Source organism: Myotis myotis, unplaced genomic scaffold (assembly GCF_014108235.1).
Source record: "Myotis myotis isolate mMyoMyo1 unplaced genomic scaffold, mMyoMyo1.p scaffold_m19_p_45, whole genome shotgun sequence".
NCBI lineage: Eukaryota > Metazoa > Chordata > Mammalia > Chiroptera > Vespertilionidae > Myotis > Myotis myotis.
Genome location: NW_023416352.1, coordinates 896,251 through 956,298, shown reverse-complemented (window position 1 = coordinate 956,298; position 60,048 = coordinate 896,251). Strand labels below are relative to the sequence as shown.

The window sequence follows — 60,048 nt, the reverse complement described above, 5'->3', positions numbered from 1 at the left end:
GTCCCTGTCAGAGCGCTGGCAAGGGTCACACGGCCCTGCCTACCCACAGCTCTTCGGGTCCCCAGCCCTCTTCACAGGTCTTCCCCTCTCTCTCACGGTGCCATCCCTCACCCTCTCAGGGTCCCTGTCCTCGCTCCCCAGGATCCTTTCCCCCCGCCCCCACTCTTCGGCTTGCCTCACCCTCTCACTCTGAGTGTCTGCCCTCCACCCAGAGCTTTGTCACCCTCTCAGGGTCATGTGCCCCCTCCCTGGTCTCTGGCATTTCCTCTCTGGGTGTCTGTCCCTCTCTCTCTTGGTGTCTGTCCCCCTCTCTCTGGGTGTCTGTCCCTCTCTCTCTGGGTGTCTGTCCCCCTCTCTCTCTAGGTGTCTGTCCCCCTCTCTCTCTGGGTGTCTGTCCCCCTCTCTCTTGGTGTCTGTCCCCCTCTCTCTGGGTGTCTGTCCCTCTCTCTCTGGGTGTCTGTCCCCCTCTCTCTCTGGGTGTCTGTCCCCCTCTCTCTGGGTGTCTGTCCCCCTCTCTCTTGGTGTCTGTCCCCCTCTCTCTGGGTGTCTGTCCCTCTCTCTCTGGGTGTCTGTCCCTCTCTCTCTCTGGGTGTCTGTCCCTCTCTCTCTGGGTGTCTGTCCCCCTCTCTCTCTGGGTGTCTGTCCCCCTTTTTCTGGGTGTCTGTCCCCCTCTCTCTCTGGGTGTCTGTCCCCCTCTCTCTGGGTGTCTGTCCCCCTCTCTGGGTGTCTGTCCCCTCTCTCTGGGTGTCTGTCCCCCTCTTTCTGGGTGTCTGTCCCCCTCTCTCTCTGGGTGTCTGTCCCCCCCTCTCTCTCGGTGTCTGTCCCCCTTTCTCTGGGTGTCTTTCCCCTTCTCTCTGGGTGTCTGTCCCCTCTCTCTGGGGGTCTGTCCCCCTCTCTCTGGGTGTCTGTCTCCCTCTCTCTGGGTGTCTGTCCCCCTCTCTGGGTGTCTGTCCCCTCTCTCTAGGTGTCTGTCCCCCTGTCTCTGGGTGTCTGTCCCCCTCTCTTTCTGGGTGTCTGTCCCCCTCTCTCTGGGTGTCTGTCCCCTCTCTCTGGGTGTCTTTCCCCCTCTCTCTGGGTGTCTGTCCCCTCTCTCTGGGTGTCTGTCCCCCTCTCTCTGGGTGTCTGTCCCCTCTCTCTGGGTGTCTGTCCCCTTCTCTCTGGGTGTCTGTCCCCCTCTCTCTCTGGGTGTCTGTCCCCCCGTCTCTAGGGGTCTGTCCCTCTCTCTGGCTGTCTGTCCCCCTCTCTCTGGGTGTCTTTTCCCCTTCTCTCTGGGTGTCTGTCCCCCTCTCTCTGGGTGTCTTTCCCCTTCTCTCTGGGTGTCTTCCCCCCCTCTCTCTGGCTGTCTGTCCCCCTCTCTCTGGGTGTCTTTCCCCTTCTCTCTGGGTGTCTGTCCCCTCTCTCTGGTGTCTGTCCCCTCTCATCTGGTGTCTGTTAACCTCTCTCGGGGTGTCCTGTCCCCCTCTCCTGGGTGTCTGTCCCCTTCTCTGGGTGTCCTGTCCCCTCTCTCTGGGTTGGTGTAGTCCCTCTCTCTCTGGGTGTCTGTCCCCTCTCTCTCTGGGTGTCTGTCCCCCTCTCTCTGGGTGTCTGTCCCCCTCTCTCTTGGTGTCTGTCCCCCTCTCTCTGGGTGTCTGTCCCTCTCTCTCTGGGTGTCTGTCCCTCTCTCTCTCTGGGTGTCTGTCCCTCTCTCTCTGGGTGTCTGTCCCCCTCTCTCTCTGGGTGTCTGTCCCCCTTTTTCTGGGTGTCTGTCCCCCTCTCTCTCTGGGTGTCTGTCCCTCTCTCTCTGGGTGTCTGTCCCCCTCTCTGGGTGTCTGTCCCCTCTCTCTGGGTGTCTGTCCCCCTCTTTCTGGGTGTCTGTCCCCCTCTCTCTCTGTGTGTCTGTCCCCCCCTCTCTCTCGGTGTCTGTCCCCCTTTCTCTGGGTGTCTTTCCCCTTCTCTCTGGGTGTCTGTCCCCTCTCTCTGGGTGTCTGTCCCCCTCTCTCTGGGTGTCTGTCTCCCTCTCTCTGGGTGTCTGTCCCCCTCTCTGGGTGTCTGTCCCCTCTCTCTAGGTGTCTGTCCCCCTGTCTCTGGGTGTCTGTCCCCCTCTCTTTCTGGGTGTCTGTCCCCCTCTCTCTGGGTGTCTGTCCCCCTCTCTCTGGGTGTCTTTCCCCTTCTCTCTGGGTGTCTGTCCCCTCTCTCTGGGTGTCTGTCCCCCTCTCTCTGGGTGTCTGTCCCCTCTCTCTGGGTGTCTGTCCCCTTCTCTCTGGGTGTCTGTCCCCCTCTCTCTCTGGGTGTCTGTCCCCCCGTCTCTAGGTGTCTGTCCCCTCTCTCTGGCTGTCTGTCCCCCTCTCTCTGGGTGTCTTTCCCCTTCTCTCTGGGTGTCTGTCCCCCTCTCTCTGGGTGTCTTTCCCCTTCTCTCTGGGTGTCTGTCCCCTCTCTCTGGCTGTCTGTCCCCCTCTCTCTGGGTGTCTTTCCCCTTCTCTCTGGGTGTCTGTCCCCTCTCTCTGGGTGTCTGTCCCCTCTCTCTGGGTGTCTGTCCCCCTCTCTGGGTGTCTGTCCCCTCTCTCTGGGTGTCTGTCCCCCTCTCTCTGGGTGTCTGTCCCCCTGTCTCTGGGTGTCTGTCCCTCTCTCTGGGTGTCCGTGGGTCTGTCTGCGCCTCGGTCTGGCAGCCCTGCCCCGCCTCCGCCCCGCCTCGCGCTCTGCGCGTTGGGGGACGCCCCGCCTCCCGGGCGCCGGGCCTGGACGGGCCGGGAAGTGGCAGATCCGGTTTGTTCGGGCGGAGCCGAGGCCGGGCTGCGAGGGAATGTGCGGAGACGGGTAGGCGGCGGCAGCATGGTGGTTCCGGAGAAGGAGCAGGTACCGTGGCCGGACCCGGGCCCGAGGGCACAGGGAGCGGGGCGCCTGGTCCCCGGTTCCCGCAGCGGCGGGTGCTGCGGACCCAGATTCGGGGGGCAGACGAAGACGGGGTGTCGGCGGGCCCGGACTCGCGGGTCCGTGGGAGCGGCTCGGAGGCGGCTGCGTGTGCGGTCGGGACTCCGCGGTCCCGGGGAGGCGGGCGCTGGGGTCCCTGATCCTGGTCCTGGGGCAGGACACGGGGTGCGGGGCTGCGTGCCCCCGAGACGTGAACTGGAGCCCCCACTCCCCCCCGTCCCTGTCCCCAGAGTTGGATCCCCAAGATCTTCAGGAAGAAGACGTGCACGGCGTTCATCGTGGACCCCGCAGACCCGGGGTGAGGAGTTCGCCCTGGGGACCCGCCCTCCCCGCCCCTGGCCCCGCCCCCGGCCCCCCTCGTCCCCGACGCCTGACCCCGGGGACACTTCCAAGGGCGTTCCCGGCGGCGTGTCCCTCGGGGAGGGTGCGGGTCGCTGCAGACGCGTCCAGCCTCTCACGCTCCGGCCGGGGTCAGTGTCAGCGCCGGGCTCGGTTCTGTCTCTTTCCTTCCCCTGGGCTGTCTGTCTCCTGTGTCACTCTCTGTTTTTCTTTCTTGCCTGTCTCTGTTCCATCCATCCGTCCGTCCGTCCGTCCGTCCGTCCATCTGTCCATCCGTCCACCCATCCATCCGTCCGTCCATCCGTCCATCTGTCCATCCGTCCATCCAAGAAAGCTTCCCTCAGGGCTCCCAAGACGGCCCACTTTTCAGGAGCACAGGCCCTGCCAGGGCTCAAATTTCACCTGGGGGCGCGCGCTGTGTGGCTTTGGGCAAATGACTGCCCCTCTCTGGGCCTTACCTGGCCTCTGTGTGCGTAAGAGCAGACCCTACCCCCCAGGGCCGTCGTCGGCAAACTGTGGCTCTCGAGCCACATGCGGCTCTTTGGCCCCTTGAGTGTGGCTCTTCCTAAGCCTTAGGAGCACCCTAATTAAGTTAATAACAATGTACCTATCTGTATAGTTTAAGTTTAAAAAATTTGGCTCTCAAAAGAAATTTCAGTCGTCGTACTGTTGATATTTGGCTCTGTTGACTCATGAGTTTGCCGACCACTGCGCCCCAGGGTTACGGTGAGAAACGGTTGAGTTATTTCTGGAGCCGTGCCGGCCCACGGTAAGCCCTGAGAAATGCCTGCAACTCCCAGGGGCAGGGAGCAGGTACCGCCTGGGCAGGTCCGGAGCTTATGATGGGGGGGGGGAGCCAGACGGGTTGCCACCCCTGAGCCGCTCCTGGCCTCCAGGGACCGTCTCTCAAGTGGGTTTGGGCTGTCTCATTACTGGCAAGACAGTCTCTGGGCGTGGGGTGTGTTTGTCGTGCGCCTGTTGTGTTGATGCAGTCTGGCTTGCAACGATGGCTCAACAAACAGCTGTGCATTTAGGGGGTGAGTGTTCTAACACTTCCTGGTGGGCACTAGGGTGTGGTCAAGAAAGTGTAGGAACCTCTGGTCTAGCGGGCGGAGGGTAGCGGTAAGGCCAGGCAGGAGATCCAGATGCGAAGGGCGTGCCACTGGGTCCCGCGGGAGCTGGGGAGGAGACGGGGCATCACTCATGTCCTGGGGAGGAGGGGCCAGTGCGGTGACATCTGAAGGATGAGCTGGAGTTCCATGGGTGAAGGCTGAAGGCGGGCTGGAGAGAGGAAGGCGGGAAGTGATTCCGGGAGTGGGAACAGCATGTGCAAATTGACCATGTGATGAGGCTTGAAAATGGAGTGGAGTTCAGGGTGCACTGTCGGGAGAGTGGAGGCCAAGGAGGTTGGCGGGGCCAGACCTCACGGGGCCTCCAGTACCACTCGGGGGGCCCGGACCTTGTCCTAGGTTGCTGGGGACCCACGGGAGGGGCAGGGGCAGCTCTGGGTGCGGGAAGACCCTGAGGGGGCCGTGTCAGGATGAATAGGAGTGCGGGAAGGCAGGGAAGAGTTTGGTCAAGGGTCCAGGTGGGAGGGGAAGAGGCCTGAGCCAGGCCAGGTCTGTGGGGACACAGGAGGGGACACAGAGAGGAGGGGACGCGCACACGGGTAGGACCTCGGGGACTGATGGATTTGGGGAGTAAGGAGAGTGGCTCCCGGACATGTGGCTTGGGGACTGAGAGACAGTGGGGTTGTCCCCACAGTGAGGGACCCAGGAGGATGAGCAGGTTTGGGGGGGCGTTGCGGGGCTCGGTGAGAGATGTAGTGAGCTGGGGCCCCGGGGCACTCCGGGCCTCGCAGACCTGGGTCGGGGACTCAGGGGAAGGTCTGGGACTTCCATCCAGGCTTTGAGAAGTCCTAGCTGTGGGTGGTAATGGAAACTGGAAGTGGGGGAGGTGTTATGGGAGAAAGCGTGAAGTCAGGGAGGTTGCCAACTGGCAATTCCGTGACCTGTTTTCCCCCAATGGGAGAGCAGTTTGCAAACACCTGTCTCCAAACGCAGCCTCAGGTCCCAGGCCTGGGGCAGCCTCTTCCTTTCCACCTGATGCTTCCTTCCCTGAAGCGACTTGCCTGGCCCCTGGGCTTCAAGTTTGAGACTGGTGTGGGGAAGCTGCGTGGTCCTGGATCTGGGGACCACCTGACGCTCAAGGGGGGAGGAAGCCACAGATGAGGGAGGACAGGACGAGCTGCCAGGGGGAAGGTTTCTGCCACTTCGTGGTAGTCAGATAAGACCTGAATAGAGGCCATTGTATTTGGGGACACTCGGTAATTGCCGATCTTATCGGGAACAATTTCAGTTCCAGCGGCCACACTGAGAGGGAGGGCGGGGCGGAGGTGCGAGTGCAGAGGGAGCCGGCCAGCCCCGGCCCGCGGACGTTCGGTCGAGGTGGAGCTGTCCTGCAGCCACTGGCCACACGCAGCCCCTGACCGCTCCGAGAAAGTGGCTTTTTAACTTTTATTTATTTATTTTTAATATATATTTTTATTGATTTCAGAGAGGAAAGAAGAGGGAGAGGGAGATAGAAACGTCAATGAGGAGAGAGAAGCATTGATCAGCTGCCTCCGCACACGCCCCACACTGGGGACGGAGCCTGCAACCGGGGCGTGTGCCCTGACCGGGAATCAAACCGTGACCCTGGTTCATAGGTCGATGCTCAACCACTGAGCCATGCTGGCCGGGCTGGATTTTTAATTGTATTTCACTTAAATTTACTTGAATACTAGAGGCCCGGTGCACGAAACTCGTGCAAGAGTAGGCCTTCCTTCCCCCAGCTGCGGGCACCAGCTTCCTTCTGGCATCTGGGACCCAGGCTTCCCTCGCAGCCCCAGTTTGTCTGGAAGGACACCCAGTCTAATTAGCATATCACGCTTTTATTATTATAGACAGAGAGCCCCATCTGGCTAGGGGCTTCTGTATGGACAGCTTGGGTTCTGGAACATTCCTTGGATAAGTTTTGCAGGGAAGGGCTGGTAGGAAGTCGATGGAAGGGAACAAGGGAGTCCAGGGATGAGGCTGAGATGGGTGAAAGGATCAGGGGGGTAAACCAGGACCCTGGAGGTAGACCCAGGAAGGAGGTAGGGTGCGTCTCCCCTGAGGCTCTCCCTGTGCCGGTTGCTGGGCCGAGTGTATTCTGTTCGCGGACCGGGTGGCCATTCTTTTGTTGACCAAAGTTCGGTCTTCACATCTCTTATCAAGTCCATGTGCCGCTTGTGCTGTCCTTCCCATAAAGTTGGTCCTGAGGCCACAGCTCACTCACTGCCTTTGTGTAAACGCGCGTCCCCGTTCTGGAATCGAGGACCAAAGAGATTCAGATACATTTGCAGCTAAACCCCTCCTTCCCCAAACCGGGGTTCCTTGCTTTCTAAAACTCTGGTGCCGGCTCTGCCCGGTGTGGTTCCGTTGGTGGAGTGTCGTCCCAGGCACTGAAAGGATGTGGGTTCGATTCCTGATCAGGGCACATGCCCGGCTGCGGGCTCGATCCCTGATAGGGAGCATGCAGGAGACAGCTGATGTTTTGCTCTCACATTGATGTCTCTCTCTCTCTCCCTCTCGCTTCCTCTCTCTCTAAAAGTCAAATTAAAAAATCGTTAAGCCTGGCCGGTGTGGCTCAGTGGTCACGGTTGGATTCCCGGCCAGGGCAGGTGCCTGGGTTGTGGGCCCCAGTGGTTGGTGTTTCTATCCCTCTCCCTTCTTCTCTCTCTAAGAGAAACCAATAAAAACATATTAAAAAACCCACCTCTGGCCAATGGCATGTAGATAGCAGGGGCTACTTGTATGTTTGTTTAGGGGGGAAAGTATCATAGGTGGTGCACTTGCCGCAAAGAGAAACGAGCCACACAAGACTATTACAATGAAAACCAAAGAAAGGGGTTGGCCCTCTCGCCGGGAGCTGTCGCCAGCCCCGTTTCAGAGCCTGCAGCCGGCGTTTCAGTGTTAAAGAGAAAGCTGTGCGCCCCGTTCCGGCCCCAGCCGAGCCTCTCTCCCGGGCAGTAATCAGGACTGAAAAAGGAGTGACGCCCTCGCTGTGTTTGTCATTCGAGGTTATTTAAAGCTCTGCGGCGCCTGGTATGTCGCCCTCGTTCCAGGCACGTTGCACGATGCCGCTGGCGCCTCTCAGGGCGACGGGCCAGGCTGTGTTGTTAATGCCTTTTGCTTTGAGGGGGATTTAGCTCAGAGAGGTGAAGCCACTCGCCCAAAGCCACACAGCTGCCTCAGCCTCTCTGGATGGTTCTTTCCTCGGTGAACATGGTCCGTGTGGACGGGGCAGCGAGGTCCCACCGTCCTCCTGGTGGGCAAGGCACTGTCTCTCCTCCCGCCCGTGTCCTCCTCAGGCTGCGGCGCCAGGAAGGGGCAGGGCCGGGGTCAGCGGGGACGGTGACGGCCTCTGGGGCGCGGGCAGAAGTATGGACATGTCTCCAAGACGCTCGGGGCCGGGGGCCGTCTCTGGGGTTCACGCGCCCCCTTGTCCCTCCCCCGCAGAGGGACCCTGTGCCAGTGCGGGCGTCCCCGGAGTGCCCACCTGTCCGTGGCCGTGGAGGACGCGTTCGGGGCGGCCGTGGTGACGGTGTGGGACAGTGACTTACACACCACGGAGAAGCCCACCGATGCCTACGGGGACCTGGACTTCATGGGCGCCGGCCGCAAGGCCAGCAATGTGAGGCCTGCATGCTGGGCAGGGCCAGGGGCGGCCAGCGGGGCGGCAGGCTGGGGGCTCTCGGAGCTGGGGCCTGGGGCGCCCCAGCTGAACAGGTGTCTCCCCATTTGCCCACCCCTGTCTTCACCTCCCTCTGGGTGTCTGTCCCCCTCCCTCTGGGTCTTTGTCCCCCTCTCTCTGGGCTTGTGTCCCCCTCTCTCTGGGTGTCTGTGTCCCCCTCTCTCTGGGTCTGTGTCCCCCTCTCTCTGGGTCTGTGTCCCCCCCTCTCTGGGTGTCTGTCCCCCTCTCTCTGGGCTTGTGTCCCCCTCTCTCTGGGTGTCTGTCCCCCTCTCTCTGGGTCTGTGTCCCCCTCTCTCTGGGTCTGTGTCCCCCTCTCTCTGGGTGTCTGTGTCTCCCTCTCTCTGGGTCTGTGTCCCCCTCTCTCTGGGTGTCTGTGTCCCCCTCTCTCTGGGTCTGTGTCCCCCTCTCTCTGGGTGTCTGTGTCCCCCTCTCTCTGGGTCTGTGTCCCCCTCTCTCTGGGTGTCTGTGTCCCCCTCTCTCTGGGTCTGTGTCCCCCTCTCTCTGGGTCTGTGTCCCCCTCTCTCTGGGTGTCTGTGTCCCCCTCTCTCTGGGTGTCTGTGTCCCCCTCTCTCTGGGTCTGTGTCCCCCTCTCTCTGGGTCTGTGTCCCCCTCTCTCTGGGTCTGTGTCCCCCTCTCTCTGGGTGTCTGTGTCCCCCTCTCTCTGGGTGTCTGTGTCCCCCTCTCTCTGTGTCTGTGTCCCCCTCTCTCTGGGTCTGTGTCCCCCTCTCTCTGGGTGTCTGTGTCCCCCTCTCTTTGGGTCTGTGTCCCCCTCTCTCTGGGTGTCTGTGTCCCCCTCTCTCTGGGTCTGTGTCCCCCTCTCTCTGGGTCTGTGTCCCCCTCTCTCTGGGTGTCTGTCCCCCTCTCTCTGGGTCTGTGTCCCCCTCTCTCTGGGTGTCTGTGTCCCCCTCTCTCTGGGGCTCTGTCCGCCCTCCGGGTCCCTTTGGGCCTCTGCTTCCTTCCTTCTGGTCTCTGTGCCCCTCTTGTGTCCCCCCCTCCCCTGTGTCCACAGTTCCTCCGACTCTCTGACCGCACGGATCCGGCTACAGTTTATAATCTGGTCACGCGCACATGGGGCTTCCGGGCCCCGAACCTGGTGGTGTCAGTGTTGGGGGGGTCGGGGGGCCCCATCCTCCAGACCTGGCTGCAGGACCTGCTGCGCAGCGGGCTGGTGCGGGCCGCGCAGAGCACAGGTGACTGAGGGCGGGTGGGGGGCTCTGCCTCCTGGGCCGGGGCTGGCTGCTCGTCTCCCCCACTTCTCTGGGATGCTGCCTGCCCCCCTCTCTGTGTGTGGGTATTTGTCTCACACTCTGTTCTCTCTCTCTCTGTCTTTATGCACCTGTGTGCTGCTGGACCTCACCGTCATCACCCCCTTTGTCTGTAGGGGCCTGGATTGTCACCGGGGGGCTGCACACAGGCATTGGCCGGCATGTGGGCGTCGCTGTGCGGGACCACCAGACAGCCAGCACTGGGGGCACCAAGGTGGTGGCCATGGGCGTGGCCCCCTGGGGAGTGGTTCGCAATAGAGAGGCCCTCACCAACCCCAAGGTAGGACCCGGGGGCTTGGAAAAGGAGGGGTTTGGGGGCCTGGACTCCAGGGTCTGAGGGAGGAGGGGCCGGGGGCCTGGATCCCTGGGTCTGAGGGAGGAGGGGTTTGGGGACCTGGACCCCTGGGTCTGAGGGAGGAGGGGCCGGGGGCCTGGACCCCTGGGTCCGAGGGAGGAGGGGCCGGGGTCCTGGACCCCTGGGTCCGAGGGAGGAGGGGTTTGGGGAGCTGGACCCCTGGGTCCGAGGGAGGAGGGGCCGGGGGCCTGGACCCCTGGGTCTGAGGGAGGAGGGGCCGGGGGCCTGGACCCCTGGGTCTGATGGAGGAGGGGCCGGGGGCCTGGACCCCTGGGTCTGATGGAAAGACTCCCTGGTCTGGCCCCTCACCCCCCAGGGCTCGTTCCCTGCGAGTTACCGGTGGCGCGGGGACCCCCAGGACGGGGTGCAGTTCCCTCTGGACTACAACTACTCGGCCTTCCTCCTGGTGGACGATGGCACCCACGGCCGCCTGGGCGGCGAGAACCGCTTCCGCCTGCGCTTCGAGTCCTACATCGCCCAGCAGAAGACGGGCGTGGCAGGTGCGTGGCGTCTCCACTGGCCCCGGCCCCGGCTCGGGACCCAGCGGCCTGATCTGGTCAGGATTTGGGGTTTGGGGCGAGGAGGAGGTTTCTGTGGTCAAGGCCTTCCCGGCATTTGCTGTATTTTTTTAAAAAAACCCTTTATCTGAAATCGGAAATGCACAGGAGTGGACAGCTCGCTGATTTTTATTATTTTTAATAAACTAAATTTTCTTACGCCACCAGCACCTAGATCGAGAAGCAGTATTGGCAGCCCCAGAAGCCTTCCGCCCGCACCATGGGCCATCTCATCCTGCTTCTAGCATCACAGAGTACTTCTGACCTGTGTTTGTCTTCACTACCATCTGTACCTTTTGGAGCCTGGCTTCTGACACCCGACATCATTTCTTTCTTTCTTTCTTTTTTTTAAATCTATTTTTAAAATTGATTTCAGAGAGGAAGGGAGCGGAAGAGAGAGAGAGAAACATCAGTGATGAGGGAGAATCATTGATTGGCTGCCTCCTGCACGTTGGACGGAGCCAGCAACCCAGGCACGTGCCCTTGACCGGAATCAAACCCGGGACCCTTCAGTCCACAGGCGGATGCTCTATCCCAGGGGTCCTCAAACTACGGCCACATGCAAATACAAATATTGTATTTGTTCCCCTTTTGTTTTTTTACTTCAAAATAAGAGATGTGCAGTGTGCATAGGAATTTGTTCATAGTTTTTTTTTTTTTTTTTTTTAAATATATTTTATTGATTTTTTACAGGGAGGAAGGGAGAGAGATAGAGAGTTAGAAACATCGATGAGAGAGAAACATCGATCAGCTGCCTCCTGCACACCCTTTACTGGGGATGTGCCCGCAACCTAGGTACATGCCCTTGACCGGAATCGAACCCGGGACCCCCGGTCCGCAGGCCGACGCTCTATCCACTGAGCCAAACCGGTTTCGGCCATAGTTTTTTTTTTTTAAACTATAGTCCGGCCCTCCAACGGTCTGAGGGACAGTGAACTGGCCCCCTGTTTAAGAAGTTTGAGGACCCCTGCTCTATCCACTGAGCCAAACCAGCTAGGGCCCGGCATCATTTCTGTGGGCTTCATCCGTATCATTGCCTGAGTTGTGGTTTGTAAATAACCCATGAGTCAAAGAAAAACAAAACAAGACACGTTTTGAATATATGACATACCGATGCTTTTGAGATGCAGCTAATGCAATACTTAGAGGAAAATGTGTAGATTTAAGTGCATAATATCCAAAAGAAGAAGAAAGGCTGAAAATGGTTGAGTTAAGCCTCCAATTTGAAAAGCTTTAGAGCCCTGGCTGGTGTTTCTCAGTGGTTAGGCACCCTCCCGTGCACCAGAAGATTTGATTCCGGTCAGGGCACTTGTCCCGGCTTCAGGCTCCATCTCTGGTAGAGGGTGTGCAGGAGGCAGCTGATCGGTGTTCTGCTCTCACATCAATGTTTCTCTCTCTCTCCCCATCTCCCTTCCTCTCGCTCTAAAAATGAATAAAAATAGCCCTAGCCAGTTTGGCTCAGTGGATAGAGCGTCAGCCTGTGGACTGAGAGGTCCTGGGTTCGATTCCAGTCAAGGGCACATGACTGGGGTTGCGGGCTCGATCCCCAGTGGGGGGCGTGCAGGAGGCAACCGATCAATGATTCTTTCTCATCATTGATGTTTCTATCTCTCTCTGCCTCTCCCTTCTCCTCTGCAATCAATAAAAATATATTTAAAAAATAAATAAATAAAAAGCAATAAAAATAAAAAATAAAAAAAGAACCCTAGAAACAACACAACAAATCAAATCTAGGGAACATAGAAGCAAGAAAATAGAACAGAAAAGGGCAGAAATTGATGAACTAAATACATGTATAGTGAGGAATATCAACTAAAACAAAAGTGGGGTTTTTTTGGCAAAAATTTCTGTTTAATTTTTAAACTTTACTTCGCTTTCTGGCTACATTAATCTTATTTGTTTTTAATGTTCATACAGTAAAACTTATTTTTGGGGTGTGCAGCTCTACGGTTATAGATTCATGTGACCATTTCCACGATCAGGACACAGTATGGGCCTCTTACCTTGAAAGCATCCATTTCTTTTGTACTCCAGCCCCTAGCAACCACTGATCTCTTCACCACCACTCTCATCTTCTCTTTTCCAGAAGGCCATATAAATAGAATAATAAAATGCATAACCTTTTGAGACCGGCTTTTCATGCAACCTAATATATTATGGCAGTTTTAACATTCGCCCTTTGGAACAAATCAGCTCATACCAAACAGTTAATTACCTTCCCTACCTAGCTCCAACCCCTCTATTGGGGTAATTAGTCTTACACAATTTAGACTTTATCCCTTTATACCTTTATCTATGCTTATAAAATTCTACGCAATTATATTTCCAGCTATATGGTGTTTCTTTCTTATATTATACATATTACACTTTCTTTTTTTTAATATATATTTCTTTATTGATTTCAGAGAGGAAGGCAGAAGGAGAGAGAGAGAGAGAGAGAAACATGAATGATGAGAGAGAATCACTGATTGGCTGCCTCCTGCACACCCCCACTGGGGATCAAGCCCGCAACCCAGGCACGTGCCCTTGGCCGGAATCGAACCTGGGACCCTTCAGTCCGCAGGCCAACGCTCTATCCACTGAGCCAAGCCAGCTAGGGCTCATATGACACTTTCTTATGGCCATCCCTTTAGGTCCGAACTTCTTTCTTTGGGGGGGAGTGGGGGGAGGGTCCCAACTTCTTCACCTTGCTCCCACTTCTAATAAATAGTTGTATGATATTCCTTAGTTATGGGGGTAACATCTGTTGTTTATGTTTCTGAGTTGATGGATACTTAAGGCTTTACCAGTGCTTGGCACTATAAGGAATGCTGGATAAATATCTTTGTGTGGACATGCAGAATTACATTACAGTTGTCTTAAATTCTATACAGTAGATTCCCCGAGTGATATTGCTGTGGGTGTATATCAATAGGTAGACTAGATAATTTTTCTAAAAACTTGTAGTGCCCTGACCGGTTTGACTCAGTGGATAGAGCGTCGGCCTGCGGACCGAAAGGTCCCAGGTTCGATTCCAGTCAAAGGCATGTACCTTGGTTGCGGGCACATCCCCAGTGGGGGGTGTGCAGGAGACAGCTGATCGATGTTTCTAACTGTCTATCCCTCTCCCTTCCTCTCTGTAAAAAAAATCAATAAAATATATTAAAAAATAAAATAAAATAAAAACTTGTAGCAATTTTCACTCCCATCGAGAATATATGAGAATGTCCTTTTCCATTTAGTCTCAACCAGCTCTAGACACTCTTGCTTCAATTATTTTATTTTTTTCCAATTTCATGGGTAAAAAGTAACATCTCACTTTTAATTTGATTTTTTTAATTCATCTAATAATATTAAGAGATGTAAACATATTTTGTTGGCCAATCAGATTTCCTCCGTTATGAATTGCCTGTTCATATTCTGTCTACATCTTGTTGTTGTTGCCAAATCTCACCCAAGAATGTTTTTCCCTTTAATTTTTTAGAGAGAGTTGCAAGGGAGGGAGAGGGAGGAGAGGGAGAGAGAAAGAGAGAGAGAGAGAGACATCAATGTGAGAGACACATCTATTGGTTGCCTCCTGCATGCGCTCCTACCTGATTGAACCTGCAACCCAGGTACGTGCCCTTAACCAGGAATGGAACCTGTGACCCTTCGGTGCACAGGCTGATGCTCTAACCAATGAGCAACACCAGCCAGCATATTTTAAAATTGGATTCTTTCTTTCTTGTCTTTTTATAGGCATTTTTGTATCCTGTCAATAGTAACCCTTTGAATATTAGATGTATTGTAAGCTTTAAAAAATATTTGTTTTTTATTGACTTCAGAGAGGAAAGGAGAGGGAGAGAGAAAAACGTCAATGTTGAGAGAGAATCATTGGTTGGCTGCCTCCTGCACGCCCCCTACCGGGGATCCAGCCTGCGACTCAGTGTGTGCCGTGACCAGGAATTGAACCGTGACCTCCTTGTTCATAGGGCTCCAAAATTTCTTAACTCTGACATTTACTCTTCCATGTGAATTTTAAAATGATCCTGTTCCATTAAAAAAAAACAAAAAACAAAAAGGGGCCTGGCTGGTGTGGCTCAGCGGTTGAGCATCGACCCAGGAACCAAGAGGTCACTGGTTCGATTCCCAGTCAGGGCACATGCCCGGGTTGTGGGCTTGATCCCCAGTGGGGGCTGTGCCGGGGGCTGCCAATGGATAGCTTCCTCTCTCATTGATGTTTCGGTCTCTCTATCCCTCTCACTTCCTATCTCTCTAAAAATCACTAAAAAATACATTAACGAATAAAATAAGCCGAAACACGTCCAAATTCCTCCTACCCTCCTTCTTCCCCCAAACTGCATTTAATTCCTTTGTTACTTTGTGACAGGTTAACATGGCACTAGTTTTTCCATTTATTCAGGCCTTGCCCTTACGTAATTTTTTTTGGTCAATTTCTTCATAAAGGTCTAGTATTTTTCTGGATGAATTAATTCCCAGGTATTCTATACCTTTTAAAAAATCAAAACGTGAATAAGAGACACGTTTTGAGAAAAGTTCTTGATTTTTGTTTCTTTTTCTTTTTCTTTTCTTTTTAAAAAAATGTATTTTATTGATTTTTTACAGAGAGGAAGGGAGAGGTATGAGAGAGAAACATCGATCAGCTGCCTCCTGGACACCCCCCACTGGGGATGTGCCCGCAACCAAGGTACATGTCCTTGACCGGAATCGAACCTGGGACCCTTGAGTCCGCAGGCCGACGCTCTATCCACCGAGCCAAACCGGTCAGGGCTGTTTATTTTTCTTATATCAATTCTCTTACCAAATTCTCTTATTAATATTTACTCATATTGAGGGGAGTCTCTACAACTGTCTGAGACTATAAATCATATTTTCCTCCAAATAAATTCCTTGGCTCTTCCAGCTTAAAAAAAATACCATTTTCATTATTTTATTCTTTGACACCATTATGCCCGGATGAGTGTGAATAATAATAATGCGGTCTCATTTCTTCCTGTAATGGGAACAGATCTTGTGTGACTTTAATATGTGGCTTTGGTAGATATTTTTATTGCGTTTGGATCGTCCTTTCTTTTCCTTATTTCCTTCATTTCCTGTTTGAACCTTCATCTTCTCCTGGCTCCTGATCTTCAGCAACCACAGAACTGCCGCTAACAAAAACCGGCCTCGCTTGGGAAGCCAGGAGTCGGGGCCCCGGCCCCTCCTTCCTCAGGGAGCTGAGCATTACTGTCTTCAAAACCAGGCCCCTCCCCAGGTGCTCAAAGACAGGACAAGTCCCATGAGCCTCAGGGCAGAGGACTGGGCAGAAGCCAACCTTTGCCGCAGGGACTCCTGGCAAATGTCCACCGTCCCTGGCAAAGGCGGACGGAGGTGACCACACCCTGGCCCTCTGCTCTCCCCAGGGACTGGCATTGACATCCCCGTCCTGCTCCTTCTGATTGATGGAAATGAGAAGATGCTGAAGGTACAGTCAAGAGCCCAGACCCTTGGGTGTCAGGGGCTGGGGGCGCGGGCCCTGGGTTTCAGGGGAGGAGGGAGCGGGGGACCTGTACTTCAGGTGGGGTGGATCCCTTCATCCCTTCCTTCCCTGACCTAACTCCCCCCTTTATCTTGTAGCGGATAGAGAACGCCACCCAGGCCCAGCTCCCCTGCCTCCTGGTGGCCGGGTCTGGGGGCGCTGCGGACTGCCTGGCGGAGATCCTGGAAGACACTCTGGCTCCAGGGAGAGGAGGGGGCAGGCAAGGGGGTGCCCGAGATCGGATTAGGCGTTTCTTCCCCAAAGGGGACCCCGAAGTCCTGCAGGCTCAGGTATGACATGGAGGGCCCGACTCTGGATCCTGAGATGGAAGGGAGCTGGGGGCCTGAGCTCCTGGGACTGGAGAGAGGAGGGTGCTTGATGAGGGCTGGGAGTCCTGGGTCCAAGGGAAGCGGGTAGTAGGGACCCCGACTCGTGGGTTTGAGGGAGGAGAGGCCTGGGGGCCTGGACTCCCGGGTTCTGGGAGCAGAGGGAGCTGGGCGCCTGGAAGACCAGGTCCCGAGGCCCCCTGTGTCCCTGTGGCCAGGGCCCCGGTGGAGCGGGCTGGCGATGCGGAATTTGGTGTTCTGCAGGTGGAGCGGATCATGACCCGGAAGGAGCTGCTGACAGTCTATTCCTCTGACGACGGCCCTGAGGAATTCGAGACCATTGTTTTGAGGGCTCTTGTCAAGGGTAAGACTTGGTCCCCCCAATTCCTCCGCTCTCTCTGCTCAACTTTGGACAGTTTTCCTGGCCTGGGGGCTTACTCATCCCCTCTCCTCTAAGGCCGTGCCCCTCCGCACCTCTTTCTTTGTATCCTTCCTCTTTGCACTGTTTCTTGAGGCTTTGCATGGTGCTTTTGAACAGTTTCCCAAGAGACTTTCTTTATATTTCAGCACTGCTTTCCTTCTGTCAGATCCATTTATCCATCCTTTCATCCGTTATCCATCCATCCATCCATCCATCCATCCATCCATCCATCCATCCATCCATCCACTCATTCATCCATCCATTCATCCATCCATCCATCCATCCATCCCTCCATCCATCCATCCACTCATCCATCCATCCATCCACTCATCCATCCATCCATCCATCCATGCACCCACACATCCATCCATCTATCCACTCATCCATCCATCCATCCATCCATCCATCCATCCATCCATCCATCCACTCACCCATCCATCCATCCATCCATCCATGCACCCACACATCCATCCATCTATCCACTCATCCATCCATCCATCCATCCATCCATCCATCCATCCATCCATCCACTCATCCATCCATCCATGCACCCACACATCCATCCATCTATCCACTCATCCATCCATCCATCCATCCATCCATCCATCCACTCATCCATCCACTCATCCATCCATCCATCCATCCATGCACCCACACATCCATCCATCTATCCACTCATCCATCCATCCATCCATCCATCCATCCATCCATCCATCCATCCATCCACTCATCCATCCATCCATCCACTCACCCATCCATCCATCCATCCATCCATCCATCCATGCACCCACACATCCATCCATCTATCCACTCATCCATCCATCCATCCATCCATCCATCCATCCATCCATCCATCCATCCATCCACTCATCCATCCATCCATCCATCCACTCATCCATCCATCCATGCACCCACACATCCATCCATCTATCCACTCATCCATCCATCCATCCATCCATCCACTCATCCATCCATCCACTCACCCATCCATCCACTCATCCATCCATCCATCCATCCATCCATCCATCCATCCACTCATCCATCCATCCATCCATCCACTCATCCATCCATCCATCCATCCACTCATCCATCCATCCATCCATCCACTCATCCATCCATCATCCACTCATCCATCCATCCATCCATCCATCCACTCACCCATCCATCCATCCATGCACCCACACATCCATCCATCTATCCACACATCCATCCATCCATTCATCCACTCATCCATCCATCCATCCATTCACCCACACATCCATCCATCCATTCATCCACTCATCCATCCATCCATCCATTCATCCACTCATCCATCCATCCATCCATCCACTCATCCATCCATCCATCCATCCATTCATCCACTCATCCATCCATCCATCCACTCATCCATCCATCCATCCATCCATCCACTCATCCATCCATCCATCCACTCATCCATCCATCCATCCATCCATCCACTCATCCATCCATCCATCCACTCATCCATCCATCCACCCATCCATCCACTCACCCATCCATCCATCCATGCACCCACACATCCATCCATCTATCCACACATCCATCCATCCATTCATCCACTCATCCATCCATCCATCCATTCACCCACACATCCATCCATCCATCCATCCATTCACCCACACATCCATCCATCCATCCATCCATCCATCCATCCATCCATCCATTCATCCACTCATCCATCCATCCATCCACTCATCCATCCATCCATCCACTCACCCTTTCTTCCCCTTCTACGTGCCTCCAGTATGTTATGTTCCAAGCACTGCAGGGTGGGGAGTCAGAGATGAGCCAGAGCACTACCTCCCAGTGAGGAACGCCTGATGTTTCACTGGAGGAATGAATGATGAAAACCAAGGTGGGGGGCATAATGGCACCTGGTGGACGCTGAGGGCAGGGCTAGTTTATTCACTCAACAGGCACCATCCTAGGCTCCAGAGGTTATAGCAGATCCGTATCCTGCTCGCAAGAGCCCCTGATCCTACCAGGGCTGTTTGGATGCAGCCTTAAATAAAATTTAAGACAAAAGCTTGGGGGAGGAACCGCCGTCAATGAGGGGAGGAAATTCTAAGAGGAATGGTGTTTAAATTGGGCCTTGGAGACCCAGTACTTTGGACTTAGTAAGATGAGGACATGGGAGACATAAGTGGTCACGGGGATTTCCCAGGGCTCTGTGGGGATGTGGGCGGGGAGGTTATTTTTGGTGTTAGACGAGTTTCACAGGGAAAACACCCCAGCTAAAATCTCCTAAGAGGCATAGTATCAATTTACAAGGTGTTCTCAGCCCCAGGCCGCCCCCCCCCCCCCCAATCGTATCCACCATGTTCTGTGGCAGCAGAAAGAACAGTTGCTTCTGATTTGGGAGTCAGATAAAGCTGTGTGCACAGTGGCCTTGAGAAAGAGGCTTTCCTCGCCGAGTCTGAATTTCTCTCTCTCTGAAAAATTGGAGATAATACCTTGCAGGGTGTTGTGAGCTGAGAGGCAGCTTCTGAGCAGTGCCTGGTGCCTGGTGGGGGTGGGGGGACCCAGTAAATGAGAGGTCTTCTCAGTGTGACCCTCTTTCTCACTGGGACGCCTCCTCACACAGAGGATGACAGTGGGCCGATCGGCTTCGCTTTACGGAAGTTCAGGCACGAGCTCCTTGGGAGAAAACAGCAGCGCAGCGAGACGTGGTTTGGGGGTGGCGGCGGCGGCAAGCCCGTTCCCTGCAGAAGTGGAAGCGATCCGATCACACTCTGCGGGGGAAATTGGAGCCGGCGGGCGGGCTGTGGGCTGGGTGATGGCCGAGTGGAGTGGATGGGGTTTCAGCAGGTGAGGAAGGAGGGAAGGGGGAAGGGACGAAGGCCAGGCACCGTGCTGAGCAGCTGGCGTGCGTTTCTGTCCCTGACCCTCCTCCCCGCCTGCAAGGATTTCCTCCCCACTTTGCAGATGAAGAAACTGAGACACAGAGAGGGGGGAAGTGGCTTGCCCAGGGTCACACGAGGTAACAGAGGCCAGGCTTCCATTCGGGCCTGTCTGACTCTCCATCCAGCCCACTGCACGGGCTGTGTTGGGGGTGGAGGGTTGGGGGGGGAGAGCCACGTGGATGGCATGCAGCACGTGGCCTGAGACAGCCAGTGAGGGGAGCAGGGCCAGACCACCCTGGGCCTCAGCTGAGGCTTTGTCCTGAGGGGCATGGGAGGGACAGGGTCAGTCCTGTGTGTAGAAGGACCCTGGGGGCCAGGTGGGGCAGACTAGAGAGGAGAGGAGAGATTGAGGAAAGGAAGAGACTGCAGCGGAGGTGATGGGACAGGATGGAGCTGGGGCCTCGGGGACAGTCGGGGGCGGGGAGAGAGTCAGGGGCTGGAGAGAGAGGGCTTAGGCCAGTGATGGCGAACCTATGACGCACGTGTCAGAGGTGACACGCGAACTCAGTTTTTTGGTTGATTTTTCTTTGTTAAATGGCATTTATTTTTTATTTTATTTTATTCGTTTATTTTTAAAATATATTTTATTGATTTTTTACAGAGAGGAAGGGAGAGGGACAGAGAGCTAGAAACATTGATGAGAGAGAAACATCGATCAGCCGCCTCCTGCACACCTCCCCACTGGGCATGTGCCCGCAACCCAGGCACATGCCCCTGACCGGAATCGAACCCAGGACCCTTGAGTCCGCAGGCCGACGCCCTACCCACTGAGCCAAACCAGTTACGGCTTCCTTGCTCTTCTTAAGGACCCCCAGGGTCTCCCAGAGTCCCTAGAACAGTAGTAGGCAAACTCATGAGTCAACAGAGCCAAATATCAACAGTACAACGATTGGAATTTCTTTGAGAGTCAAATTTTTTAAACTTAAACTATATAGGTAGGTACACTGTTATTAACTTAATTAGGGTCCTCCTAAGCTGGCCTTTGCAAAAAACATCCTCAATCTGATTGAGGTACGTTCGCTGAGGTGGACCCCTTCCAACTCTCCCATCCACACTCGTCTTGTGTACTTGTTTCGTCTATATTCGCATTTTTTCCTATCCTCATTTTCTGCTCCTGCCCCCTCTTCCCTCTTACACGTACTCTATGTTTCAGGACGTGAGGGCGACTTAGGTTTGCGATCGGATCCTGCGTTTTCCTGCACCCGCCTTTGCTCCAGCTGCTCCTGCTGCTGAAGGCGCTTTCCGCCTGAGATGCACACCTTCAGCTCCACCGGCCTCCCCCAAGCCCCGCTCAGACCCACCTGTCGCACTCAGACCCCGGTGACCGCAGCCTCCCCGGCCCTGATCACATGCTATGCCCGCCTCCGGCGGTGCCCATCACCCTGAGGGTAGTTGTGTGGTTCCGGGACCTATTTCCCTGGAATGAGCTCCTTCCGGGCAGGGACTGGATCCAATTTCTCCATCCCTCCCCGTGCCTGGTCCATAACCTACCTCAATAATGTTCAGGGAGCGAATGATTCCCTTCCTTCTTCCTGGGGCCTCTACACACTGGCTGCTCTCTGCCCCTGAGTTGAATGACTTTCTGCTTGACTTCCCCGTCTCCCCAGAACCTGCCAACACCACCACTTATATGGGATTTAAAAAAATTTTTTTATTGACTTTTTTGTTTTGTTTTGTTTTGTTTTGTTTTTTAGAGAGAGAGAGGAAGGGAGAGGGATACAGAGATAGAAACATCAATGTGAGAGAAACACCAATTGGCTGCCTCCCGCACGCTCCCTCCTGGGGATCGAGCCGGACACCCGGGCATGTGCCCTGACCGGGAATTGAACCAGTGACCTCTTGGAGCCACACCAGCTGGGCTTAATATGCAACCCCAACAGCAAAACAGACACGCATCCGATGTCCCCGCCCTCCCCCTGACTTTTCCCTCCGCCTCTCTCCCTTGCAGCCTGCGGGAGCTCCGAGGCGTCCGCTTACCTGGACGAGCTGCGTTTGGCTGTGGCTTGGAACCGCGTGGACATTGCCCAGAGCGAACTCTTCCGGGGTGACATCCAGTGGCGGGTGAGGGGGCGGAACCGGGGCTGGGGGTCCCGACAAGGGGAGGCACTTGACATGTGGCCTGTCCATCCGCTTCTTATTGTCCAGTGTCCGCATCCTGTTCCCTCTCCATCCGTCACTCAAGTCTCTACCCCCATCCCTGGCCCTTCACCTCTGACCACACCTGGCTTCCTGCCTGCCCCTGCTCATCTCCCCCCCCCCCCCCCCCCCCCCGTTCATCCCGCCCCTGTCAGTCCGTCCACCTGGAGGCCTCGCTCATGGACGCCCTCCTGAATGACCGGCCGGAGTTCGTGCGCCTGCTCATCTCGCGTGGCCTCAGCCTGGGCCACTTCCTGACCCCGACGCGCCTGGCCCAGCTCTACAGCGCGGCGCCCCCCAGCTCGCTCATCCGCAGCCTCCTGGACCAGGCGTCCCACGGCGCGGGCGCCAAAACCCCAGCCCAGAAGCCCTCCGCCGAGCCCCGGCTCCCCGACGTGGGGCGGGTGCTGCGGATGCTGCTGGGTGAGATGTGCGCGCCGAGGTACCGCGCGTGGGCCGCGGGGGATCCCCACCGCGACCACGGCTGCAGGGACAGCGACCATGGCTGCCCCGAGAGCGTAAGGACCCGGGGATGCTGGTGGGGGAGACCCAGAAGGGCTGGGGGTGGGGCTACGCTGTGAGGGGGTGTGGCTACGCTGTGAGGGGGTGTGGCCACGCTGTGAGGGGGTGTGGTTACGCTGTGAGGGGGTGTGGCCACGCCAGGAGGGGGTGTGGCCACGCCAGGAGGGGGTGTGGCTACGGGGGGAGGGGTGTGGCTACACGGGAGGGGGTGTGGCCAGCTGACGGTGTGTGAAAAGACTGGGGCAGGGGCCGATGGGGGCCGGTTAAGGGCGGTGTCGGGGGCGGGGCCAGTACTCACCACGCCCCCTTGCCTGCAGTCCCAGCTGCTCTGCCGCAGGGCCCCCTCGGAGCTCATGCTGGACGCGGTGCTGGGCCAGACCCCCTGGAGCGACCTGTTTCTCTGGGCGCTGCTCCTGAACAGGGCGCAGATGGCCTTGTACTTCTGGGAGATAGTGAGTGCTGCCCTGGCCGCTGATTCTGCTCTCCGCGTCCCTGTCCTTCGGTTCTCCCAGACCCCGGTGTCCCCCGTGACCTCTGATGTCACCCTGACCCCCACCACCCAGTCCTCTGTTCCTGGTGTATGACTCCAGCTGCTGCTGCTGCTGCCTCCCCTCCCTCCCCACCCCCCGCCCCAATATGTCATCCCCCCCCCTCCAATGTCATGCATTTCTTGTAACTGGACTTTTCTGTTAACAATATATATTGGGCCTTTCTCTTGTGCATACATGGGAATTAACCTCTTTCTTTCAAACTGTCTGTACAAAGAAGTTAGACGTTATTTGGTAGCCAACGGGCATCATTTAAACATTGGTACACTTGCAATTTATTTTATTTTATTTTTAAATATATTTTATTGATTTTTTACAGAGAGGAAGGGAGAGGGATAGAGAGTTAGAAACATCGATGAGAGAGAAACATCGATCAGCCGCCTCCTGCACACCTCCTACTGGGGATGTGCCCGTATCAAGGTACATGCCCTTGACAGGAATCGAACCTGGGACCTTTCAGTCTGCAGGCCGACGCTCTATCCACTGAGCCAAACCGGTTAGGGCTATTTTTATTTTTTTAAAAATATATTTTTTTATTGATTTCAGAGATGAAGGGAGAGGGAGAGGGAGAGAAACATCAGTGATGAGAGAGAATCATGGATCGGCTGCCTCCTGCACACCCCACACTGGGGATAGAGCCCGCAACCCGGGCACGTGCCCTGACTGGGAATCGAACTGTGACCTCCTGGCTCATAGGTTGACACTCAACCACTGAGCCATGCCAGCCGGGCAGTGCACTGCATTTAGATACCTTGTTGTAGCTGCAATGTAGACGGGGAAGACTAGATAGAGACAAAGAAGCCAGGTAAGAAGCCACGCTGGGCTCTCCAGGCAGCCGAGGTGAGGGCCTGACTACAGCAGGTGGGATAGAGGTGTCGGGACACATTTGAGAAGTTGCAAGGTTAAAAAAATAAATAAAAAAACTTGTGGGAGTTAAGTCGGATCTAAGATAGAGCTTATTTTTATGCCTATATGCGATAGAAATATCTTGACAGGACTCTTCAGCTGATCAGGTCAGGGGTTGAATACAGACTTTATTATTATTTTTTTAATCCTCACCCAAGGACATTTTTCCATTGATTTTTAGGGAGAGTGAAAGAGAAAGGGAAAGACAGAGAGAAACACATCGATTGGTTGCCTCCTGCACGAGCCTCTCCCCGGCCCCGAATGTGCACCGGTTGGGTCTGGGATTGTGAGAGGGCGCAGGCCAGGCTGAGGGACCCCAACGGTGCACGAATCCGTGCACTGGGCCTCTAGTTGTTGCATATAAGTGTTTAATCCTACATGTTAATTCTACTGAGGTTCCTTGTGCGAGTCACTTCTCTCTCTCTTGCGGTTTTCAAGATCCTTTGTTTTTGACTTTCAACAATTTGATTTCTTTCTCAGTGTGGATTTCTTTGAATTTTCCTCTTTGGAATGCCTTGGTCTTCTTGGATGCATAAATTCATGTATTTCATCAAACTTGGAAAGTGTTAGGCCATCTTATCTTCAAATGTTCTTTTGTTTCTTTCTGCCTGTCCTCCCCTTTTGGGAATCCCACTATACATATATCGGTATGTCTTATGGTGTCCTACAGGCCTCTCGGGGCTTGTTAATTTTTGGTTCATTTTTCCTTATGTGCCTCCAACTGTATAATCTTCATTGATTTTTCTTCAAGTTCACAAATTCTCTTCTGCCTCCTCAGAGCTGCCGCTGAGCCTTTCTGGTAAATTTTTCATGTCAGTCATTGCACTTTTCTGCTCCAGAATTTCTTATTTGCTTACTTTATTATTATTATTATTATTATTATTATTATTATTTTAAAATATATTTTATTAATTTTTAACAGAGAGGAAGGGAGAGAGATAGAGAGCTAGAAACATCGATGAGAGAGAAACATCGATCAGCTGCCTCCCGCACATCTCCCACTGGGGATACGCCCGCAACCCAGGCACATGCCCTTCACCGGAATCGAACCTGGGACCCTTCAGTCCGCAGGCCGATGCTCTATCCACTGAGCCAAACCGGTTTTGGCTGCTTACTTTATTATTATTATTATTTCTCTCTCTTTATTCATATTCTCTACTTGATACGACATCATTTACCTGGGTTCTTTTAGTTCCTTTTTCATAATTTCCTTTAGCTCTTTTTTTTATTTTCCTTTAGCTCTTTAAGCATGTTTAAGACAGTTGCTTTAAAGTGTCTGTCTAAGTCTGAGTTTCCTTAGGGACAGTTTTTATTAATTTCTCTTTTCTTGTGAATAGGCCATACTTTCTTGTTTCTTTGCACGCCCCCAAATTTTTTTTTGTTGGAAACTGGAATTTTTAATATTATTCTAAAGTGGCCATTCTGGATATCAGCTCACCTCCTCCCTCCAGGGTTCCTCGTTGCTTCTTCTTCTGGCGTGTTGGCTGAGTGGCCTTTCTAAGCTATTTTTGTGAAGTCTGTATTCTTTGTCATGTGCGGCCACTGAAGTCCCTGTTCTGTTAGCTCAGGGGTCAACTGGTGACTTGATAGAGATTTCCCTAAATGCTTGGGGGCGGGGAGAGAGAAACCCACACCCTCCCAGCCTGCAGATTCACTCCTTGTCGGAGCTGTCTTTCAACGCGCAGGCAGGCTGTTTACACTTCTGCTTTATCTGTTGCTTCCTGGTTTGGTTGCCTAAAGGTCAGCCTGAAGTGAAAGCTCGGGGCTTTCTCCAGTCATTTCTGGGCAGGCATCCAGGCTTGTCAATGCACGTAGCCTTCTAAGTCCCTTGGTACACACAGGGGCTTTATAAACCCCGAGTCCCCCCAGGTTCTCCCTCCCGCGCTGTTCAGTATGTCTATTACTACCCGGGCTGCTATTCTTTTGTCTTTTTTTTGTTCTTGAGTTCTAAGGGGGCCGCTCTTTATTTTTAAATGCTTTCAAACACCACCTGGGAAGCCACTTCTGTCCTGGGGAAGTTCCAAGGACAGTGGAACAAAGGCAAGCTCTTGAGCTGTTTTCTTCAGGGAGCCGCACACAACCACACACACAACCACAGTTACTTAAGAGTAAGATCTGAATTGCTGCCCTAACCGGTTTGGCTCAGTGGATAGAGCGCGGGCCTGCGGACTCAAGGGTCCCAGGTTCGATTCCAGTCAAGGGCATGTACTTGGTTCTGGGCACATCCCCAGTAGGGGGTGTGCAGGAGGCAGCTGATCGATGTTTCTAACTCTCTACCCCTCTCCCTTCCTCTCTGTAAAAAAATCAATAAAATATATTTAAAAAATAAAAATAATCATTCTCCCCTTTTAAAAAAAAAAAGATCTCAATTGCCCTTCTGGTACCCCAAACCCACCCCTTCAGGCGCCACTGAGCTGGGGAGTTGGCCATGGTAAGCAGGTTAGTTAAAATGTCACAGTGCTCTTTAAAAATATATATATAGATTTCAGAGAGGAAGGGAGAGGGACAGAGATAGAAGCATCCATGATGAGAGAGAATCATTGATCGCCTGCCTGCCCCACACCGGGGATCGAGCATCGAGCCTGCAACCCAGGCATGTGCCCTTGACCTGGAATCGAACCGTGACCTCCCGGTTCACAGGTCGAAGCTCAGTCACTGAGCCACGGCTTACTGAAATTTAACAGTTTCGTTCTTCATTGAGCATTTTCCTATTTGTTGTACGCTTTATATGAGGTTCCAGAATTTTTTAAAAAGTGGATTCTGACAGTTTGGGCCAGCTTGTTTGTTGCTTTTGTGGAGGGATGGCGTTTGAAGCTCTCTACCCGGCATTTTGGGTGACATCTCCAGCTGCTCCCCGGCCTGTCCTTAATCTCTGAGGCCATTCTAACCAGCCCAGCCCCTGCTCTCTGAACTCTCTGACGCAGCGGTTCTCAACCTTCCTGATGCCGCGACCCTTTAATACAGCTCCTCATGTTGTGGTGACCCCCAACCATAAAATTATCTTCGTTGCTACTTCATCACTGTAATGTTGCTACTGTTATGAATTGTCATGTAAATATCTGATATGCAGGATGTCTTTTCATGGTTACAAATTGAACATAATGAAAGCACAGTGATTCATCACAAAAACAATATGTCATTATATCTGTGTTTTCCGATGGTCTTAGGAGACCCCTGTGAAAGGGTTGTCCGACCCCCAAAGGGGCCGCGACCCACAGGTTGAGAACCGCTGCTCTGACGTCTGACCTTTTCACCTGGTGTCCAGTGTCTTCCAGATGCATCCACCAACATCCCTTTGTCCGTGGCCTCTGTTGACGCCGGTTGATTCCTGAACGCTGGCTTTGTCCCTTCCCTTGATCTCAGGCTTGCTGCCCCGCGCCTCTCCCTCGGACCCTATCCACCACCTCTCTGTCTCTCCAGGGCTCCAACGCCGTGGCCTCGGCTCTAGGGGCCTGTTTGCTGCTCCGGGTGCTGGCGCGCCTGGAGTCCGAGGCGGAGGAGGCAGCGCGCAGGAAGGAGCTGGCAGCCAAGTTTGAGGGGCTGGGTGTTGGTGCGTGGGGCAAGGGTGCCTGGGGGCAGGGGCCCGGGGCTGCGGTGACGGGGTCCGTGCGTCTCCCCGCTCCTCTCATAACCCCGCCCGCTCCCCGCGCGCTCACACGGCCTCCTTGCCCCTCGTTCTGCCTCTCGCTGACCCTCCCGCGCCCAGACCTCTTTGGCGAATGCCACCGCAGCAGCGAGGACCGCGCTGCCCACCTGCTCCTCCGGCGCTGCCCGTTCTGGGGGGATGCCACCTGCCTGCAGCTCGCCATGCAGGCCGATGCCCGCGCCTTCTTCGCCCAGGACGGGGTACAGGTGAGCGCGGAGGCCAAATTTTTTAAACTTAAACTATATAGGTAGGTACGTTGTTATTAACTTCATTAGGGTCCTCCTAAGGCTTAGGAAGAGCCACACTCAAGGGGCCAAAGAGCCGCATGTGGCTCGCGAGCCGCAGTGTGCCGACCACGGTGACCCAAACAGACCCCGGCGACACAGGATCCCCGATGAACCCAGAGCAAGCCCCTCCCGGTTCTGGTCTCAGCCATGAGAATGGCCTCACCCCTTACCTGGTGTTTTGGACAGAAACTCTGGGTTAGGAAAGGCCGCCCTTCCTGCAGGAATTCCCCTCTTTCCGGCGGCGTTCTGCCTGCAGACAGCAAGTCCAGCTTATCCCAACAGGAAGTCCCGCCCCCTCTCCCCCCAGCCTGGGAATGATTTGATTGGCATTTCAAATAATTACCCAGAGTTCTTTGCTCCAAACAATGGTTAAACTCCTGGGGTCTATTTTTTTTTTTAATATGTTTTTATTGGTTTTTAGAGAGAGAGGAAGGGAGAGGGAGAGGGAGACAGAAGCATCAATGATGAGAGCAAAACATCTATTGGCGGCTGCCTGCACACCACAACCCCCGCATGTGCCCTGACCCAGAATTGAACCGTGACCTCCTGGTTCATAGGTCCACGCTCAACCCCTGAGCCACCCCGGCCTGGCTCATGGGGTCTATTTTATGCCCTTATCTTAACCCCCTGTGCTCTCTCTGTGACCAGGGAGAAAATACTAGTGCCTGTCTTCCTGGGGTGTGGTGAGGGCTATGTGAGCTAATCTATGCAGAGTGCTTAGCCCAGTACCTGGCATATCCTTTATAATAAAACCCTAATATGCAAATCGACCGAATGGCCGAACGACCAGTTGCTATGATGTGCATTGACCATCGCTACGATGTGAGCTGCCCCCTGGTGGTCAGTGTGCTCCCACTGGGGGAGTGCCACTCAGCCAGAAGCCTGGTTCAGAGCTGGTGAGCATAGCAGTGGTGGTGGGAGCCTCTTCCGCCCCCACTGCAGGCGGGTGGTAAGGACCGAGGGATCCCAGACTGTGAGCCCCAGACTGTGAGAGGGATGTCTGATTGCCGGCTTAGGCCCAATCCCCGGGGGAGGGGAGGGAGTGGGCCTAAGCCAGCAGGTGGACATCCCCTGAGGGGTCCTGGACTGTGAGAGGGCACAGGCCAGGCTGAGGGACCCTTTCCAGTGCACGATTTTCGTGCACCGGGCCTCTAGTTGTGTTAATAACTGTCGGCTCGAACCTGAGGGAAGATGGTCAAAGGCCAGGACCCCAATAGTTGCGGTCCTCACATTGAGCACTTGCTCTGGGCCCTGGAGCCGTGGGCCAGTTCTTGCCTGGGGTCTTCGGGAAGGGCTGGGGGAGATTCAGGCTCTAACCTTCCCCACCCCCACAGTCTCTGCTGACACAGAAGTGGTGGGGGGAGATGGACAGCTCCACGCCCATCTGGGCCCTGGTTCTCGCCTTCTTTTGCCCCCCACTCATCTACACCAACCTCATCACCTTCAGGTCAGTCCCGGGGTGAGGTTGGTAGGAGGGCGCTGCTCATCATTCTTCCTGCTCAGCTCTGCCCACCTCTCAGTCCTCCCAGTGCTTCCGCCTTATTTCTCTCTTTCCCTCCCCAAGACTGGGGCACGTTCTGGGAGGTGAGCTTTTGGGGGGCTCTCTATCTCTACAGGCAGTTCTTCTGCCCGCAGGCATGGCTCTGGGATGGTTCCCTTTAGGGTGACTCTTGTGGGGCACCTCCCCGTCTCCCTGCCATATCTCTGGGTAAAGAAGCTGGGTATCTCTGGAGAATTCCTCTCCCACTCTTCCCTCCCCAATTCTCACTCTGTGCCTCTCTCCATGCCAGGAGGTCAGCGGAGGAGTCCACACAGAAGGACCTGGGGTTTGACATGGACGGGAGCCTCAATGGGGAAGGGCCTGTCAGGTGAGCGCAGCACCAGCCCACACGCGATGGGGCGGCCTGGGCAGCCGCAGGAGCTCTGGGTACGGGGAGCAAGGCCAGAGCGGAGAAGGGGGGCTTCCGGAGGTGCTGGTTTCACGCAGCCACTGAAGATACGGAGGCAGTTTCCCAATGCTAATAAATGGTGTGTGTGTGTGTGGGGGGCGATATAAGAGACTAAATCTATGGTCACAGGGAAACAGAGGCCCACATTTATACCCATCTTTGCAGCCTCTATTTGTACTTTAGCCACATAAATGGGGAAAGGGAGGGCCTTGGCCCCCAGTCTCCCAGAAGTAGAAATGTTTTTGGGGCTGTTAGGAACATAATCAGACTGCCAGAAGTCTACGAAACCCACTACATCCCTTAGAAAACAAGTCAAATGTAAATATATGTGTGTGTGGGTTTTTCCGGGATGATGCACAAAAAATACAAAATATTCGCCAAGATAGAAAACTAAGAGAAAATGTTTGACTACTCCAAAAGCAGGAGAGAAGGCCCCAGGGTCAGGGTCAGGGTCAGAAGTGATGCCCCAACTTCTGTACCTTCTGATGGTGATGATGCCAATGACAGGAGCTGATGTGACAGAACACTTACGATGGGCAGCCACTGAGCCACGTCCTTTGGAAATCAGCTCATTTAATTTCCTCAACAGCCCTATGCAGTCAGGTCTGTTATTGATCTCAGTTACCCATGGAGTCACTGAGGCCTTAATTTCTGTGCCCCAGATCACCTGGCTGGTAAGTGGTAGAGCTGGGATTTGAACCCAGATCTCCTTGTGCCAGAATCTGTGCTCTTAGCCACTGTGGGGCGCCACCTTCCTGGAGAGCTCTGTAAAAGGACGGTCCCTGGCTCCTCTCCCAGGGGCCTTGCGATGTGCCCGGGAAGCCGCGTGGCCCTGGTTGTGGGTGGTCAGAGATGACAGTCTTTGGGAAGCACGCTGAAGCACCATGCGTCCTCCGTACCAGGACCCTGCAGAGGGCGAAATGGAAACACCGGGCCGTTTTCCTGGTCATCAGGAAACCTGTGCTCCTGTCTGCCTCTCACTGTCTTTAGCGTGGACTGTTCTTTCCGCTTAATCTCTTTGGAACAGCTTTATTGAGACATAATTCACATACCATTCCGTTCATCCATGGAATACAATTGCAATGTTATACAATTCAACGGATAGAGCACATTTATTTATCCATTCGCCAGCTGGTGAACATTTGGGATTATCATTTTCTGCTTGGTTTATAAAGAGAAAGTGCTTCTCCAAACCCGTTCGTTTTTCCTGCAAGCTTTTTGACGATATTATTTTTATACTAGAGGCCCGATGCAGGAAAGAGGCTCCCCAGCCTCCCCAACCCCCTCCCGCTGCCACTGCAGCTGCCTCAGCCCCGGCCATCGCAGCTTCGCCTGGAAGGTCATCTGGAAGGATGTCCAGAAGGATGTCCGGTCAAATTAGCATAGTATTATGCTTTTATTATTATAGATGTTTTTATTGATTTCAGAGAGAGGAAAGGAGAGGGAGAGAGAGGGATAGAAACATCTATGATGAGAGAGAATCATTGATCAGCTGCCTCCTGCACACCCCCTACTGGGGATGAAGCCCACAGCCAGGGCATGTGCCCTGACCAGGAATCGAACCGTGACCTCTTGGTTCATAGGTCGATGCTCAACCACTAAGCCACACTGGCCAGGCTGAATATATTATTATTATTAGTATTACTCATTTTGGCGTTTCCCTTTGGGTCAGAATTAAGAGTCAGGATGAAATTGAGACAGAAGATCAGAACTCAGGAGAGAAGGGTCAGAGATATGAGTGGACCGAGAAAGCTGGAATTCAGGAGCCAAATAGGGCTGTATGGTCAGATATCAGATATGGGGGAGGAAGACTTATGTGAGAAAACCCGACTGCATAGTCTAATCTCAGAATCTGTGGGTCAGAGGTTAATAGCCAGGGACTGAGTTTTCAAACTTGGGGAGCCGAGGTCATAAACATGAGGGGGTCAGAGGTCATATTTGAGGGCCCAAGGTCAGACAGAGAAAGTCAGAGATCGTGATGGTGAACGAAGGGGGATTTGGACTTCAGACAAGAGTCAGGAGTCACCCCAGGGGCCAGAGGCCAGAAGGGTGGCAGTAAGAGGTGAAAGGTCAGCAGTCTTGATGGTAGGGGCTTTCAGAGGTCAGAGGTCACAGGTCAAGGAGATGGCAGGCGGACTGCAGACTTAGTTTCAGTTCGGCAGGGTCAGAAGTCGTGAAGGTGCAGGAGGTCACGTGACAGGTTAGTGGTCTTGCCAGTGGTGAAGGTCGGGTTCAGAGGTCAGGCTGAGCTCTCCCTTCTCTCTCCCCGACCCCCCCAGGCCAGCAGATCCCCCTGAGAAGATGCCCTTGGGGGTGTTGAGTCAGCCCAGCCGGAGGAGGTGCTCCCCACGCCTGCGGCGCTGGTCCCAGTTCTGGGGGGCGCCGGTGACGGCCTTCCTGGGCAACGTGGTCAGCTACCTGCTCTTCCTCTTGCTCTTCGCCCGCGTGCTGCTCATCGACTTCCAGCCCTCGGCGCCCAGCGCCCTGGAGCTGCTGCTGTACTTCTGGGTCTTCACCCTGCTCTGCGAGGAGTTCCGCCAGAGCCTGGGGGGCGGCTGGGGCAGCCTGGCCACCGGAGGGCCCGGGCCCGGCCACTGCCAGGCCCCGCTGCGCCGCCGGCTGCACCTCTACCTCATGGACACGTGGAACCAGTGTGACCTGGTGGCCCTCGCCTGCTTCCTCCTGGGCGTGGGCTGCCGGTGAGTGCCGGTGGCTTCAAACCCCGGTCCCTGGGAGGGAGGGAGGGAGGGAGGGAGGGAGGGAGGGAGGGAGGGAGAGAGGGAGGGAGAAACATCGATTTGTTGTTCCAATTATTTTATTATTATTATTTTTAAATATATTTTTATTGATTTCAGAGATGAAGGGAGAGGGGAGAGAGAGAGAAACATCAATGATGAGAGAGAATCACTGATCGGCTGCCTCCTGCACGCCCCCTACTGGGGATCGAGCCCACTACCCGGGCATGTGCCGTTGACCGGAATTGAACCCGGGACCCTTCAGTCTGCAGGCGGATGCTCTATCCACTGAGCCAGACCAGCTAGGGCTGTTGTTCCAATCATTTATGCATTCATTGGTTGCTTCTTCTAATGCCCTGACAGGGCATAGAACCCGAAACGTTGGTGTATCTAACCAAATGAGCTACCCGGCCAGGACCTATCTCCGATTATTCTTGAAAAACAAACAGAAACCCATACTTGATGGAACATACTGCGTAAAGATGGTCTAGAAACAATTTGATCCCGTGGGGAGAGATGACTAAAGGGAGAACCTGCTATTTATGCTCCATCTGGAGCTCACTGGAGGTTTCTCTGAGCCCCCAGACCTGGCCCGGCATTGGCACCACCCTCACCTCTTTCCTCTTCCTCCACAGCCCAGGCCCTGGCCTCCTGGCCCCTGCCTCTCTCTGTCCCCCCTCTCCATCTCCATGGCTGCCTATCTTGCCTGGACCCTCACCCCAGCCTCCTGGACTCCAGGCTCTTCCCTCCAGCCCATCCCACAAGGGTCCTTCCACGCCCAGCGCTCCCTCCCCCACCCCCTGCCCTGGACTGGCATTGGGGCCCCACCCATCTAGGCCGCCCCCTCTCTGCAGCACTGTCTCCCGATTTCTCTGTTTCTCTTCATCTGCACCCTGGCCTCTCTGAAACCTTCCAGGTCCAGGGGCTGTGACCTTGACCTTGATATTTTGAGTCTGCGTAATTATAAATTTGTAATCAGGATTTCACCAGAGCCGACGGATTCTTACCAAGGAAGTACGTTGAAACTGCCTTGATCAGTTTTATGTGCAGGGCAATGAAACTAGCTTCAGTTATTCTCAGTTTCTGACATGATTTCAGCATGGTTACCTAGCATTTGGGCTGAGTTTTACACAAACATTGGTTCATCATTGGCGTTTTTTGTCTGGATTGGGTTTTGCCAAGTTTCGGGTCTGTGTTTGCGAATTGTACTTTCTCCCGGGTGAAATGTCATCGGTTCGGATTTCATCAGGGAGGCCTGAATGTTGTGTCAGTGATTTAGTCCACAGAAATGCTGACCGTTTCTACCGTGTCTTAGCTGATTTATAAAAAACAGATTTTGAGGAATTTCCCCCTCAATTACTTTCTGTTGCCAAGAATGGGCGACATAACGTCGGTTCCTTTCTGCCGTAGTTCCCAGATCAGACTGTGTGGTGGCCAGAGAGCGGCACAAAGGGCACATCTCAACTCCTGGGAACACATTGTCTTGTCTTTGGGTCTTGGCGCCCGCGGGTCCCCCCTTCCTGAAACACTGTCCCCTCCTCTCCTTGGCCACGCCAACTCCTGCACTTCCTGTGGGCCTCAGGCTTGCGGCCTCTGTCTTTAAAGCCTTCCTTTATCCCACTCAGACTCTGGGTCCCTCCTTTGTGCTCCCCTAATGTCCTGAGATCACCCCAAATGGTACTTAGAGGATGGCCTGTGCTCTCTCTCTCTCTCCTTGAGTCCTCACTCTATCTCAATTGAAAAGATCTTTGAAATGTAGTCTATTGCCAAAGAAATGCAAAAATCTGTCCTCACTGAACAAGATGAAACAAGTGAAGGAATAGAATAGGAACCAACGATTTTCTTAGCCTTTTCAAGTGTCTCACTTTCTCAGCAGTGACTTCCCTCGACAGCTGGGTGCACACCCTGCCTGTTCTTTCTCTACACATTTACATAGCGGTTCTCAACCTTCTGGCCCGTTAAATACAGTTCCTCATGCTGTGACCCAACCATAAAATTATTTCCGTTGCTACTTCATAACTGTCATGTTGCTACTGTGATGAATCGTCATGTCAATATCCGATAGGCAGGATGGTCTTAGGTGACCCCTGTGAAAGGGTTGTTCGACCGCCAAAGGGGTCGCGACCCACAGGTTGAGAAACCGCTGATTTACGTGGAGAGACGCCATACTTCTTTGCTACACAAACGACACTGTGTTTATGTATCCTTCTGCGACTTTTCCTTTTCACCTACAACATGTCCTGACTTTTCCCCCACGTCCGTGTTTGCAAATATACGGTCTTCTTTGAAAATATGCTGCACCGGGTTCCAGAAGAAGGGAGCCGATGGCTAAAGATCAGACGAGACAGGCTTCTCCTGGCCAGAATGTAACGAGTGAACAGGTTCTTTCCCTAAGGCGCAGGGACAAAAATTCCGCACTCGAAGAGATAGGAATCAGGCCCAAAGCGTCTCCACAAAGTCTCTTTCATTTTCTGCTCCAGATCGTCATCACGTATTAGCTGGTCTGGGGCCAGTCCTCTGCTGATCATGTTTCTTTTTCTGCAAAGTCCTCGCTGTGAGGACACCCCTCCTTTTGAGAACAAAGAGCTTTGTGGACAGAGTCCGGTGACTATTTACAGGGGATACACCCTCGTCTCTTCTCAGCGGATTCACTGGGAGGAATGCCTCTTCCATGCTGTGTTAGAAATGCTACCCATGAAGACGACATGATCACTTTATTCCAACAGCAATGCCAGAGAGTTTGGCAGGACCCTGAGCTTGCGTTTATCTCTTGTATTTTTGTATAAAATATCTCCTGAGATGAAAGGGGGAAGGCCTCGTTCGCCCATGCTCTAGAGCAGCGGTTCTCAACCTTCCTGATGCCGCGACCCCCAACCATAAAATTATTTTCGTTGCTACTTCATCACTGTAATGTTGCTACTGTTATGAATCGTTATGTAAATATCTGATCTGCAGGATGTCTTTTCATTGTTACAATTTGAACATAATGAAAGCATAGTGATTCATCACAAAAACAATATGTAATTATATCTGTGTTTTCCGATGGTCTTAGGCGACCCCTGTGAAAGGGTCGTTCGACCCCCAGGTTGAGAACCACTGCTCTAGAGGTACCAGCGTATTTTATTTATTTATTTTTTTTCCGCGTATTTTAGACATTTTGTCAAGCTTAGCGTTTTGTAGGGGAGAGGAGAAGTATTACGTGGAGAAGAAAAACAAAAAAATCCCAAGATCTTGGCTTACCGTGGAGAAATTTCCCGTGAATTCCAGAACTGCATGGATGAATTGCTTTGTTTTACCAATCCCTTCCAGATGGACATTTTGGTTGTTTCTAATTTTTTATTATTATTCCAAAGTAATGCAAGTTTACATGGGAGATTTAAATTTTGTAGGTTGAAGTGAACCTATTCTCGAAGTGAACCCACCATCAGAGTAAGAAAGTGCCCTCTTGCCGAACCGGTTTGGCTCAGTGGATAGAGCGTCGGTCTGCGGACTCAAGGGTCCCAGGTTCGATTCTGGTCAAGGGCATGTACCTTGGTTGCCGGCAAATCCCCAATACGGGATGTGCAGGAGGCGGCTGATCTCTCTCATTGATGTTTCTAACTCTCTATCTCTCTCCCTTCTTCTCTGTAAAAAATCAATAAAATATATTTTAAAAAAAAAAAAAGAAAGAAAGAAAGAAAAAAGAAAGTGCCCTCTTAAGGACATGCTTGGCAAAATCTAGTATATTCAATCTTTAAAATTTTGTAGCTCTCAATTTAGCTTAAGTTTCTACTTTTTTTTTTTTTTTGCCAAAAATGACCTCTTTTTTATATTTATGCATCCTTGACTACTAGTTAAGTTGGGCATCTTTTCATAACCAATGGTCACATGGACTTCTGTCAATTATCTTTTTCTTTTTTTTTTAATCCTCACCCGAGGATATTTTTTCCAATGATTTATAGAGAGATGAAAGGGAGGGAGAAGGGGGGAGAGAGAGAGAGAGAGAAACATGGACGTGAGAGACACATTGACACATTGATTGGTTGCTACCGGGACTGGAGAACTTGAAACCAAGGTATGTGCCCTTGACCAGGAATCAAACTTGCGGCTCTTCGGTCCATTGAGCAAACGGGCCAGGGCTCAATTGTCTTTTCATATCCTTTGCCTCCACTTAAAAATTTTCATGTTCATTGATCTCTTGCATATATATATATATCATATATATATATCTTGTATATATATATATATATCTCCTAATCCTTGGTGGTTTTGTTCTGTATATCTTCTCAAACTCTGAAGCTTGTCTTTTTACGTTGCTGCCTTAAGCATTCTTTTAGTCTGTAACTTTTCCTTTGAAATAACCCAAGACTAACAAAAAAAACATTGCAAACACAGTGCAGAGAATGGCCATACACCTTTCACCCGGATCCTCCAAATGTTAACATCTTACCTTATCGAGACCCGAAATCTTATTCAAACTGCCCAGCTGTCCCGCTGATGCCCTTTTCTGGTCCGGGAGCCAAACCCGCGACCCCATACTGCCGTTGGTTGTCATGTCTGGAACTTGATGTTACAGGGACCTCCTAGGTTTTTGTTAGGGCTGTGCTTGTGCGGCTGGAATTGAGTGGATGCCAGGCTGGCCCGGCCCAGCTGGCACTGAGGTCTGCGTGCACCCCGGGTGAATGGACTGGACGGTCGGGATCCCCCCACCCCCACCACACCCCGGGTGCATGGGGGAGGCCACGGCCTCATCTGCAGCCTGGTGCGGGGAAGACGCAGGTCTCCTATGCAGCCTGTGACCCTTGAGGGACCCCTGTCTCGTCTCCCACGCCCCAGGCTGACCCCCGGCCTGTATGACCTGGGCCGCACAGTCCTCTGCCTGGACTTCATGGTCTTCACGCTGCGGCTGCTGCACATCTTCACGGTCAATAAACAGCTGGGGCCCAAGATCGTCATCGTGAACAAGATGGTGAGGGGTGGGGCCTGGGTGGGGCCCGGTGGGCGGGGCCAGGTCCCGGGAGGGCGGGGCCAGAACCCTGGGGGCGGGGCCATAGCCCTGGTGCGGGGCCAGGTCCCGGGAGGGCGGGACCAGAACCTGGGAGGGCGGGGCCAGAACCTGGGGGCGGGGCCAGGCCCCGGAGGGCGGGGCCAGGCTTGGTCTCATCTCCCTCTCCTGCAGATGAAGGATGTGTTCTTCTTCCTCTTCTTCCTCGGAGTGTGGCTGGTGGCCTACGGGGTGGCCACGGAGGGTCTCCTCAGGCCCCGGGACCAGGACCTCCCGCAGATCCTGCGCCGCGTCTTCTACCGGCCCTACCTGCAGATCTTCGGGCAGGTCCCGCAGGAGGAGATGGACGGTAAGGAGGGAGGGGGCCTGGCCCCTCTGAGTCCCTTCTCCCTCTTCCCCGTCTCTGGGTGGGTCTCTACACCCTTCGCTCTAGGTCCCCCCGTCTCTCTCTGCGTCTCTAAGCAGCCCCCCCACCCCCTTCATCCCTAGGGGGCTCTGGCCTCCTCTCTCTGCATCTCTGTCCTCTTGTCTGTAGGTCTCGGACCCTTGCTGTGTCTCGTTGGGTCTTGTCCCCTTGCTTTCTGGGATTCTGTCTCCCCACGCCCCTCTAGATTTTTTTTAAATTCTTTATTAGTTAAGGTATTACAAATGTGTCCTTATCCCCCCCATTAACCCCCCACACACTCATGTTCTCATCCCCCTGTTGTCCATGTCCATTGGTTCTAGATTTTTTTTTTAAAAAAATTGATTTCAGATCCAAAGACAGAGAAACAGCGATCAGACTATCAATCCCCAGAGGGAAAGTAGGGGAGGGAGGGGGTAAGGGGGAGAGATTAACCAAAGGACTTGTATGCATGCAAATAAGCCAAACCAATGGACACGGACACCAGGGGGATGAGAGCATGAGTTGGGGGGGGGGGGAAGGGGCGGGGAGGTTGGGGGTTAATGGGGGGATGAGGACACGTTTGTAATACCTTAACCAATAAAGAAATTAAAGATAAAAAATAATAAATCAATCAATCAGGAGAGTTCAATACACATAAAAAAAGGCAATAAAAAAATTGATTTCAGAGGGGAAGGGAGAAAAATAAATAAACAAACTTGCAAACAAACAAACAAAGAGGACGGGAGAGGGAGAGAGAGATAGAAACATCCATGATGAGAGAGAATCATTGATTGGCTGCCTCCTGCACGCCCCCCACTGGGGATCAAGCCTGAAACCCGGGCACGTGCCCTGACCGGAATCGAACTGTGACTTCCAGTTGATAGGTTGATGCTCAACCCCTGAGCCACGCCGGCCGGGTGCCCCTCTGGATTTCCGTCTTCGTTCGGTCTCTGTTCCTCTGCCCCCATCTGAGTGTCTCCCTCCACAGTGGCCCTCATGGAGCATGTCAACTGCTCCTCGGAGGAGGGCTTCTGGGCGCGCCCGGTGGGGGCCCAGGCGGGCTCCTGCGTCTCCCTTTATGCCAACTGGCTGGTGGTGCTCCTCCTCGTCATCTTCCTGCTCGTGGCCAACATCCTGCTGGTCAACCTCCTCATCGCCATGTTCAGGTGAGGAGCCCCGCCCGCTCTGATCTGAGGTCACCCACCATGACATTGGCCCTGGCATGACCTTGGACCCCAGCATGATTGATTCTTGATCCCAGCCGAATCAACTCACCTTTAGTCCCTAAAATCTAATGCTACCCTGTCCCCAGACCCAGGCAGACTCTCCTTCTGACCTGGATGGTGGAATCTGATCCTCTCCCTGAGCCCAGGCTGAGGGTTTAAAAAATTTTTTATTGTGGCAAAGTATATACATATAACATAAAAGTCACCATTTTTGCCATTTTTAAAAAAATATATTTTATTGATTTTTTACAGAGAGGAAGGGAGAGGGCTAGAGAGTTAGAAACATCAATGAGAGAGAAACATCAATCAGCTGCCTCCTACACAACCCCACTGGAAATGTGCCCGCGACCAAGGTACATGACCTTGACCGGAATCGAAGCTGGGACTCTTCAGTCCACAGGCCGATGCTCTAGCCACTGAGCCAAACTGGTCAGGGCTCTTTTGCCTGTTTTAATTGGGTTGTTTGTCTTTTTGTTGTTGCACTTCTTTATATATTCTAGATACTAAACTCCTATCAGATATATGACTTGCAAATATTGTTTCCCATTCTGTTGGTTGTCTTTTCCTTTTCTTGATAATCTCCTTTGATAATGCAAAAATTTTAAGTTTTGATGAAGCCCAATTTATCTTTTTTTGTTGTTCTTACTTGTACTTTTGGTGTCATATCTAAGCACTCAACACCAAATTCAAGGTCATAAAGATTTCGTCCTATGTTTTATAGTTTTAGCTCTATTTAGGTTGTTGGTCCATTTTGACTTAATTTTTGTATATGGTGTGAGGTAGGGACCCAGCTTCATTCTTTTTGCTGTAAAAATCCACTTGTTTCAGGCCTATTAGTTGAAGAGAGTATCCACACATGAAATGGACTTGGCACCCTGAATCAATTGCCCATGATGTTAGTTTTCTAGGGCGTCCCTAACAAAATACCAAAAAGCGGGTGGCTTTAAATTACAGAAGCTTATTGTTTGACAATTCTCGGAACTAGAAGTCCACAGTCAAGGTATGGACAGGGCTGGTTCTTCTGAGGACTGTGAAGGGAATCTGTTTCATGCCTCTCGTTTAGTTTCTGGTGGATTGTGGCAACCTTTGGCTGGTAGGTGCACCATTCCAATCTCTCCCTTCACCTTTACAAGGTGTTCTTGCTGTGTACATGTCTGTGTCCAAATGTTCCCTTTTTATAAGGACACCATAATGACCTCCTTTTCACTTGATGATCTTTATAAAGATCCTATTTCCAAGTAAGGTCACATTCTGAGATACGGGGGGTTAGGATTTCAGTACATCTTTGGGGGTGGGCACAGTTTGAGCCACAGCACTCACAGATGTATGGGTTTATTTCTGAACTTCCAATTCTATTCCATTGGTTGATATGTCTCTCCTTAGGCCAGAACCATACTGTTTTTGATTTTGTAGCAAATTTTTGAAACTGAGAAGTGTGAGTCCTTCGACTTTGTGCTTTTTCAAGATTGTTGTGGCTATTCAGGACCTTTGCGACTCCATATAAATTAGAGGGATTGGCTTTTCCATTTCTACATAAAAGGCTGTTGGAATTTAGATAGAGATTGCAATTGATACTGTAGATTGCTTTGCAGATAGCTGACTCTAAACAATATTACAGCTTTGTACTCACGAACACAGGATGTCTTTCCATAATTTAGGAGCTCTTTTACATTTCCTTCATCACTGTTTTGTAATTTTCAGGGTACAAATCTTTCACCTTTTTGGTTAAATTTATTCCTAGGTGCTTAATTTTTTTTTAGATCCTAGTGTAAATGGAATTGCTTTCTTAATTTCCCTTTTGGATTATTCATGGCAGATGTATAGAGACACAATTGATTTTTGTTTGTTGATCTCGTACCCTGCAACTTTGCTGAATTCATTTATTAGCTCTAGCAGCTTTCTTGGGATTCTCTGGGATTTTCTCTAACAGAATCATGTCACCTGTGAATAGAGATAGTTTTGCCTCTTCCTTTTTATTTTGGATGCCTTTTATTTTTCTTGTCTAATTGCTCTGCCTAGAACTTACAGTACAATGATGAACAGCTGTGGTGAAAGTGGGCATCCTCGTCTTGCTCCTGATCTTAAGGAAAACATTCAGTCTTTCTTTTCTTTCTTTCTTTCTTTCTTTCTTTCTTTCTTTCTTTCTTTCTTTCTTTCTTTCTTTCTTTCTTCTCCTTCTTCTTCTTCTTCTTCTTCTTCTTCTTCTTCTTCTTCTTCTTCTTCTTCTTCTTCTTCTTCTTCTTCTTCTTCTTCTTCTTCTTCTTCTTCTTCTTCTTCTTCTTCTTCTTCTTCTTCTTCTTCTTCTTCTTCTCCTTTTTTAATTCTCACCTGGGGATATTTTCCATTGATTTTTAGAGAGAGTGGAAGAGAGAGAGAAAGACAGAGAGAAACATCAATGTGAGAGAAACACATCGATGGGTTGCCTCCTGCATGTGCCCTGACCAGGGCTCAGGCTGGGGAGGAGCCTGCAACCAAGATACAGAATCGAAGAATTGACCAGAATCGAAGCCAGGACTCTTCAGTCCACAGGCTGACGCTCTATCCACTGAGCAAAACCGGCTAGAGCTGTTCAGCCTTTCTTCATTAAGTATGATAGTAGCTGTGGGTTTTTCATAAATACCCTTTACCATGTTGAGGAAGTTTCCTTTTATTCTAACTTTTATGAGGCTTTTTTTTTTTTTTTTTTTTAAATCATGAAAAGGTGTTGAATTTGGTCAAATGCCTTTTCTGTGTCTCTGGGTCAGTTGAGATGATTATGTGATTTGTTTCCCTTTGTTCTTTTAAAGTAGAGTATTACATTGGTTGATTTTTATATGTTGACCCACCTTTGTATTCCTGGGATAAATCCTACTTGGTCATGGTATATAATCCTTTTACTATACTTCTGAATTAGGTTTGCTAATATTTTGCTGAGAAATTTTGCATATATATTGATCTATGCCCTAGCTCAGTGATGGCAAACCTCTGACACGCAAACTCATTTTTTTGGTTGATTTTTCTTTGTTAAATGGCATTTAAATATATAAAATAAATATCAAAAATATAAATCTTTGTTTTACTATGGTTGCAAATATTTAAAAAATTTTCTATATGTGACACGGCACCAGAGTTAAGTTAGGGTTTTTCAAAATGCTGACAAGCCGAGCTCAAAAGGTTCGCCATCACTGCCCTAGCCCAATCATGTCAAACTCTGAGACTCACCAGCCACGAGTTTGACATGCTTGCCCTAGCCAGTTGCTAAGTGATTAGAGCATCAGCCTGAGGACTGAGGGTTGCGTGTGTGATTCCGGTCCAGAACATGTACCTCGGTTGCAGGCTCCATCCCCAACCCGGCCACATGTGGGAAGCAGCCAATCAGTGTGTCTGACATTAATGTTTGTCTGTCTGTCTCTCCCCCTCCCTTCTACTCTCTCTAAAAATCAATGGAAAAAATATCCTTGAGTGAGGATTAACAAAACAAAACAAGAATATTGATCTGTAATTTTCTTTTCTTTTGATATTGATATAATGGGAAATGCTGGCATCATAGAATGATTCAGGAAATGTTCTCTCCTATTCAGCTTTTTGGAAGCATTTGAAAAGGATTGGTGTTGTTTTTTAAATGTTTGATGGAATTCACCAGTGTGTGTGTGCGTGTGTGTGTGTGTGTGTGTGTGTGTGTGTGTGTTTGATGAGTTATCTCTTTACTTGTTTACTTGTTATAGGTCTTTTGAGATTTTCTATTTCTTCTTGTGTCAGTTTAGGTAATTTGTCTGTTTCTAGGAACTTTTCCATTTTATCTAGGTTATCTTTTTTAAAAACTTGATTTTAGAGGAGGGTGGAGAAGAACATTGATTTGTTGTTCTGCTTGTTTCTGCATTCGTTGGTTGATTCTTGTATGTGCCCTGACCGATGATGGAACCCACAACCGTGGCGTGCTGGGATGAGGCTCTAACCAGCTGAGCTACCCGGCCACCATACTACCGTGGGGCCTTGACTTACGAGTTTAATTCGTTCCGTGACGGAGCTCGTAACTCAAATTACTCGTATGTCAAATCAACAGTGAACAAGTGAGACACATGATGCTGGGCTGATGTTGTGGCGTTCACTGTGATGTTCGCTGCGCCAACTAGCGGTGGGGTATCTGAAGCTGGCTCGTAACCCGAATTTTAGCTCGCAACTCAAAGCCAAAAATCGGCGGAGAGACGGCTTGTATCTCGAAAAACTCGTTAGTTGGGACACTCGTACGTCAAGGCCCCACTGTATTCTCCTCTAATCCTTTTTATTTCTGTAAGTTTGGTAGTCATGTCCCCATTTTATTTCTGATTTTAATTGTTTGTGTTCAGACTGACTTTGAAACCTGACTACAACCTCTACCCTAATCCAGGACACCATTCCCAACTTGACCTCTAATGTCGGACCCTTGGGCCTCCTACCCTAACTACTAATTGCATTTCGGAATAACCTCCGACATGATCGATTCTGACATCTATCCGCCTGCTGCCTTGGACTTTGAACGTATTGCCTGACATCTACCCTTGATCCTCCGCCCTTGACTGGGCAGCGACCTCTGGTGACCCTTGACCTCTGGTCCCCACAGCTACACCTTCGGCAAAGTACAGGGCAACAGCGACCTCTATTGGAAGGCGCAGCGCTACAGCCTCATCCGGGAATTTCACTCTCGGCCGGCCCTGGCCCCCCCCTTCATCATCATCTCGCATGTGCGCCTCCTCCTCCGTCGATTGCGCAGGCACCGGGCCAGCATGCCGGCCTCCCCCAACCAACGGCATTTTCGTGAGAAGCGGGTCTTGGCCCAACACAGAGAAACCCCAGGGGCGGGGCCCTGAGAGAAAGAACACGGATAAGCTGGGGAGGATGGCGGAGGCGCCGGTGGGCGTGGCTCAGGCCGTCGGGGGCGTGGTCTGAGCGCTCAGGCAGGGTTTTGGGTGGGGATTGCGGGGCGGGACGGGTTCCGGCCCCAGGAGGGGCGGGCCCTTGACTCTGTCCTGACCTGCCCTCCAGGGGTCCACCTCCCTAAGGAAGCCGAGCGGAAGCTGTTGACGTGGGAATCGGTGCAGAAGGAGAATTTCCTATTGGCGCGGGCGAGGGACAAGCGGGAAAGTGACTCGGAGCGCCTGAAGCGCACGTCGCAGAAGTGAGGGCGGGGCCTGGCCGGGGGCGGGGCTTCTGGCCTCTGGGGTGTGTCCCGTGACGTAGATTGGTTGGGAGGACGGGCTGGGTTTGCAGAGCGCCAGGCTGGAGGCGGGGCCTGAGTGGGCGGGGTCCTGGAAAGCGGGAAGAGGCGGAGCCGCGGTGGGCGGGGCCCCTGGTGGGCGGGGCCTCCCGCGGCGCGGGCCTGAAGTCCTGGGTGCGCAGGGTGGACACGGCGTTGAAGCAGCTGAGACAGATCCGCGAGTACGAGCAGCGTCTGAAGGGGCTGGAACAGGAGGTGAGGAGTGCGGGCCAGGCTGGGGGGTGTGGGCGGGGCGGGAGGCAGTGGGTTTCCGTAGGGCGCCCCGATATCCCATCTGCTCCCCGACATCCCATCTGCTCCCCAGGTCCAGCACTGTAGCCGCGTCCTGGGCTGGGTGGCCGAGGCCCTGAGCCGCTCTGCGTTGCTTCCGCCAGGGGGGCCTTCACCCCCGACCCCGCCTGGACCCAAAGGTCAGTGCGTAGGGCCGCCCTGCATGTACCTCGGCCTCCGTCACTGCCTGCTTTCCCGGCCCCTGGTCCCCTGTTTCTCTTTCTCATTCGCGATCCTTTCTTTGTCCGACCCTCCACCCTCTCGGCTTCCTTTGGAGCTTTCCTGGGTCTTTCTGCTTCTCGCCGGCCTCCCATTGTTTCTGTCTTCCGCTCTGTGCCCACCACCTGTTCTCGCCCCTCTCCCTCCCCCAGACTGAGCCCTGATGGCAGGCTTCAAGGAGTAGCGCCATGGGGAGTTGTTGCCCCCAGAGGAAGGCCTAGCTGGCCCTGGACCCCAGTACGTGGCGGCCCTGTCTGGAGGTGGGCCCCATGCAGTGGACTGGATCGCTGTCGGCACCACTGCAGGAGTCTCACCCGTTGGAACCACAGCAGGCCCGGCCCCTCCCAGAACCAGCCCCACTCTGGGAGGATCAGCCTCAGGAGCCCAGGCAGGGCCCCCCTGAAGGCCCCGCCACAGCCCCCTGGGCGGGAGAAGGCTACAGGGCCCTGGGGGCACAGGGACCACAGAGGGCACTCAGCTCCCCACACGGGGGAAATAAAGCCACTTGAGAGTCTGGATGCTTGATTCTTGGGGAACCGGTGGTGTCCAGATCCTTGGGGCATGGGGGTTAGAGCTGGCGGGGAGGTGGGGGTTGTGATCCTTGGTCAGTTTGCTGTATTTCCGACATCTCAGGGTCTGCTCCCTCCTCTCAGCCCCACTATTCCTATCTGACTCCGGCCCAGCCCCTCTTGTCAGCGCTGTTTTGATGGCTCTCACTTCGGTGGGAAAAGAACCATTCGCACCCCCCAGCTCCCTGCTTTACAGAACTCAGCAGCGGAAGCAAATTCTTTCTTGGAGCGGGGAGGGTGGGTGCTGTGTACATCTGCATTGGCAGCAGGGGAACAGATGATGCAAATTTGAGCAGATAACAGCCTATCTGTCTTTAAAAAGTCTAATTAGTGGGAAATTACAGGCCACGCGCACATGGAATCAAGCAAATATGCATCATTATCCAGGCAGTTTAACCAAACAACCCATAACAAACTAAACTGGTAATGACAAGGCTGAACTGACAGCAATTATTAGTTAAATAGCAGGAAAGCCAGCAACAACCAGCGCCTCCAGAAATCACAACCAAAACACCCTTTCTCTGAGTTGGAGGGGTTCCAGCTAGCTGCCTCTTTGGGTGCAGAGTGGCTTTGAAACATGGCCAAGTGTTGTGCGGCAACCAGATTTCAACGGGAAAAAATATCCTCGGATAAGGATTAACAAACAAAACAAAATTAGGTTAAAAACAAGAAAGAGCGAGGCTTCCTCTTTGCCGCATCTACTGCGAGGATGACGACCATTCTCAGCGATCAGACCGTGGACGTCCCAGAAAATGTGCACATCACGCTGAAGGGGCGCACAGTTATTGTGAAGGGCCCCGGGGGCACCCTGCAGAGGGACTTCAACCACATCCATGTAGAGCTCAGGCTCCTTGGGAAGAAAAAAAAAGAGGCTCCGGGTTGACAAATGGCGGGGAAATAGGAAGGAACTGGCCACGGTTCTCCCTATCTGCGGTCATGTACAGGACAGGATCAAGGGCGTTACACTGGGCTTCCGTTTCAAGATGAGGTCTGCCTGCGCTCACTTCCCCACCAACGTCGTTATTCAGGAGAATGGTTCTCTCGTTGAAATTAGAAATTTCTTGGGCGAAAAATACATCCGCAGAGTTCGGATGAGGCCAGGCGTCGCTTGTTCAGTATCTCAAGCCCAGAACGATGAGTTGATTCTTGAAGGCAATGACATTGAACTTGTGTCAAATTCAGCTGCTTTGGCTCAGCAAGCCACAACAGTTAAAAACAAGGATATCGCCGAACCTGTTTGGCTCAGAGGATAGAGCGTCGGCCTGCGGACTGAAGGGTCCCAGGTTCGATTCCGGTCAAGGGCATGTACCTTGGTTGCGGGCACATCCCCACTGGGGAGTGTGCAGGAGGCAGCTGATTGATCTCTCTCATCGATGTTTCTAACTCTCTGTCCCTCTCCCTTCTTCTCTGTAAAAAATCAATAAAATATATTTTAAAAAAACACACACAAAAAAAACCCCCAAGGATATCAGAAAATTTTGGGATGGTGTCTCTGTTTCTGACAAAGGAACAGTTCAGAAGGCTGATGAATAAGATCTAAGTTGTCCAGCTTTAGAAAACACCAAGATGCTGAGTGATTTGTCACACTTGTTTGTGAAACTATAAAGATGTACAATAAAAAGAAGAAAGAAAGAATGAATGAACTGTTTGGTCCTGCAGCCTCTACCTACCAAGGAGGCCTAACAAGGACCAGCCTTTATGGATCTTGGACACAGTATGTCCCACAGAGGGAACTTCCACTCTGTCTGATGCTGCTGTCCCTGACTCAGGCATCTTAGACTCCTTGGTCCACATTCCCCGCAGGAAAATGCACCTGAATTCACTCGAGAAGGCTCCCGGTGGGGGAAGAAAGCTGTGAGGTAGGGACCTTTGGGCCCATTCAGTGTGCAGTTGTGGCTTCCATTATTTTTTTAAAAAAATATTTTTTTATTGATTTCAGAGGGGAAGGGAGAGATAGAAACATCCATGATGAGAGAGACTCGCTGATTGGCTGCCTCCTGCGCGCCCCACACTGGGGACTGAGCCCGCAACCCAGGCACAGAATAGAACCGTGACCTCCTGGTTCACAGGTTGATGCTCAACCAACCACTGAGCCAAGCCATCCAGGCAGTGGCTTCCACTATTGAAGGGACAGTTGATACTGATGTCCCCCCTGCTCACCCTGTGGATATCCTAGAAGTGTCGGGGTTCTGCCAACCAGCAACGGCAGTATGTGCCGCCCTCTCCCCCTCTCTGTGGGAGTCTATGGGAACAATGCAGAATCCAGGAGAAGGGAAATCTCAACTGTGATGATTTAATGGCTGCGAACTGAGGCCATGTCCCAGCACAACAGCGCCACCTGCCTGAGGTAGCCACCATGTGCACCCCCTTTAAAAAATACATTTTTTTATTGATTTCAGAGAGGGAGAGGGAGAGAGAGAAACATCAATGATGGAGAGAATTATTGATCAGCTGCCTCCTGCATGCCCCACACTGGCGATGGAGCCAGCAACCCGGGCATGTGCCCCAACTGAGAATCGAACCTGGGACCCTTGAGTCCACAGGCGGACGCTCTATCCACTGAGCCACCCCAGCAAGGGCCATGAACACCTCTTTTAAGAAAAGGCAGCTATTAAGCTCTCCTTGAAAGCAGCCAGTGGCCTGACCCTCGGGAGGCCTTGTGACTCCCTAGCCTTACGTTTCCATTTTGGAGAAGGCCAACTCATACTTGACAGCTCGTAAGGTCTGACATGGGTAAGGGTAAACGGTATATTCGGGCATGCAGCCGGCCTGGTCCTCATATATCTGTTTTGCAATGGAAGAGGAGAAGCTACCCCTTTGGAGGGAAGGCTGCTCCCCACTCTACTGCCTGAAGCAAGGCCACTGGCTCAGTGTGCCCCCGCCCCAATCCCCCCATTTCCAGAGGTTCCCACAATCCACTGGGCCTGGTTTGCTACCTGTTGAGCTCAGATAAGAGCTGACAGTTCTGGCCTGTGTGACTTAGTTGGTTGAGTGTTGTTCTGTGCACCGAACGGTCGCCAGTTCGATGCCCAGTCAGGACATATAACCCAACTGCAGACTCGATCACCCATCGGTGTGTGTGAGGGAGGCAACCAATGGATGTTTCTCTCTCACACTGATATCTCTCTCTCTCTCCCTCTCCCTTCCTCTCTCTCTAAAAATCAATTAAAAAAAAATATTTTATTGATTTTTTACAGAGAGGAAGGGAGAGGGATAGAGAGTTAGAAACATCGATGAGAGAGAAACATCGATCAGCTGCCTCCTGCACACTCCCCACTGGGGATGTGCTCGCAACCAAGGTACATGCCCTTGACTGGAATCGAACCCGGGACCCTTCAGTCCACAGGCTGATGCTCTATCCATTGAGCCAAACCGATCAGGGCTAAAAATCAATTTTTAAAAATGCTGATGGGCCCTAACCGGTTTGGCTCAGTGGATAGAGCGTCGGCCTGCGGACTGAAAGGTCCCAGGTTCGATTCCGGTCAAGGGCATGTACCTGGGTTGCGGGCACATCCCCAGTAGGAGGTGTGCAGGAGGCAGCTGATAGATGTTTCTCTCTCATCGATGTTTCTAACTCTCTATCCCTTCTCCCTTTCTCTCTGTAAAAAATCAATAAAATATATTTTAAAAAAAATGCTGATGGCTGCATGGCTGGTGTGGTTCAGTGATTGAATGTCAGCCTATGAACCAGGAGGTCATGGTTCAATTCCCAGTCAGGGCACATGCCTGGGTTGCTGGCTCGATCCCTAGTTGGGGGGCGTGCAGGAGGCAGCCGATCAATGGTTCTCTCTCGTCATTGATGTTACTCTCTCATCCTCTCCCTTCCTCTCTGAATCAAAAAAAAATATTTTAAAAAACAAATAAAAATCTGGTGGCGTCCATTAGGGTGCAGCAGCCAGCCAACCCATCAGACATATTGCAGTTGATAGTTCAGGTATTGGACGGGTCTTCCTACTTTTCCCACCATCCACAGGCATCTGGTATTATTGTTGCAACAGAGTCCTCAAAATCAGTTCCAAAATATGTTTCTGACTCTACCTCCTGGTCCACACACCATAGTCAGGGAGTCTGGTCACTAAATGGGGTGTTTCTAGGGGTGTTCAACTTGGCTGCTTCCTAGATAGTGACTGAGAGCGAAGGGGTGGGAGTTATACGGCCTGTTTTAAAAATGAAAGACTCCGTCTCTGGCTCTTCTTGAGTCACGATTCTTCCTGCTGGACAACTTGGTGGCTACACCCTCTGGGTGGCAGCCTGGCCCAACTAGAGCTGACCAACCAGGGCAGTGGTCGGCAAACTGCGGCTCGCGAGCCACATGCGGCTCTTTGGCCACATCAATCAGCTGCCTCCTGCACACCTCCTACTGGGGATGTGCCCGCAACCCAGGTACATGCCCTTGGCCGGAATCGAACCTGTGACCCTTCAGTCCCCAGGCCGACGCTCTATCCACTGAGCCAAACCGGTTAGGGCCCTTGAGTGTGGCTCTTCCACAAAATACCGACTTCTGCGCATGGGCCACGAAGTTTCAATCGCACTGTACATGCACACCCGCACCTGGTATTTTATGGAAGAGCCACACTCAAGGGGCCAAAGAGCCACATGTGGCTCGCGAGCCGCAGTTTGCCGACCACTGGCCTAGATTTACCATGGGCAGGCTATCGTCTCTGTAGTAGCAGTGAGATGACAGTTTGGGGCCGAATCAGTACGGCCCCCGGTTGCCAACGTAGATTTAGGGGTTAACTCGTGTTCTGGTTTGAGCGATAGGGGTTGCTGCCAAAAAGCTGCCCCACAGTTTGGCTCAACCCCGGGACCAGGAGTGGGTCTGGAAAGTCCATCTCTGTGTCTTGAAGGGAGATTGGAGTCACCAACTGGACACTGCGTTCCCCAGGGGTTGGCGATTTGGAGGGGGTGTGTGGCCGGCGGTGGGGTGGGGGTGGAGGAAGTGGGGGGGTCGCTCACAGAAAGAACACTAGTCCCAGCGGCCGGCTTTATTCACCCACAGCCTGGTCCCCACTGGTCCAGGCGGGTGGTGGAGGTGGGGGGTTGTCTAGCTCCAGAACTGGGGAGTCAGGTCCTGGAGGGTACTGGGATGCCCCTCCCTCTCAGGCCAAATTGGTGGCCCCACTTCACAGGGAGGAAGGGGGCCCTGGGTCCGGTCCCCCCCCCCCCCCCCAGCAGTCCAGCTGACTCCTCCCCCGGGTTATCTCAGAGCCGAGTGTCCCACTGAAGCAGAGTGGGTACCCATCCAGGAGAGGCGGGAGCCTGGGGTCGCCCATTTCCTTCCAAGGCCGAAGCTGAGAGATGTCACCGGTGGCTGGATAAGCTTTTCACACGCCCCTCCCCTCCCTTTCCGGCAGAACCAATGCGTCCTGCCCCCCGGGCGGCTTGGCTCGGTGGAAAAGATGGTGGAGGCCCCGTTACGGAGCAAACTTCGTGTGCAAATTCTCCTCCTTGGTCTTGCGCCTCTCGCTGTTGACGCCCATGGAGGGCGCGCTCCCCTGCTTGGAGGCGGGCAGGCTTATGGAGACGGCTGACGGCAGGGAGGAGACGAAGGGCAGGCTGAACCCCGAGTAGCTCTCCGTGCGCCAGCTCCAGGTCGCGTCTTCCTGCCACTGGGGGTCCGGGTTCGACTCCCGGGCCACGCTGGACCGGACCAGCGAGCTCTCGCTCTTCCTCTCCTGGAAGCTGGGCTTGGCCAAGTGGTACTTGGGCCAGTCGGAGGGCTTGGTGGGCACCACGCTCTTCTTGGACAGGAGCTTTTCGAAGGGGTCGTTGGCGACGTGGTCCTGGAGGTACCACCACCGCTGCAGCGGGTAGATCGGGATGGGCAGGAGGGCCACGACGCTGAGGAAGGTGATCCAGCCCAGGGTGCTTTGCAGGTAGGGCTGTTCTACTTCCTGGCTCTGGAGGCGGAGACGGGGGCCCGGGTGGGAGGAAGAGGTCGTGATGGGGTTTGGGCCCAGGCCATGTGGACGACCAGGTTCCCCAGGGGCTGGGGAGCGGGTGAGGGGGTCCCTGGGGGATGGTAAGGGCACCGATCGGGGGAGGAGATCTGGCCGTGGGCCCCCCGAGAGGGAGTGGGAGGCCAGGGCCGCGGGCTCACAATGCTGCTGTTCCAGGCGATGTAGTGGGGGGGCACCTTCTGGTAGAGGTGGACGAGGCAGACGGAGAGGAGGGCCAGCAGCCCGGGCATGGTCACGTAGCACCACAGGAAGGGGCAGGAGGACCACAGCAAGCGGCCCAGCTCGCTGTACATCTCCTCTCTGAACCTGCGGTGGGGGCAGTGGGCACGGCGTCTGGGATGGAGCCCTCCTCTGGCCGCCGGGGCCTGGAGCCCTTGGGAAGACAGGCCCGCCGGCTCTCTAGTTGTCTCACCAGGTCTCAACGATTTGGGGAGGCTGCGTCCTGCCGGGCCCTCCCCAAGCCCGGGCCCTGCATCTGGTCCTCCCAGAGGCATCCCCCCCATCCAGGGGGCACGCACCCCGCCGGCCCTCTGCCTTCAGACCAGCCCCATGTGGGCCACGGCGGGGGAACCCACGGCCCCTAGGTCCTGGCGGCTGGTCCCCTCAGAACCCACCCGCTGCCTCAGGTCCCTGCCTCCTGCTGCCCCCCCCCCCCCCCCCCGGCTCTCAGATTGGGCCCTCGCTCTCCTCGGAGACCCGGGAGGGGGCCCCGGCTGGGAAGGCCCTGGGGTTGGCACGTTACCTGTAAGCTCCGTACACCCAGGCCAGGGTCCCGTTCTGGAAGGCCACGATGATGAAGAGGGTCAGCGGGACCAGGATCTCATCCAACAGGGACACGATGTAGCTGCCGGACCGGCTGGTGAAGACGATGCTGCCCAGAAAGCCTCCCAGGCAGATGACCACTAAGGCGGAGGCAGGGTTGGCCCCGTTGAGGTCGGGTGGGCAGGGCGGGGTCGGGGGTCAGAGCGAGCCCCCGGATGGGGGTGGCCGGGGGAGGGCAAGGCAGGAGGACAGGGTTGGCGCCGGCGCGAGGGGCCACCGTACCCGGGAGCAGCGTGGGCTGCTGCTTCCTGATGGTGGACATGGCGTTGTGGATGGGATAGACGATGCTCTCCACGATCTTGACCAAGGTGGTCAGCTGTATCAGGAGCAGGACCAGGAAGAAGAGAAAGGCCCAGAAAGAGGCACTGGGCAGCGTGGAGATGGCTTGGGAGAAGGCTGGGAAGGCCAGGCCAGGGCCCTGCATGAACTGAGGGGGAGAAGGGCGCTGAGGCAGGGGCGGGTCTGGGGGGATGGGGTGTGGGTGGGCGGGGGTAGTGCGGTGGTCGATTAGCAATGTCTATCCTGGGCAGAGGCGGGAGACACGCGGTGGGGCGTGAATGGCAGCGTGTTGGCCCTTCTCGGTTTCCTAAGTGGTGTGAGTTTCACCTCTTGGGGCCTCAGTTTCCCCCTCTCACAAACAGGGGGTCCCAGCATCCGTGTGAGAATTCAAGGAGAGTGACAACCTAGCCGAGGCCCTGGGCCACTCAGAATGGTGGTGGAAACGTGACGGCCACCGTTTCCTGCCTCAGAAGATGCTTGTGTGGCCCGCGAGGCCCCTGAGAAATACATTTCCCAGTGTCTCTGGGGCCCTTGGGGTGCACCCTGCCACGCCCCCGCCCCCCCCCTCCCGCCCCTCCCCGGAAACACACCTTTTTGCTCAGCACCTCGATGCTGCAGGTTGAGGAGGCCTGCATGACCTTGTACTTGAGCTGCTCCGGGAGGCTGTCTATCCACTTCAGGTAGTCCAGGGGGGGCAGGAGCAGGACGTCTGGGGGCGGGTTGACATTCTTAGGCAGCACCCCCGTTTTTACCATGTCTTTCACCAATAGGACACTCCTGAAAGGGAAGGAGAGGAGCGGAAAGGTGGTGGAGACCAGCTGGCCACCCTGCTATTGACAGAGGGAAGCTGAGGACTGGACAGGAAACGGGGTTACCCACGATGAGTGCAGCTAAGACACCAGGGCAACTGGATAGGGACCGGACACAAGTCACATAGACTGGGGGCGAGTCACCCCGGGAGGTCCACCTCAGGGGCAGATCATTTGTTCCTCTCAAGAAGTTTGTCCATTTCCTTTAAGTTATTGAATGTATTGGTATAAATTTGATCATATCGGGTGTGTCCCCCCCCCCACAAGAAAATGTATACACACTTTTAACAGCTGTTAACACACTTAATTTTCACTCCTTTTCAGGTTTAACTGATTTGAAATAATGGGTGAAGCCAGACGAAGCTTTGAACAAAGAAAATGTATCCACTAGACTTTTTTATGGGGATACAGAAAAGATAAAGCTTACAGTAGAAAACGGACAACAATGGATGAATTGGGGAATTGGGGGCACACAAATACCAAACAAAACGATTCTTTTCTCTCTCTTTTTTTTTAACATTTAATCACCTTTATTTTTTGTTTGTTTGTTTTTGTTAATCCTCACCCGAGGATATGTTTCCATTGATCTTTTAGAGAGAATGGAAGACGGGGCGGGGGGGGGGGGGGGAAGGGGGGGCGCGGGGGCAGAGAGAAACATCGATGTGAGAGAAACATCAATTGGTTGCCTCCAGCAGGAGCCCTGACCAGGGCCCCGGGCCGGGGAGGAGCCTGCAACCAAGGTACATGCCCTTGACCGGAGTAGAACCCAGGACCTTTCAGTCCTCAGGTCGACGCTCTATCCACTGAGCCAAACCGGCTAGGGCAGGGATGGTGAACCTTCTGAGCTCGGCGTGTCAGCATTTTGAAAAACCCTAACTCTGGTGCCGTGTCACATATAGAAATTTTTTGGTATTTGCAACCAGGGTAAAACAAAGACTTCTATTTTTGATATTTATTTTATATATTTAAGTGCCATTTAACAAAGAAAAATCAGCCCAAAAAATGAGTTCGCGTGTCAGAGGTGTCATAGGTTCGCCATCACTGGGCCGCTAGGGCATTTCCTGATATTTTCAATCTGCATCTCCTTTCTTTTCTATCAGCTCCTGAAAGGGAACTGTTGACATTTCCAAGCATGATCATGATTTATCGCTTTCTTGCTTTAGTTTGGGAATTTTTAAAAATATATATTTTTTATTGATTTTTTACAGAGAGGAAGGGAGAGGGATAGAGAGTCAGAAACATCGATGAGAGAGAAACATCGATCAGCTGTCTCCTGCATACCCGCTACTGGGGATGTGCCCGCAACCAAGGTACATGCCCTTGACCGGAATCGAACCCGGGACCCTTCAGTCTGCAGGCTGACACTCTGTCTACTGAGCCAAACCGGTCAGGGCTGGAAAAATTTTTTTAAAAATATATTTTTATTGATTTCAGAAAGGAAGGGAGAGAGAAGAGAGATAGAAACATCAATGATGAGAGAGAATCATTGATCGGCTGCCTCCTGCACGCCCCCGACTGGGGATCGAGCCCGCAACCCAGGCATGTGCCCTTGACTGGAATTGAACCTGGGACCCTTCAGTCTGCAGGCTGATGCTCTATCCACTGAGCCAAACCGGCTAGATCTAGTTTGGAAAATTTTTTATTTTGAAAGTCTGTTTTGAGGTATATAAACATTTATTATTATTATTACTTTTTGGTACGTAAACATTTAGATAATTCAGTCTTCCTGCAGAATTGACCCTTTTATCATCATGACATGCTTTTCTTAATCTCTGGTATGACTTGTTCTGACTTTGATATTAATATAGCCACACCAGCTTTCTTATGATTATTTGTGCATGGTATATTTTTCCATCCTCTTAACTTTATTTTTTTGGCATTTACTTTTCTTTTATAACCTCATTTTTTTGTTTTGTTTTTGTTAATCCTCACCCGAGGATATTGTCTCCACACTGATTTCTTAGAGTGAGAGGGAGGGAAGGAAGGAAGGAGAGAGAGAGAAACATTATGTAAGAGATACACACGGATTGGTTGCCTCTGGCACGCACCCCAACCAGGGCTGGGTGTTGAATCTGCAACCCAAGTACCTGCCCTTGACTGGGAATCAAACCCAAGACCCTTAGGTGGGTGGGCCAATGCTAGATCTAACCACTGAGCAACCAACCAGGGCCATTCTCTGAACTCGAAACCTCTGTGTCTTTACACAGGACCTCTCTTGTAAACAGGATATGTTTGTTGCCTTAGCCAGTCTGGTGACCACTGCCTTTTACATAAGGTGATCAATTAATGTAATTATTGACATGATTTGATTTATGCCTACCTTCTCACTACTTGTTTCTTTGTCTCTTCTCTCTTTTTCCTTCTTTTTAGCCTCTTTTATTTTTTTTTGGATGGGGGCAGTATTTACCAAATAATTTTGTTTATATTTTACCTTTTCTATTGCCTTCTTGTGGCATTTTTTTTTGTTGTGGTGGTGGGTTTTTTTTTGTTTTTTTTTTGGCTGTTACTCTACAGCTGTGCTAAAACAGTGGCCACAAACAGGATGTGGCTGGGAAAAGAAGATGTGGCTGTGAATACTTGAAATATGACTAATATGACCAAGCAAATACATTTTAAATTAAATTTTAATTTAAAATTTACAAGATCGGTTATTCAGTTATTGAGAAGCTTTTAAGTGTATTCAGAACAACTTGGGTATGTGAAACTGCTTTTTCAACAGCATTCTCTTACGAAATCTAATAGAAACCAAAATCGAGCCCTAGCCGGTTTGGCTCAGTGGATAGAGCGTCGGCCTGCAGACTGCAGGGTCCCGGGTTCGATTCCAGTCAAGGCACATGCCTGAGTTGCAGGCTCCATCCCCAGTAGGGGGCGTGCAGGAGGCAGCCAATCCATGATTCTCTCTCATCATTGATGTTTCTCTCTCTCCCTCTCCCTTCCTCTCTGAAATCAATAAAAATATATTTTTTAAAAAAAGAATTGATTTTGAAATCTTTACACCATTTGTAACTTATGGAAACCTTTAGAAGTCGTGTCTCTGAGACCATTTTCTTATCTATAAAAGTAAAGTGGTGGCTATTAGAATATTGCCTTTTTGGCTGTTTTCTCTGACTTATTAATATACATTTATTATTATTATTATTATTATTATTATTATTATTATTATTATTAACTATTGGTGAGGTTTGAGCTTGACGGCCTATGAGCCGGGGAATTGCTAAGGTAGAGAGAGGGAGGGGGGGACCTCTTCTTGGGCCTGCAAGGCAGTGATTACTCACTTCTCAACACAGGCATGGCCACTGGTGGTGATCCACAAGCCCAGCACCATGAAGATGATGGCCGTGGCCACCAAGGAGGTCACCAGGTTGGCCATGGCCACCAACAGGACCACCAGGACGTAGTTGTTGCTCCCAGCCTTGCAGGAGCAGATGTTGATGGTGGTGCCCAGCCCCAGGCCCAGCGAATAGAGCACGTGGCCTCCCGCCTGATGCCACAGGTCCAGCGAGGTCCAGGAGGATCGCTGCGGAGGGAGGTGGGTTCAGGCAGTTTGGGTGGGGGGCCCCGCGGGGGGGACCCCCAGGGAGCGGGAAGCGGGGCAGGCTGGGGCAGAAGGAAAGAAGGGGGCGGGGGAAGGAGATTCAGAGACGCTCTGAGGGAGGGAGAAGGTGTGGAGCCCCCGGCCTCACCTCTATCGTCACCATATGTTTGAGGCCGGTGGCTGCACCTTCCAGGAAGAAACATCGGACCAGCAGGCCGAGTAAGAGGATGAAGGGGATGAATATCGTGATAATCAGGAGCTGTCCAGGTGGGTCCGGACAGAAACCGGACGTCAGGGGCCGTGGGGAGGAGGGGAAGACGGAGGCAAGCGTCAGCAGGCGACCGCAGATCGGCAGGAGCAGAGGAGTGGAGGTGAGCAGTGTGAGGGAACCCACCCTCTTCCTGGGGGCCCCTGCTGGGGAGGCGGGGTGGCCATAGCTGAGCTGTTGTCTGGGTGAGCAGGAGGGCCATGGAGGCGGGAGGAGAGCGATCACCAGGAAGGGAGTGGGGTCGTGTCTGAACCGAGGCCCTGAGCATCTCAAGATTGGTAAAGGTGACGGGGTGGCGGGCCCAGGGTCGGGGCGGCTTACCGGCATGGAGAGCTTCAGGCCTGTGACTATGATGATGAAAAGGAGTAACCAAGTTCCTAGGGTCCCCCCGGTGAGAGTCAGGACGAGCTGCTCGCTCCCTTCCTCAATGCTGACGGCGGCGTTCAGGGTGGTTTCGTACCAGAAGTACTGGTGGGGCACAGTCCGGACGCAGGAGAGGCCTGGGGAAGGGACCCAGGCGCTGCGGCACCCCCTCACCTGGAGCCTACCTCTGCTCTCCCCCCACTCCTCCTGCTCTTCCTCCCTGTCCCTTGCTTTTCGGTGCCCTTGCCTCCCTCGGCCCTGCCCGCCCTCTCTCTCCCTCTCCTCACCGGTGACGTTGTTCAGCTCTGGGCACTGGGTCCAGGGCAAAGGGTGGTAGAAGGAGTTGGTCAGGTAGTAGAAGCCCCAGCTGATGATGACGCTGTTATACACGCTGACGATGCTGCACACCTGGGGGTGGACACAGTGGGCCTGAGGGGCGGGCAGGGAGGAGACAGGGGGACTTGGGAGACCACAAGGGGTGGGGGGAGCTAGGGTGCCTCTTGGCCAAGGCCCTCATTCACCAGCATGCTAACGTAGCCTAGGCCGCCCAGCAGGGGGACGAGATGCTTCCAGACCCGGATGCTGTCTACACGCAGCCACTGTCCCATGACCATCTCCATGTACAAGAGGGGGATCCCGAACAAGACGAGCAGGAGGCAGTATAACAGGATAAAGTCACCTGAAGAAAGGGGCCAGGAGCCGTGCTTTAGGCAGCCCGGAGGCCTGGCCCCCATCCTCCTCACGATAGCTTTTCTCCTGCATCCGATGAATGTGATGGATAACATGAACTGGTTTGCTCTACGGGGATGAGGGAGGGTGTGCCCTCCCTCCGTTCCGGGTGTCCTCCCTGAGTTCCCTCCTCTCCCAGAACCCAGAAGTCTAGACTTCTATCCTCAAAATGTCTTCCTGAAACTCGAGATCTAGGCCCCCGGCCTTACCGCCTCCGTTCTGATGACAAAGGTAAGGGAAGCGCCACAGGCTGCCCAGCCCAAAGGAGAAGGCGATCTGGAGTAAGATAGTCTCAGTTCTTTTCGTCTGCACAACGAAGCTTTGGGTCTTGGCGGTCAGAATCTTGCCTGAGAGTCTCATGGGTGAGGATGAGAGAGTCTGGGATTGTTTGTGGGACCCTGTCTCTTTGTTTTCAAAGGACGCCATAGCTTTCTTCTGACAGGTCCAATAACGCCTGAGGGAATCCTGGGGGTCACCGAAAATAGCAGACTTTAAGGGTCATGTCTCAGATACCAGACTGTAGAACTCCACAAGAAAGACGAATGTAGAGCAATGAGGGCTAGAGTTTAAATCTTGGCCCTTTTCACTAGTCATTGACTTAGGGCAAATATTTTCATCTCCCTGAGACTCAATTTTCTCATCTTACAAGCACAAAAGAATTGAAAAATATTTAATGACTGTTACAGCATGAGCACTAACCAATCAGATTGTGGAACAAGTTATTTGTTAGAGCTTTGCGGGGGGGGGGGGGGGAGAAAGAAGGAGAAATTATCTGGAATTTAGTGAATCCTAAAATCTGGGTGTGGTGAGGGTAAGAGAAAAAGAGAAGCTTCCTAAAACCACTGTCATCCCAAAGTTATGGTGCATGCCGGAGGCTGTGTCCTTTGAGGATTATATAGTATGATGTCTCCCAGGAATGCAAGGTTGGTTCAACATCTGAAAATCAATAATTGTTATACATCATGTAAATGGAATACAGGACAAAAGCTATCATCATATTTTTTGGAAGAAAATGGCAGGCTAGCCCTAGCCAGTTTGACTCGGTGGATAGAGCATCCGCCTGTGGACGGAGTTCAATTCAAGTCAAGGGCATGTACCTCAGTTGCAGGCTTGATCCCCGGCCCTGGTTGGGGTGCATGCAGGAGGCAACTAATCAATGTGTCTCTCTCACATTGATGTTTCTTTTTTAATATGTATATATTTTTTATTGATTTCAGAGAGGAAGGGAGAGGGGAGAGAGAAATAGAAACATCAGTGATGAGAGAGAATCATTGATCAACTGCCTCCTGCATGCCCCCTACTGGGGATCGAGCCCACAACCCGGGCATGTGCCCTTGACCGGATTCAAACCTGGGACCCTTCAGTCCACAGGCGGACGCTCTGTCCACTGAGTCCAACCAGCTAGGGCTCACATTGATGTTTCTGTCTCTCTGTCTCTCCCTCTCCCTTCCACTCTCTCTAAAAATCAATGTGGAAAAAAATCAATGTAAAAGGATACTCAGGTGAATATTAACAACCACAACAAAAATGACAAGCTGGCGATAAAATTCATACGAAAATCTGAGGAACTTAGTACAGTTAAAATAATCATGAAAAATAATGTTGAATTCTCATACGTACCAATTTGAAAACTTACTACAATGCTATGGTAATCAAAGCAGAATGATACTGTAATAAAGATACACATATAGAACAATAGGATAGAATAAAGAACCCAGAAATAGCCAAAACCGGTTTGACTCGGTGGATAGAGTGTCGGCCTGCGGACTGAAGGGTCCCAGGTTCGATTCCGGTCAAGGGCATGTACCTGGGTTGCGGGCACATCCCCAGTGGGAGATGTGCAGGAGGCAGCTGATCGATGTTTCTCTCTCATCGATGTTTCTAACTCTCTATCTCTCTCCCTTCCTCTCTGTAAAAAATCAATAAAATATATTTAAAGAAACAAAAAAAAAGAACCCAGAAATAAACCTTCACATATATAGTGAAATAATTGTTAACAAGGATACCAAGCGTATTCAGTGGGAGAAAGGATGCCTGTGCAACAATGGTATTGAAAAACTGGGTATACACATGAAAAATAACGAAGTGGGACCCTTTCCTCACACTATGTACAAAAACTAACTAAAAATGGATGAAAAACCTAAATTTAAGGGTGAAACTATAAATCCCTTAGAAAAAAACACACATATGGGTAGATCTTCATTTCCTTAGATTTGGTCATGGTTTTTAAGATATGACACTGAAATATGTCCTTGTGTGCATCAAATGACACTAACAAGCAAGTAAAAAAAAAAATAACCATAG

General features: G+C 52.5%; 2 protein-coding genes and 1 pseudogene across 8 annotated transcripts; 2 read left to right on the top strand and 1 right to left on the bottom strand.

The window, feature by feature from the left end:
* The first annotated feature begins 2,674 nt into the window (after positions 1–2,674).
* TRPM4 (transient receptor potential cation channel subfamily M member 4) lies at positions 2,675–44,924 on the top strand. Of its 7 annotated transcripts, XM_036307099.1 has the most exons (25): positions 2,687–2,832; positions 3,138–3,205; positions 7,788–7,962; positions 9,032–9,212; positions 9,404–9,567; positions 9,959–10,142; positions 15,581–15,642; positions 15,795–15,986; positions 16,287–16,386; positions 21,313–21,425; positions 21,656–22,018; positions 22,340–22,474; positions 26,897–27,026; positions 27,183–27,328; positions 28,744–28,856; positions 29,200–29,277; positions 31,638–32,057; positions 36,909–37,041; positions 37,252–37,426; positions 38,451–38,628; positions 43,268–43,461; positions 43,690–43,822; positions 44,044–44,116; positions 44,226–44,331; positions 44,563–44,924. In XM_036307099.1, exons 1-25 carry the CDS (start codon positions 2,809–2,811, stop codon positions 44,565–44,567), a joined length of 3,645 nt encoding a protein of 1,214 aa, XP_036162992.1. In that variant the 5' UTR covers positions 2,687–2,808; the 3' UTR covers positions 44,568–44,924. The 7 variants fall into 7 exon arrangements, 6 of the variants coding, with proteins under 6 accessions (XP_036162993.1, XP_036162997.1, XP_036162994.1 ...); XM_036307103.1 differs by lacking the exons at positions 7,788–7,962; positions 9,032–9,212 and having other exon boundaries at positions 2,751–2,832; XR_004967260.1 differs by lacking the exons at positions 38,451–38,628; positions 44,226–44,331; positions 44,563–44,924 and having other exon boundaries at positions 2,678–2,832.
* A 79-nt stretch (positions 44,925–45,003) lies between these two features.
* Positions 45,004–48,103, top strand: LOC118655381 (annotated as a pseudogene).
* A 2,290-nt stretch (positions 48,104–50,393) lies between these two features.
* Positions 50,394–58,170, bottom strand: LOC118655372 (orphan sodium- and chloride-dependent neurotransmitter transporter NTT5-like). The gene is made up of 11 exons (XM_036307088.1): positions 57,954–58,170; positions 57,537–57,694; positions 57,303–57,423; positions 56,974–57,152; positions 56,533–56,643; positions 56,125–56,366; positions 52,631–52,817; positions 51,984–52,188; positions 51,682–51,841; positions 51,080–51,245; positions 50,394–50,879 (listed from the first exon to the last, which is right to left on the bottom strand). Exons 1-11 carry the CDS (start codon positions 58,168–58,170, stop codon positions 50,394–50,396), a joined length of 2,232 nt encoding a protein of 743 aa, XP_036162981.1.
* Positions 58,171–60,048: the final 1,878 nt, after the last annotated feature.

Bases quoted from the DNA above. Each gene is read 5' to 3' on its own strand.
- TRPM4 (XM_036307099.1), top strand. From the start codon at position 2,809: ATGGTGGTTCCGGAGAAGGAGCAG. The intron at 9,213-9,403 runs GTGACTGAGGGC...CTTTGTCTGTAG, and splicing joins GCGGGCCGCGCAGAGCACAG to GGGCCTGGATTGTCACCGGG. The intron at 32,058-36,908 runs GTGAGTGCCGGT...CCCACGCCCCAG, and splicing joins CTCCTGGGCGTGGGCTGCCG to GCTGACCCCCGGCCTGTATG.
- LOC118655372 (XM_036307088.1), bottom strand. From the start codon at position 58,170: ATGGCGTCCTTTGAAAACAAAGAGACAGGGTCCCACAAACAATCCCAG. The intron at 56,644-56,973 runs GTAAGCCGCCCC...CCACCTGGACAG, and splicing joins GCCTGAAGCTCTCCATGCCG to CTCCTGATTATCACGATATT. The intron at 56,367-56,532 runs GTGAGGCCGGGG...CTCCCTCCGCAG, and splicing joins AACATATGGTGACGATAGAG to CGATCCTCCTGGACCTCGCT.